Source organism: Strongylocentrotus purpuratus, unplaced genomic scaffold (assembly GCF_000002235.5).
Source record: "Strongylocentrotus purpuratus isolate Spur 01 unplaced genomic scaffold, Spur_5.0 spur5_scaffold_3, whole genome shotgun sequence".
NCBI classification, from domain to species: domain Eukaryota; kingdom Metazoa; phylum Echinodermata; class Echinoidea; order Camarodonta; family Strongylocentrotidae; genus Strongylocentrotus; species Strongylocentrotus purpuratus.
Window position 1 is genome coordinate 1,186,552 of NW_022145609.1, and position 59,643 is coordinate 1,246,194.

Consider the following 59,643-nt stretch of genomic DNA (forward strand, 5'->3'; position numbering starts at 1 on the left):
GGATTGACACCCATGCTTCAATGAGTTGCTTAAAGCACACAAAGAATTCTTCCACCCAAGTATCATTTTGTAACATGGGTTGAGAGTGGCAAATGTAGATTAATGTCTCGCCGAGACACTATTATTGCCTTTGAATTGAATCATTTAATTTTATATTTATTCACTACATTAGAAAAATTTATGACTGGTGTACATGGATTGAAATGAAAAGCTGAGGTATCGTGTTTGATGATTTTTAATGTTACTAGACAGGATGGATGGATGAGATCATAATGTGAGTGTGTTCACATCTAATGAAGATAAAGAGCTCTAGCTCATGTTATACCATAGGGCTTGTAAAGTGGATTCCTGCCACCATACAATGTCGCCCTCCTGGTAAAAGGAGATTTGCTATGTTACACCATCCCCTACTGCACACCTGCAGGATACATGCCCTTATAAAAGGTTTCTTCTAGCTTTTTTTGGATGCATACTATCTCAAAGTGCCCACCACCCCTCCCCTAACATACAAGGATGCTCCTCAGGTTACCACCGCCCCCTCCCCCAACCTGAAGGACAATTGTACGTAACTTCAAAATGCCCCCTTTCCATACCAGGATGCCTGCCAAGTCACCCCCTCCCCCATACTGTGTCATACCCACCCCCTCCCCTATATCTAGGATGCATACCTATTCCAGCCTTAATCTAGTCTTTCACTTAACACTCTCCCCTCCTCCTTTCACTTCTCCTCCTCCTCGTTCACTCCATCTAAACCCTGCAACATGACACGCTGGGTCAATAATTCAGAAAATATTACATCTCCCGAGACTGTGGTCCCACTTGTAGGATAAGAATGAGGGTTGTATAGTATAGTTGGGGTGATGGTACATGGATGCATACACTATAGTATTACTCGCTGCTGAGTGATAATATTTGCTGGTTGATGCTCTGACTTTACCCCTTGATCCAGTTAGAGTGCAAGGGGATTACTGATTTCTACATCATTTAATTGTGTCATGATGTCACTGCAACTTGTGAATCAGAAGAAATAATAAATCTCCTGCTTTGCTGCATACATACAATTACATAATAGCAAAGAAGAAAAAGAGAGGACACAGTTACAGAATGCTCATACCGGTAATTGTCTGCATATCAGACTTTGCTTTCACAAAACATGGATCATGTCATGACATATCCCAATTTCTAGAATTCACAGAGTACTTTCATCTGGGAGGAGAATTAACATGTGTTTAAAAAAACAATCAGAGATTTACCTGTTTAAAGTACCAGTTCAGCAGAGCAAAAAATGACCTCAAACAAAAATAATCATAGGGAGTGTTCACTATAAGTTTTGAAAAATGCAATCAATACAATAAAGCAATATCATAAGAGGAATTCACACTCAGAGCAATCTCACGTTTTTGTGTGTGTGAAATAAAACATAAATCACAAAATAGTGAGATTGTGATTTAGATTATACATAGCCTTCCAATTTCACTCTTTATTAAAGTGACATACGGGGCGTTTGCAGACAAAGTGGGATTTAATGAGATTTGAATATCAAATTGAATCGAGATCAACCATTACTACTTGTTTAACAAGTGAGAGCATATATTTACTACAACTCATTGGTACAGGCTCAATGTTAAAGCCACTGTTAAAGAGTCTTAACAAACTTTGTATGATTATAAAATAGCGGATACTAACACCAAAAAATATTACATCGACAAGGAGAATGACATATATTGACATATGATGAATTGGATACTAATAACCCATTTTCAAAATATTTGGCAAATTATATCGTAGTAAAGAAAAATTCCAGTACATTTTCTTCTCTCTCTCTTATCTCGAAGCAGACGTGATGATCATGGTACATTTAGCACAGGCACCGAAAAGGGTATGAAAGAAAAGAGGACTTCAAATAGATTTGAGGAGGAGGAGCTAGGAGGAACGCATCCCACGTACTATACAAACAAGTGAGGAGAGCTAGGCTGCGTAGTAAGATGCAACGTGCCAGTCCATTACCGACTAGATCTTAGGTCCACAGATTTTCCCCTCAGATTAAACCGGCTACGACATAGAGATCAATATTTACCAAGGCTAGCCAAAATGTATGTCTCTCTGTTTGTCCCTCAGTGTGTGTGTGTGTGTGTGTGTACGTGGCTTAAAGGTCGTCTCAAGTTATGGGAAAAGAAAAGAAAATGCCATAGAATCAAACCATATGTTCACAGATGTTAGAGACTACAATTGAACAATATCTGCCAAGGTATAATTTTGTTGAATATGGCAATAGTGGAGTCATGAAAAGCAAAGAAATTGAGCTGGTCTTTCATCCTTTGTTTCTAGCACTACAATTTACCCGTTTCCATTACGGTATATAATATTAACACGATAACTGCCTTTAGCTCCTTAATATCCAACTTGTGAATGTGTTTTTCTTACATTTCTTTATCTTTATTCATAAATAGCATGATTGGAAATTCTATATCTTGTTTCTCATATTTGGAAGTTTTGTTAATGTGAAGATACTGAAACCCCTGCACTCGATCACAAGACCCTTTTCCCCTTTAATAATTTCTTGCAATGGGTTTTTTACTCCAATGTACCTCAAATTTATTTGTCTGGTCAAATGTTTGCTCTGAGGTGCCATGGATAATGGATTGTGCATGCTCTGTACATAGCAAGCCATTCTAAAACAATCATTTACACAAAATATAATGGCAATTGTACCATTTCCATGAAATCAAATAATGTCTAAGTGATTTGTCGATTGCATTAAAAACATTTGCTGATAATACATGTGTATTGAAAGATTGTAAGACATACCAGAGCAAATTTCAAAATGAGAGAAGCTCAATTTAAAGTTTTGCTTGCACTCTCGACATTTCACTATTTGCTCTCCACATTCATTTTTTTGTATGAAGTCATTATTAACACTCAATATGTAATCTTTATCACTTTGAGATTGTTGTGAAAAGAATATTTTGGCATCTTCTTAGTTTTCACCTTTGTTACAGTGCAGCTACTATCTTTTGAATGACTGAATAAATATTCATTATTTCATCTAATACTAGTAAGCTTATAATGTGTTACACTTACTACATTCCTAGTTAATAGAAGGCGTAATTAGGAGTAGAAGAATTTTATTATAAAAAGACAAGATGAAAAGAAAAGAAAATGTGGAAAAGGGAGAAAGAATGAGATAGAGGGAGAGACAGAGGGAGAGATTGAAATACATCCTATTAAACATAAAATAAAAAGCAGTCAGCCTGACAAAAATAAATGTAAGTGCAGATAAAACCACAAGCAATCATTGACCTAACATATAAACAAAAAACACAGATGTTTCTGATGGGGGTTTTAAGTATCATAACACAATGTGATCTCACAGTGCTTTCAACCCTCATCATACTGGGTCAATACTTTACCAGCTATCCATCAATTTACTCCCATCATCATCTCCTCCTCCTCCTTCTCTTCTATCTCTCCTCCTCCTCCTCTATCTCTCCTCCGTGTGTGAGATAGAGGCGATGATCCATGAATTGGGTAACGTGTGTTCGGAGCCAGAAGGGCATTACCTCTGTGTTTAAGTAAATGAGTTAACACCCATCTGGCTCCAAACTGACGATGAAAGCACTACCAGTCAATCTTACATTGTTCTTTCTTCACCGCACCACCACCCTCTCCATCGGCCCATCAGGTTAACATCTTGAGAGCAAGAAGGATGCTAGCTCTGCATTAACCTCTATGACTTACCGCCCTTCTGTCCCTCATCGGGATAAGATGAAGAAGCACCATGGTCTTTCCATCTCCCTCTATTGATCTTTCTATTGGAGGCTGTCTAGCTGAGCAGCCATGCATTAATACATAATTGAGTTTGCCCCTGTATGGAATGGGGTGATTCCTACCCCGCCATCTAGAGGTGTTTTTCTTGCAATGTTCGATCTACATGTCCATAGAGATTTCACATGACATTATAGGTCCTCAATTGATTTCAATTCATACCATAATCTTTCAACAATATGGTTTTACAGCTATCAAAGAGGTGGGTTTTTTCTCTAACAGTTTTTAATCTACCGGTATACATCCATACATAATCCTATAATCACTGTCAATAGTTTTGTACCAAAGATAATAGACATGCTTTCTCTGTGCATGTAAGTAGTATCAATATAACATCTGCTGGGAGATAGGAAGGTGTTAATTGATTTAATGTGTCAAAGATTTAATGCCCTTTTGGATCTAAGAAAATGGAACTATCAACAACAATAACAAATTTTTAAAAAACCAGAAAAGTACACTGGAAAGGAGATGTTTTTGATAGACTATGAATACTGAATTATGTGAGACATGTCTAATAAAAGTAAGTGACAATAGCATCTATAGTAGAGACAGGTACTGGTGCTACACAGGTAGCCGTCCATCTTCTCTTCCTCCTCCTCCTCATCATCCTTCTCATCATCATCATTAACATCATCATATCACCATCACTAATATTCAGTTCACATTTCCTGTTATCAGCTATCAATTAGGAGTTTTTTTAAATTTGTATTCACTAAAAAACAAAAACATTTTTGGTAATATTTCCATATAACATGTGTAAAAGCACATGTCATTATTTCTCTATTGCAACAACAACAAAATCATGACTCTTTATTCTTATACATAGAAATATATTTAGATTCAAGTCAATGTTATCATCTAACAATATTCAGAGTTCATGAAGCCACTCTCAGCCTATTTTAAAACAATGACAAATATTCTTTCCTTAAATCTGTATCTCAGTCTTAATTATATGGGGGAGATCTAGATGTTTTTGTATTTATTGATTTTCTGATTTCACATTAGGAAATAGATCTATGAATCAATCAAATTTTAAATGAGTGCTTTTATATATTTTACTCTGGGCCCCATCATACAAGGGTATGAGAACTGGTAACAATTTGGACATCTCTTGACCGTTGATTTAAAACCAGTCTTTTCTTCATTTCCTTCTTCCACTTGCCATTTCTCCTTTCTTCTGTTAATACTTCTTCTACACGCATGCAATATATCATCTGTTTGGAGTTAGAAGGGGAGTAACTAATATTCTTCAAAACATATTTATGCCCTACTGGCTCTGAACAGATGATTATATACAGATTCAAATGTTCTATGTTCATATCTTTCTTTTGCATAATTTTCCTTGAGCAATGAGTGGTATACACATTATCAATTAATGTTGTATCAAGGATAAATATTTATTTATGTTGCCACCTTCCTGCAAAGGATTCTGTTTTATATTACTGAAATGAAAACACACAAATTCCTGAAAAAAAGATTCATTTTTATTTTGTCTTCAAGATGAGAAATTCATTTCCTGCTTGACGATGTGAAGATTGGTTTTATTAAGAGAGATTGAGAGAAAGCTGAGTCAGAGCATGAATTCTAAATTTATCACCAACTGAAGACAATTACTTTTGTGCAGACTCAATAAACACAGTAATTAATTTGAATAAATCAATTTTCACTGAACTTTAATTTTGCATGCAGGGCAGCTAAGCAATTTCCAACCTCAGTGCAAAAAATAATCTCTCTCATTCACTCCATCTTGGGGAAGTGTTTTATGAAAATGAAATTTCTCTCTTTCTCTTGTCTTTAGATTGTTGGTTGAAAATCAATAATACCCATCTTTATCACAAGCCAAGCCAAGAGAGAGGCCATCTAATGAAAGACAAAGGAGAGCAGAAGAGACAAACGGGCCATCCTGGTCTCGGCTACTGCGCCCCTTGTTTTTGCTCGCAAGAATGTGTTTAAATTTGCCTGAAGCAGCCCGAGCACTCATCCGCGAGCGAGGCAGGCCGGGGATACGCAAGCCGCGGCGGCTGGTATTGATTTTGGAGGAGATGCGTATGGGAGCGGGTTAATTTCAAGCATGGCAGGTAGAGAGAGGATAGAGAGTGAGGACGTAGAGCGGGCTGGCAGACGAGCGAGCGAGCGGGCGATGGAGAGAGAGAGAGCTCAGGAGGAGGTTATGTTTGTTCTGTGTCTCAACTCAACTCAATAACTTCACATTCCGTTGTAATTGTTTGTTAATTATTGATATAGCTAATCAAGGACTGGGTTACTTGCCGCTTGGAAGGTATTTTTCCCTTGCCATAATCCATGATATAACTTCCTCATTAACTCATATAACAACTACTCAACCACTATGAAATTATGTCCATCCAACATTTATTGAATGCGTTCAGGTAGAGATAACATTTGATGCAATGTCATGATGAGGTAATTAGGAAATTAGAAGTAATCAACTCCTTAAAATGACAGGAATTGACTAAACTTAGCAGCTTATAAATGTAAATTCTGATCAAAAGCTGTTTCATAATTGCACTTTATCAATATGTTGAGAACATGAATCTATACTCATGTATGAAGATGGTCTACTATCATTCAACTATTCATATGACAATGTGGACTTTAATTTCCATGCATGTTTTTAAAACTGACATATATTTCAGAAGGGGACCATGTTATGATTATAATGAAGGTTAATCATTGTAATAGTAGAAAGTAAAACATTATGTCTTGATTGACATGATGGAAGTTTCTATAGCACAAAATAATAAATACAACATTAACAAAAAGGTATCTATGAATGCCATATGTTGGGATATTATCCAATTCTACATCGCCTTCAAATATTCATTCTAAGGTCAAAGTAGAAGAAAATAATATATCATTCCAAATATTATCACCCAATAAATCTTGTCTTCAGTTTCGGGTTTAAAATTCGGAAATGTGTAGCGTTACTGGAATAATGATAATAATTACAATAATAATAGTCAAATTTGTTTACTGCTAAATACTATGTTTCTAAGTGCTTTACATTGTAATATATATAATATTTTGTAACGAGTGACCTTAGCTTTATTATTGTAGAAATGTGAGCGTACTTTAATCTGTGACAAAGAGATTATGTATTAGGCAGGTGAGATGTACCCTAGCTTCTCAAGGTGGCTGTCTATTTTATATGCTGAGAAATTTGACCAGAAACATTTGAAGAGAAAGAAAGAGAGAGAGAGAGAGAGAAAAAAAAGAGGTCACAAAACATTAAAACATGATTTATTCATGGTAGATAAAATAGTGCAACTCATGTCACAGGCAGGAGAACATGAACCCAGATGTATGTTAGTAGCAATCAAACAAAACAAAGACCATATACATTGATCCACACCATTCCTATCGCCTATCAGAATACCAATACATTCCTAATCTAAAATGCATAGCTTAAATAAAATATCTAAATGGATAACACAGAGTCTGCAAATGGGTTTCAGCCTACCAGCTCATCTAGCCTGATATCTAACAGAGGTATATGAGAAGAGAGGGGGAGGCCATCATACAGAAAAAAATGGCCAGAACATGAAAAAGGGAGAAGAGGTAGGGTGGTCGGTCGGTCGCTTGATGACGCAAAGTGTCTAGAATCATCATTCTAGTCACATGTTTACGGCCAAGCAGCGGCATGAATTGTTGATGCATTTCCTCCCTGACAAGCTGGCTGGCTGGCTGACTGGCTGGCTGGCTGGATGGTGGGATGCCTTAGTACAGGCAGAGAATGGATGGATGGCAGAAGAGAGCGAGGAGGGAGATGATGAGTTAATCATCCACATCTTGAACAGAGTATGTGAGAAGAAAGATTTATGGCAGAAAAAAGGCAATTCAACTGAAAGAGGGAGGGAGCTTTGAACAGGAAAACTAGATATAAATTGAAAAAAATGTGAAGAAATTAAAAATATTTCAAAAGGAAAATATTATAAAAACCTCAGAAGTTCTAAAAAACTGACTAATTTCTCAAAGATATGCATAAATGTATACTTTTTAAAGCAAATTCACTTTAAAAACAAAAAATAATTCTACAAATCATCAGAAATAAAAGAAAGCTTATGAGTGAAAATATCAAGTTGGCTTGCCAAGAGAGAGAGAGACAGAAAATAGCCAATATCACAAGTCCACTCCTTAAAAACACAATATGAATAAATCTGTAGTGAAATACAAACAAATAGTCACAACTTATGAGTGGTTATAATAAAAAATATGGATGCTTAAATATATCTCTCAAACTAGAAAATAAGCACAAATGCGCACACAAATTTAAAAAAAAAAAATTATCACACAAACTTATACAAGCCAGAGATTTAAAAAAGATGTTTTTTTCACTGGTTCCGCAGGAATTTTTAGTGTGGGAATATTGACCATAAACGAGAGAAGACAAAATTAAAAGAGAGGAAAGATGGAATTAGAGAGAAAATTAAATATTATACATCAATATAGAGAACAGATACAAAGATGCAGATAATGAAGGGTAAAAGAAAGTTCAGGAAATAATAATAGATGGAAATATAAGAAATACAAAAGGTATGTGAGAGAAACATGAAAGAAAATGAGAGAGAGAGAAGAATAGAAAGATATAGAGAGATAGAGATAGATAGATATATAAAGAAAGAGAGAAAGAGAAATGGAAGAAAGAGAGCAATAGAAGAGAAAGAAAGAGAAATAGAAGAGAAATAGAAGAGAAATAGAAGAGAGAGAAAGAGAGGGAGAGGGAGAGAGAGAGAGAGAGAGTGATGTCAATGTTAGCTTATGAGTCATCTGATGATTGAGATATAACCATTAAAAAGAAATCCTTGATTTCACATCAAATCATTAGTTTAGAACATGAACACATAGTGATGACTATTAGTTACATCATCACGTAACAGGATATAACTCACTCTGGTATATATAGCCTGCTTTTCAAATACATTTTTTCCATCTCAAACTTTATTACTGGTAGCCACAAAACGAAAGAAGTTATATACTGATGTGCTTTTTTTTCATCTTGCACCTTTTCCCCACGGTCATTACTAATTTGATAAATTGATGATCCTGTCATTACTCTGAGCCTCTGATTATCATAGTCATGCAGTAAATCTAAACATTAAAAAGAGAAATAATCAATTTTATTTTGTTCTACATTACATGAATTGATTGTTGTCAATGCATACTTTGCACACATCCTGAATGCGTCACAGCTGGGAGCTAAACTCAGTATCACAGACATCCTTTTCAAATATGATTTTGTATATATAGTATAATATCATATCCTGCATAAGACTTCATTTCATGATTTTGAACCATACTCCCCACTGTAATTTCCCTCCAAATCAAAGAATCCCTGTCACTTTCTGATGTGTCCTTTCCTCTTCTTCATCTCAGGATAAAGGTAAGAAAGAGCGTCCCGTATCATGTCACTAATAACGTTTCCCCTTACGCTTGATACAGTGGCATAGAGCGTATCGCTTACTTGTCGGTCGCCTCTCCTATGAAAATCTCCCTATTGATCGGCTACGGCCAGCGATTGATCATACTTTGATTTAGACGGCGTTCCGCGTTTGTCATTTTCTTGACATTTCCTCTGCTTGCGTTGGGATTGCAGAGTGGACGGAACTTTTTCTCACAATCATTTCTCACAGGACGATGATGATGATGATTATATTCACTGACTGACCGAGCAAGCAATGCATAGAGGAGAATGAAAACCCCACAATGTTATCATCATGTTTTGAATTTACCCACTGACATTTTGTAATGTAATGGATGATACTGCTATAAGGAACTTTGCTTTGTACTGTCAAAATTTATTGTTTGTTTTGTTCTAAATCATCTTAGCACTCAAAAATTAAAATGATTTTTACATTCTCTTACAACATGGTTGCTGTATTCTACCTTAATTTAGGTCATGTTCATTTCATTGTTTTCCTTCAGTACACATGTGCATGTAATTCCTTTTTGGTGTTGTTTATGTACACATGTATCATGTAATTGTGATTTAAAATAATGCTACAATTCTTACACATAGATGTAAAGAACTATCTTTATTTTTAATTGTAAAATGTTACATGCCACTTTTCTTCAGCATATGGAATGCTTACACTAATTTCACCAAACTGAAAAAAGGACTGCAATGAACTTGTGAAAAATATATTGAAATGAATTGTGAAAACAAAAACATGAACATCATGTTCAATAACGAATATCCTATGCTATCAAGCCAGTTTACATAACATGAATGTATATGTACATGTTTCTTGATCATCAACCACAACAATCTTAGCCTTGTACATCAAGGATATATATATGTGTGTAGTACCCTAAGGTGCAATTTTCTGAAGCTAGAACAGCCTAACTCTAGACATGAGTTTTCCTTTGAAAATGAGCAAAACTGCCTAACTCTCTACCGTGACACTTGCCTAACTCTATGTAGCGGTCTACCTTGTTTTTACATTTTGTTCTGTAAATTCATTATATCATACAATCCAGGCCTATGCTGATTTCAAATCTTTTGTAATCTATATTTGAAAGGAATTTGAAATATGCAGAGAGGAAATCATTATTAGAAAAAATCTATTTTTCAATTTCATCGCCACCATTAGTAATGTTGATATCTTATCTTCAACACCACATATAATTATTCACTGAAATATATAAATGTATGTAGAAATTATATCAATATTATAAGTTCGTCTTGATTATCATTGTCATTTAATTGTCATCAAAAAGACGAATAGAAAAAGAAATAATTTATCACAATATTCTTCATAACAATGTATATAATATTGTGATATCCATAATCAACAAATTACATCATCACCTTCATTGTTTCTATCCTTATCCTAACAACATTATCAATTATCATCTTCATCCTCACGAACAATATCAACAGTCATTAGTACTTAAGAATGATTTTATATCTCCAACATTTAATCATGTTATTCTTGTATGCTGTTTAACGTAGATGAATTCATATTGTCTGGTAAATGGCACAAGAATGAAACTCATATCATTTAATACAGAGTTTATAATGCCCTTCTGGGTCTAAACAGATAATTTCCAATGACTTGGTAACATTTTTAGATGAAAGAGCTGCTATGTACTTCTTCTTCTCTCTCTCTCTCTCTCTCTCTCTCTCGCTCTCTTTAGTCATTTCTCTTCTTTTTGATTTCCTTGTCATATCTCGCCTTGGTCTAGCCACATCTAGCCAGCCGTTGTATACTGTATCGTAACCATATTTTAATGTGTGTGAAACAATATGTTCTTCTTAAGTGTATATTTGTTGGTTCAATTTCGTTTACACTATTCAATTTCATTGTAAATCAACCATCATGAGTTCCTGAACTTTACGTGTTGATGTTTTTAAACCGAATGAATAAAAATAAATAATAAATAAATAAATGTTTTAAAAAAAATGGAAACTGAATGAATTAAGCCAACCCAACATCAATGTTTCTTTTCTGACTATCTTTTTAATTTTTCCTAGTAATTTATTGTTTGAACTATTCCTTCATGCTCTGAACTCTACAGTCTCATTTTTCATATTCGCTGGTAAAAGGAGGCTCTTTTCCTCTCTCCCCATCATCAAACCCAACACCAGACTATATAGATGCAATTATGTCTCTTCTTAATTACTGCAATGAACAGTTGCGAGATGCAGGATGAATAATTTAGGAGTGTGCAGCCATGGGCAAGGGCATGCATGACGAATGCTGGAATTTGGTGGGCATATCGGTAAATTAATCACTTGATAAATGACTCTCCAGGGATCATTCCAGAAACTGAATCAAAACATTTCTGTAATATTATATTTATGTCTATGCGGTTTCTTCACTGTTTCATCTCATCTTCATAAACCCAATTTTATCTCTCTTTCTTATTGCCTCCCCCTCTCACATACACACACGCTCTTTCTCTCTCTCTCTCTCTCTCTCTCCCTCCCTTTCTCTCTCTCTCTCTCTCTCTCTCTCTCTCTCTCTCTCTCTCCTGACTCCACTCCCCTTCCTCCCTCCCTTCTCCATCTCTATCTCTCTGTCTAACAGTCAAATGCACTACAATTTCTTTTAGCTGACTCAATAAGAAATATATTGACATAGGGATGTAAACAATGCACAAAGACACAAAATACACAAATGAAAGAAGACACACAAATAATGCAGAATCTGCTTTTGATTCAAAGCTGAAAACACTTTTTTTTTTAAAACAAGCATTAAATGAAACATAAAGGTAAATATAACAATACAATATTACTAACATATGATGGTTAACATATTTATAACAAATGATGAAACATAGACAAGACAGATGATAAAATAAAAGGGTATGTAAATAAATGTTATGATAAGACAAAGATGTTGAGAGGAGATATATATATATATATATAGAGAGAGAGAGAGAGAGAGAGAGAGAGAGAGAGAGAGAGAGAGAGAGAGAGAAAGGGTGGAAGGGGGTGAAGAGATAGGAGACAGATACAGAGAGAGGGGGAGAAACAGGCAGAGAGGGGGAGAAACAGGCAGATAGAGAGACAGAGAAGTGATAGAAAAGAGAGATGGACAAACAGAGAGAGAGAGAGAGAGAGAGAGAGGCAGGCAGGCAGAGACAGGGAGAGGTGTTAGGGAGGGGGTGGGGGGACCACACAAGGGCTGCATTAAAAGGGGCTAGAAACCACCCCAACCCTACAACTACTACATATCCCCTGAAAAACTTGTAATATTCATTGAGATGGAAATAAGGCTCGGTCTCCATCTCGGCCAAACTGTTCATTCACTACCACAGCTGGCGCTATTCACATTCGTTTAACAGTAACATCATACCATGTCTGCAAAAACGATGCTCCTGTCATATTTTCATTAGCTGTTAAAATATAGCTTAATCATTTACAAATTGTTCTTAAAATATATTTTTCATTTCGACTTGAACACTTCTAAGGAGATACCATAAAGAGATATCATAAAGAGATATCATAAAAAAGGGAAATGTGTGAAAATGATCAGTGCGATATTCTCCTTTTCCTTTCTGCTAATATATATATATATATACCGTGTGTCTCAAAAAAAACGTAACACTTTTGAAATGGTTGCCAAATTGAGCATATATAATTTTATGAAAAAATGTCTATATGTATGGAAAGCTAAAGGACCAACCTTTCATATGATATGAAAAAATTAAAAAAAAAATCATGCTTCGATGGACAGTGTTCACTTAAGTTAGAGGTATGAAAATGGGCCTGCGCAGGATTTTTCCTTCCAATTTTGGACAGGTAAATTACTTGTAACTTACAAAATAAGGTCGATATGAGATATTCATGATCGATGGATCAAAAGGATATTTTGAATCAAAAGGATATTTTGAATACCTCGAATACCATTCCTTTTTCAGTGTTATTTATCAATCCCGAAACACCACCGCCCACCCCCCCCCCCCACACACACACACACACACACACACACTTCCACCCACTCCCATCTCATTGTATCATTGATCTGGTAGATGTGAACGGGATTAAGGAAGAATGGGAATTGGCTAAATTGAAATATTCCAAATCATAATTGACATTACGCAACCCACTGTCCTCCCCCTCCCACACACACACACACACACACACACACACACACACACAACCTTCTTCCCATCCTCTCACCTACTCCTTGCTTTTTTATCAGTTTTCTTCCGAAAGTTTGGTGGATCATTTTTTCCATTAATAATCAAATTAACCAGTCACTCATTTTGATCATTGAAATCAATCGATAAATCACTGAAACATTAATTCCATCAAGCAATTGCTCAAACCAATTATCACACGCACACAAACCACACACACACGCACGTACACACACACACATATACGCGCACACACATACACACACGTGCACACACACACACACACACATTAGGGCAGACATGACAAAAAACAAGTTAAATCTTTTTTTAAAAGATTTTCATGTTTCTTTTATTTCTTTCTTATTTAAAACTGCTTTGTTCATCTTAAAATGAAAGATCTGACAAAAGTAATCAGTTCAGTAGTCCACATGGCTATCTTTTCTTCTTGATTGAATATCAAGGCTTTCAAAGTACCGACTGAGTAAGGGTACCGGTAAAGATAAAAGTCTTTCACATTAATGATCGACGTGTCCACCTTCTCTCTCGATACACGATCTTGCCCGTTTCAGCATGTCCAGAACAGCTCTCCTGACTGTGGCTCTGTCTTGACGAAGGACATCAATCTCATGGGTGATTCTCTCCTTGATATCATCCAGCGTGTCGGGAGGTGTGGTGTAGACCTTGGCCTTGAGCCATCCCCACAAGAAGAAGTCGAGAGGCGTCATGTCAGGTGAACGTGGAGGCCATTCAACTTCGCGGTTGAGGGATATCACTCGATCACCGAAGAGCTGGGTGAGGCGCTCTGTGACATCCCTGGAGCGATGGCAAGGTGCCCCATCTTGCGCCCACCATACGCGTTGAAACCGTCCATTCCTGCCACGGCGATACCTTGCAACTCTATCGAGGGCAGGGACAACATGTCCATCTATCATCTGGAGATAGGCTTCACCGTTGACATTGTTGTCAAAGAAGATGGGCCCAATGATGTCCCCTCTGCCAGTGAGACCGGCCCACACCGTCACCTTGGACCGGTTGTACTTCCTTTGGTAGTCGAACTCTTCTGGAGGATGCCCTTTATCCCGGTATGCCACAAGATTGTGCGTGTTGACCTGGGCATTGAGAGCGAAACCGGACTCGTCCCCTATCAACAAGTCATCTAAGAATCGCGCCGGCCTTCGGAGTAGCCACTCACAAAATCTTGTGCGACGCTGACGATCTCCTGGGAGAAGCTCGTGTCTCTTGATCATCTGGTAAGGGTGGTAGTGAAGATCAAGTAGCGTGATCCTGTTGAAGGTGGCGTGGGGTAGATCTGTAGGGTTTCGCCGACAGCTGATGTCTCCATCCTGATGATCCTGAATGGCTTGACGAACCACTTCAATATTCTCTGCCGATCGTCCAGTCCTGAGGCGTCCTGATCTTCCTCGGTTCAGATTATGGCTCGTCCCCGTTCCCTCGTACTTGGCGACATTGCGGTACACGGTAAGACGCGAAGGGCAGCGTACATCCGGGTAGACTTGTCTGAACCTCTGACAGACTGCTGTAACATTGTTAGTTCGATGATACTCAGTTACCATGAAAGCACGCTGCTGATTTGTGAATTGGGGTCGTTCCATACTGACAACATGGCATAAGATGGACTGTTTGAAGGCTATGTAACAACTTAATGCAGTTATTTTTACTCTTAAACCTGTAATGTGTAATACCATGTTTTTGCCTCTTTGTTTTAGTATTAAACAGTGATTTTGGATAAAGAGGATTATGTAACAGTTTCTGGCTACTCAGTGTTCAGGCCAATGAAGAATAACAATGCAATGTCATACGGTATTCCATGGACAGGTGATAACAAGTTCAAATGTGGGGAAAGAGAAGGGGTCTGGTATTTTCAATGCATAATGAATGATGTACTTAGCTATTACATGTTTGGGTCATTCATAAAACCTGAATAAAATGTGATTGATGATCCACCAAACTTACGGAAGAAAACTGATAAAGAAAAGGCAAGGGGTAGGTGATGGGATGGGAAAAGGTTGTGGGGGGGAGGAGAGTGGGTTGCATAATGTCAATTATGATTTTGAATACGGTATTTCAATTTAACATTTTCCCATTCTTCCTTAATCCCGTTCACATCTACCAGATCAATGATACAATGAGATGGGAGTGGGTGTAAGTGTGTGTGTGTGTGTGTGTGTGGGGGGGGGGTGGGCGGTGGTGTTTCGGGATTGATAAATAACACTGAAAAAGGAATGGTATTCGAGGTATTCAAAATATCCTTTTGATTCAAAATATCCTTTTGATCCATCGATCATGAATATCTCATATCGACCTTATTTTGTAAGTTACAAGTAATTTACCTGTCCAAAATTGGAAGGAAAAATCCTGCGCAGGCCCATTTTCATACCTCTAACTTAAGTGAACACTGTCCATCGAAGCATGATTTTTTTTTTAATTTTTTCATATCATATGAAAGGTTGGTCCTTTAGCTTTCCATACATATCAACATTTTTTCATAAAATTATATATGCTCAATTTGGCAACCATTTCAAAAGTGTTACGTTTTTTTGAGACACACGGTATACAGCTTGCTAAGTAGAACCTTAATGACATTAAATCTTCCTCGATCTTCTTAACAAAGGATGACAGCATCTTTCACCAATTTGGGATCTAGCAGGCTGTAGCAGACATGCACCCAAAGTAGTAAATTCACACACTGGTCCGTACCTGCCTCTAACCAAAAGATCCTAGATTGGAATTTAAAAAAAATGATTGGCCAAACAGGTTTCTTTATTAACGATGATCATAATGAAAAGGAGGAGGAGAAGAAGGAGGAGGAGAAGGAAGAAGAAGAAGAAGAAGAAGTAGAAGAAGAAAAAGAAGAAGAAGAAGAAGAAGAAGAAGAAGAAGAAGAAGAAGAAGAAGAAGAAGAAGAAGAAGAAGAAAACATGAATTAATGAATAGATTTAATTTTCACTTTATTTAGCAAATATTCACAGAAGTGGGTTCCTTTAGATGAAACAAAGAATCAACAGCTATGAAACAAAGCATTGTGCTACTTAAAGTCTTTAATAATAATAATTATAAAAAAAACTTATGGTGCTATTCAACTCAGAGTGAGTTCTCAAAGCATGTAACAAAAGTTAAGTATAATAACATATGAATTTAAAATATGATTTTTTTTTTTATTGAAGCACGATAATAATAATAATAATAATAGCCTAATAGTCCACTCCAAATTTTATTAAACCGAAACGGAAATTCTTTTTGCCCAATTGATCATGAGCCCGGCAGCCACTGAGCAGCGCCAGATCGACGTTGCTCTATTCCTTATTGTTGAACACCAAACAAGGTAGCAACAACTCCCATCTTTTAACGTCTTTTGGTATGACGCGGCCGGGTGTGTGGCGGACGCTCTACTGACTGAGCCAACACTAGACAATAATGACTATGCAAGTTTTGTAACAAGTAATAGACAAAAAGACTGAAGAAGATTCATGACATCACAGTGACTTCAGCACATATCCTCTGTTATGAGTCAGAAGGGCGTTTAACTTTGTGTAAAAGAACGAGTTAATGCCCTTCTGGCTCCAAACAGATGTGACATATCCATTTCATCCGATACCCAGCCCCCAGGGGTTAGCAATGACGCTTATGTGAACCATGACTAACAAACTCTGAAAGCTCGAGACACTAATGTTTCTACATCAACTCCCATGTGATCTGATTAAACATTAAACCCATGCCCTTACTACTCAGGTTTGAATGAAATCAAAACAACCCGAGGTTATGTAACTCAAGTGATTCCTTGATTATAAATAAATAATCGTGTCTGTTCTGAAACAATGGAATGTCAGACAGTATACAACTCCTCACATCTATCCCTCCCCTACTCTTTCTCTCTCTTTCTCTCGCCCTCCCCCCTCTCTCTCTCTCTCTTTTTTTCTCTCACTCTAATTCTACCTATCTGACTTTCCCTTCACTATTCTTGATAACCAGGGACCCCTTTATTTGTGCTACCATAAAAGTCATACAAAAAGTGTCCAGCTTTTGCTTAATTGTGAGCTCTAAATGTCTCTGATTTCATTCACTTTGCAGATTATACTTTTATATTGTACAGCAAAACTTTGTACACTTCTATTCAGAACCGAATGAAATAAAATGGGGGAAAAAAGGATAAGAAATTGAATGTCAATCAAAGGTCATAGAATACCCTCGTCAGGTATGAATGAAATCCAAATAACCAGAGGTTATACTGTTTGAGAATCTTCTCTATCTCTAGGATGTCAATCAAGATTATAACCAATGACTGAAACATTCCAATATAATAATAATAGTAGGTTCTTGTCCAGCGCTCATATCTGTCAGACTTGACACTCCTGGTGCTCCCGATTATTACCCTGGCTTGAGCATGGCTGCCATTACGACGCTCTAGCATTTCTGGGAATGAATTCCCTTCTATTCACAAAGCAAAAAGTAATCTTGAGTTCTGGGAATGACCCGTTATCTTTTCACAGAATCATACAAAATTGCACTGAATGCTCAAGACTACATTTGCCATCTATTTGTAGTTTTGAACAGTCAGTTCATATTTCTGCACAATAAAGTCATACAAAAACTAAAAACAAATGGATAAGTTTGAACATGTCATGGTAGCTTTTATTAATAAAACTCAATGGACATGGTAGTCAACAAATGATCATGATAGAGTACCGAAGCTGTGACGTCATAAAAATCTATTTTTAGAATTTCTCAATTTTTTCTTCATTTTCCGAAAGAACATCGAAAATAATGTCCAAATGTCGAAAACTGAATATGTTAAATATTGGCTGAGATATGACCATCTGAATAAAGATACTCCCCATAGGAACTCAGTGTTATATGCTCTGGCTCCTAATGGTTAGGAGCCAGAGCATATAACACTGAGTTCCCATAGAACATATATTCATTCGGATGGTCATAACTCAGCCAATATTTAACATATTCTATTGGTTTTCTACATTTGGACATTATTTTTGGTGTTCTTTCGGTATATAAAGAAAAAATTGAGAAATTCTAAAAATAGATTTTTGATGACGTCACACTTCACCACTCTATAGTCAGCCATGCAAGAATAACACAACAGCAGGAAATATAAGCAGGAAGATCAGAGAACTAATGGAGCAAAACAGAGTGAGTGAGGAACTGATAGATATGGATTCAAATGAATATGGTTTATCAATGTAAATAAATTAAAAAGAGTCATGCATGATTGAGTAACTCTTAAGGCTTGTTCAGATTTGACACAACAAACAACAAATCCACCAGTGTTGCTGCGCAGAAAAAAGGACTTGCACGTTTTCACTGAGCTCTATGTTTTAAGATACAGAAATGTATACCGGTATGTGTATTAATGCGTATTATTACCCGTATCAGACATCTGAGCTGGTCATTTACAAAACCGTATTGCTCTAGTTTTCACTAGCAGTGGGGAACGGAAGGGTATATTCTTTGTATTTTCCTTGGTCTCCCTGCGCGTTTGACTTTGCGTGTAGAGACGAGTGAAAATATACCTTGGTATTTTCCACGGTCTCGCATCCGGGCATCTTGTATTGACCGCGTCGCATTTTCATTGCGCATCTATTATGCGTACGAGAACCTGCGCACTTTGCGCGCACTCTATTGTGACGTAATAATCACACCAAATACACACTGTTTGCAGTGTATCAAAAATTTTGTCAAGCACTGGATGCACAGTGTTGGTTTGACAAAGTTTGTTCAGTTCTTGAGATTGTCATGGTGAATGTCTGTATTTGCTCTAGATGTCTGATTTGGATAACAATAAAAATATTGACTGGCTTTACTTTCGGGGGATATCAGAAATATTGACCGCGCTAAGACCATATTGCCCTCGTCTTTCGACTCGGGGCAATATGATCTGAGCTTGGTCAATATTTCTGATATACCCCTCAAGGCCAGTCAATATTATATAAATACACTTCACATCATTTTTTTTTTTGAATTCAGCAATTTTGCTGCGTCATATCTGAATAAGCCTTCATAAGGGCTGGTCCCATAATAAAAATATAGTACAGAACAATACGTAGAGATGGTTCCTAAATTGGTCTTCAAAAATTTAAGTGGAAAAAATATGGGACAGTGTTGTTGCTTGTCCCATCCCAACAAGTAGTACACATGACCCTATAGCATTTTACATGATTGCTGGCATTGCTCAGAGAGATATCCCGAGGACAGACAAGACAATCTTATCATCAATACGCATGAAATACAGTAGGCTTGCGGGTGCACCATGTGAGAGAGAGGAAGGATTGAGGAGTCCCGAAAAGGACTCTCGGTAATCTTTCTTGAGGGTGTGTAGTCCTGAAAAAGACTGTTGGTGTAGTCTTGAAAAAGACTGTTGGTTATCTTTCTCAGCTTATAGTTCTAAGGAGAACTATAGCGCTTGGAGAGGATGAGTGGCGGGAGTGGCTCGACGTTTCGTACAGGTTGACTATCCGTCGTAAGGAGTGAGGACTCCTCAATCCTCCCTCTCTCTCACATGGTGCACCCGCAAGCCTACTGTATATCTACATCACCATGCAAGCCGACACTTACAAGCAGCATCTAATACGCATGAACACATTGTCTATTTAATTCTCTCAATCTCATAGGCTTTAATACATGACCCACCTGGTTCCAGAAGGCAATGGGCTAACTGATAGAACTCAACTGATTCCTCAGCCATTGCCAAACTGGTGTAGTAGGACTCCTCAAACATTGTTATACATTTGGCACAATTCATATCTATAGTTATCATAATGTGACCAGCCCTTTAAGTTACTATGAAACTTTCATAAATAGCATGCAAAATCAGTTAAAATACAAGTGTAATGAGCAGCAAAATATTAACATAGAAACAAAGAATTATTTGTATAAAATCATGAGAACAGTCAAAACTGACACATCTTGAACTCAATTCGGTGATTGCCAATGAGATGTACACAGTAGAAAACAAAGTTGGTTTAATGTGACTAAAGCAAATAAAATGCAATAATAACAACCAAAGATAATTAGTTACCATGGTTAACTGTAACATACACAAACAAAACAAGAAAAGATGAATTAGAAATGCTTGGCATGCATATTATCTTAACATCTTCAAAGCCACTAGTGACTAGGCACTTCTGAAGAAACCATTGGCATTGCACTTTCTCAAGTCAAATTTAGGCTTTTAATCAAATTTCACTTCACTGTAAAAATTGACTTTCGACTTTCGCCTTTTATCAAGTGACGATCTGTATCAGCTTCTGTTTCATCAATACAGAGTTCAATTTATCGTAGGTCCCTAATATTCTTGAACAAGATTTGCTGACCATAGCATGGAAGAGTTTAAAGAAGTTCGAAACAAAACCCCTGATGGCTTCTAAAAATCTAAAAACCTAAAATCCAATAATGATAACGGTGACAATAAATATAAATCATTGAGTAAAGTATGATTGTGAACAAGGCACTCCTGGCAAGAATCCAAACACGATGCCACTGAAAGGCAATACAAAGAGCTAAACTTTAACTTCAATAAATAATGTTGTTTCATAATAAAGTGTTTTAGCATGGTTCTTTCCTATTACATAATAAATTGTTCCACTCAATAGTATAGGAGACATGAAAGGGATCTGGTAACTTTGTCCCAGATTCTGAAACAAAATCCTGGATTTAGCTCATGCTGCAATGATAATTATAAACCTTTAGGTCAATCAGGAACCCCATTACTTTTACAAGCCGATCGCCTGTCTGATTATCAAGATATTTATGATTGGAAATAGAAACCAAATTTTGCGTTTTCCTAACAGTTTTCATAACACTACAGTCTATTGGGGAAAATGAGTATGGTAAAACTGGTCACTCAAAGATTTTTACTTTTTTGAGGCACTTCTTGATCATTTTGAAGCGCAATTTTTTTAAGGGCTTCAATATTACACTGTATCACAGACGCTGATAACACGTAGGGCATTGCATCTCAGATTTAACATTGTTAATCGATGCCTTAAGATCTTTAAGCAGCCTCTAATATGAGGTAAAGCAGACAGCAGTATTGGAAATGAATCCATGCTGAAACCTTTTTATTTCATCCTTCCAATGATGACCTGACATCAATCAAGGTATGACGGATACCACAGAGGTTATCCATTCAGGGCATCACTGTTTCTTTCCATCGATGACATACATCAATACACCTTGATACTGGCCACTCCAGGATTGAATACATGATTAATATGTTATTGCACTGTAAATGCACTACGTCTTGTCATCTTCCTTGAGACATTTATGCATGAGTGAACGGATAGCCCTAGCTCGAAGCTCTAGTTCCAGGACTTCAAGCTCAGCTTCTCCAGAGTCTTTTTTCTCTTCTGGTGCGTTAGAGGTCAAAGGTGATGTGATCGAGGCGCGGGCAAGAGCTAGCTGAGAAGGCTGTCCAGCAGCCTTGGACATATCAACACCTAAATCTAATGAGTCTAGATTGATATCATCATCATCATCATCATCTTCATTGTCCTCGCTATCTTCATCACTATCATCACTATCATCTTCATCATCATCACTGTCATCTTCTTCGTCATCATCATCCTCTTCACAGCTCATTTTGCCTGGATATGTTCCAGCCTTCTCTCTGGTTTCCGCTTCTTCATTCCCTGCTGCTACATCTCCACAGCTCTGAGAAACAGAACTGATGCTTTCCGCTGGACCACTCTGACATTGTACCACCAAGTCATCATCATCATCCACACCAGGAGGAGCAGCATCATCCTCTAGCTTACCGGTCACAGAAACACATGTCATCTTACCTGGTACCTTGTGTTCTAAACCCTTTCTACCACCTACTAATCCTTCTAACTTTCTCCTCATCTCTTGTTCCCTACACCTCCTCTCCTCCAAGGCTTCCTTCTCCTCCTCCTCTTCATCTTCTTCACTCTCCAGCTCTAGAATCTCTCTGATCTCTCCTGATGACAAGCTTCCGCTGGGAGTGGGCGGGGTCGGATACCTCATCTGGATTGCATCTGGTAACAGGAAAGGGATATTATCACTAGTTATACCAGGATGAATAAATAACTTAAAAGCCCATTCGTACTAGTTTGGCTAGGAGGGATTATACCACCCAGGAAGGTCACTGAAAGGTGGCTATCTGATCAACTCACCTCTCAATTAGCATAAGAAAAAGAGAATCATGGGGGACCAATGGTCACCGATTAGGTATTGTTTTCTATATAGAGGGAGCAAGTAGGTACAAATAGTACAGTGGGCCTTTAAACTCTTAAAGAGGGACAGGTAACAACATTTTAATGTCTACCACACTTCAATCAAAAAGAGCAATAAAAGGACAATGGAGCGCTGGTTTCCAAGAAGCATGATTAGTGAAGCACATTGAAAATGAAGATGAATTTATGAAGGTGTGTTTATTTTAAAAGAAGTAAACCAATATCTATGTCGTGGATAAATGGAAATGAATATTTGGTAGTAAATTGCAAGTTGATTCTTTGTACAATTGTGCAGGTTGGTTAAAATATGAATTAATAAAGGTGGATTTAGTTTTAGAAGTTATCCAATATCTATGTCGTGGATAAGTGGAAATGATTATCCAGTAGTAAATTACAAGATGTGTCTTTGTACAGTTGTGCAGGTTTGTTTATCTCTACATAAAAAGCTTTGAACATTGATCTTAGAATCAAAGCATGAGAATGTTATCCTAGCCACATATTTATTCAAGAAACTGAAATAAGCTGATCATTAATGTAATGAAAGAAAACCCTAGATGCACAGTCCATTTATTAAACATATTGATGTGTCAAGCACCCCTACATTTATCAATCATTCATAAAGTTCTTCACCTAATTCTGTTATTTCAATCTCACATAAATGTTTCATGCTCAGGTGAATAAAGGTGAACTTGATTGATATAAGCTTCTACTCATCAAACATTGATAACATGCCTACAAGCAATGCAGTCTGTGTTGTGAAAGAGAGTACTAGGTAAGCACACTGGAGCTCATAAAGTATTTATTACTACCTCCAACATTCTACTGCATGAGTTTAACCCTTATGGTGCTGTCAGGTTTACGACTAGTGTTGTAACATTACAGATATTTCCAATTCCGTTTAACCACTTTTTTTTGTGTGGAAAATTAAAATAAATCACAATATTTACAAATAATTTAGTTCAAAATCAATGAACATAAACAGAGACTTTACTGTTGGGCATGCATTGGAACAATAAACAAAGTGAAACCCAGTCATTATTCCAATGCATGCCTGACAGTAAAGTCTCCGTTTTTGTTCAATGATTTTGTTTTTTTATTATGTACATTATAATGTGATTTCTTTTGATTTTCCAACAAAATTTTTTTTTTAAAGTTAAAATTTAAATTTAAATATAATTTTTTTTAAATAAATAAGTACAAAAAAAAACTGTCAAATTAAAAATGGATAGTGCCATAGACGGTCGGATACCGGACAGTTAAAACGTTTGACTACAGCGCTATTTACGGCCATATGAATCATTAAATTCTTGAAATCATGATGCAAATTTTGAATTATACTGTCTTGCATCGCTATTCTTCTGGATACTCAAACCATTCATGATATATAATTTCAAATTCATTAATCTGCATTGAGTTTCAAAGTAAGCTAAGCTTTTATTAGATGCAATATATATAATATTGGGTAGTAGTGAAAATCTTTTAAAAAATAATTTAACTTAAATCAATTGTTATCAAATTAATGAGTGTTATAAACTTATCATTTCTAAATGGATAAGTCAAGAGAGAAAAAAGTTCAAAATGTAGATGTTTTCAAGAGAATTAATGCACAAGTTGGTACAGGATGAGGCAAACAAATATTGATGACATATCAACATTTGCAACACATTTCAAAGTACAGATGAACTTGAGCTTGTGATTCCTTCCTTATGTCTTTACATTCATAAGCTAGATACTACTTTAGGAAGTAATTTTGATTCATGTCCTGTTCCTCTGAACTGGTACATCATTATACATTGACAACTTATAAAGCACTCTTCATCTCTGGCAGCTACCTACCAATATACTTCATACTTTCTGTACTAATGTCTTATTATCTTTGTTTTGCCAAATTACAAAAATGAAGTGTTTCTCGTCCTCTTTCTTTAAACAATTTAATATTTAGAAATAAATAGCAAAAAAAAAAAAAAACCTGTGATATACATTTTATTTAAATAGCTTCTAAAGCTATAATTAGCATGGCAACCATCTTAGAAAAAAATTGCAAAAAAGTAAATAGTAATGCCCTGCCTCCTTCTTTTTATTAAAGTCCGCATGAGAAACAACTCTGCAGAAGGAGAAGCAAGACTTTAAGGGTTGCACAATATAGTTGGACTAAAAAGAGCTACCCTTTTCATCTGCAAAAAGGGAAACAGGTACATTGTAAGAATGTACTTCATTGTTAAGTGGTTAAGTTTATTCCCACAGAAGATATCTTATGTGCAGTTAAGCAACTGAGCAAATCAAACAAAGCATTGCAAGAGAAAGTTCAACTCTTGAATGTTCATTTACGACTATTGTACACAAACTTTGTGGAAGAGATGGGGTAAAACTACTTTAGGTAAACTAAAATAAGACATAAAGTAAGACATAAAATGGAATGAATGGTAAACTCACCAACATGAGGTGGAGGTGGAGGTGGAGACGGGGGCAAGGGAGGATCCACAGGGAGAGCTTCCTTCCTTCCTGGAGACCTGCTCCTGGTCCTGGATCTAGATCTACTCCTGGACCAGCTACGAGACCAGCTCCTAGACCGGCTCCTTGAACGGCTCCAGGATCTCCTCCTAGATCTAGAACGACTCCTTGAGTAGCGCCCTCTTGAATGACTCCTTGAAGACCAGCTTCAGTTCATAAAGAAAAGAAAAAAAATTAAAAAACGATGTACATTGATCAATACGACTACAGGGTGATTCCGTGATTGTGTCATATTATTTTATTTCTTTTAAAGAAATGGACAAAGAATCACTTAATAAGACTTTGGGTTAATATGTCTAAATTCTGGTATCATCATAACAGAAATTTAGAAACTTTATTAATAATAATAATAATAGTGGGTTCTTGTATAGCGCTCATGTCTGTCAGACTTGATACTCCTGGCGCTCCCGATTATTATCCTGGCTTTAACGCGGCTACCATTACGGCGCTCTAGCATTTGAAGGAATTAATTCCTGCCAGGTACCCATTTACATCACCTGGGTTGAGTGTGGTTGAGTATTACTGGTGTCTAAAAGTACATGGTACACACAATTGCCCTAAACATTTTAGGAATAACCTTTTTTTAAGTCTGGCAGTACAGAATTCCCACTCAATGATATATGTTTACCATCGGTTCAATAGATACCACTGATTGGAATTGCATCACAGATAGATTTTGACAACTTAGACAAATGGTTTCGATTTTTGATTTTAATCCATTACTATTTTTTGAGTGGGTGAAACATATACCATAATTGGCTTTGTACATTCAAACAGTATGGGCTCAACCATTGGTTGCCATTGGTTGCAGGAAAGAAACAATTGAAAAGCTGTCTTTCAAAGGTTCAACTCTATATAATGGCTCAAAACAACTGATCCGTAGAGACATAATTCAGATGTATGCAGTAAACACATACATGCCAACATTTGAAAATCAGAAATCTGTACAAATTATGCTATTTTCAAAAAAAAGAGGAACAATCCTAACTCTCCTATTCAATACTACAGACAAATTTGTACAGGAAGAGGAACACCTGCATTAAAATGATAATTATCTTCTCCCAAAAAGAGGAATGTTCCTCTTTAATCTGAACAGTTGGCATGTATGCAAACATCATAAGCAGAGGAAAATCACTAAACTTGATTTACCTTCTTCTTCTTCTTCTTGGTGATCTACTTGTTGATCTCTGATGAGTTGATGATACCTGTGAATGCTTCTCTGTGGATCCTATTATACAAGGAAGAAACAGCATCATGTTGTGCAAGTCAAGCTACAGCAGGTTAAATGCAGTGAAAAAAATACATGGGGGCTCGGGCGAATTAGCCCCCCGAAATGCTCAAAAGAGCCCCCGAAAAACATAAAAGAGCCCCAAATTTTGTTCATAGAGTTCAATGCAAAACAAATTAAAGAGTGTTATTTTGATGCAAGCAAGCTTGAAAAGTAGCCCCCAAAATTGTTTAAGTATTTTTTTCCCTGGAGGGGGGGGGGGGGGGGGGGGGGGGGGGGGGGGGTAACCAACAGGTCTCCAGAATGACCTCAGCTCTCTGTATGGCCCACAGTAATACAAACATCAGTAGGGTCACACAAGGCCAGCCATGACCCATCTGATTATGACAATTTCTATAAACTCTATAGAGATTTATAGAGTAAATAGTCTTTTACTGGTAATTTCATGAATAATTCATCTTGACTAAGCAAAGGGAAAGAAATTCCTGGAGTAGCTAGGCAGAAGAAAGGGGGATTGAGATTGCTTGACAATTGTATTCCCCTTTCCAACAATATCTACAGAATGAAGACCTAAAGACCGCAATGAATACAACAAGAGCACGAATAGAATCAATGACTAGAGTCATCTTCACCTTTACTCTTGGTTTTACTGGTATCCTTTGAAGGCTTAGCTGCTGTATTCGATACACCATCTCCAGAGCTGGTCTTGACTGCCCTGGAACCAGGTTGAGCTCCTGATTTACCAAACGCTAGTTCCTCAATGTTTACATCAACCTCCACGGGAACACCATCAATATCCTCCGCCTTGCTCTCCATGCCAACTTTCTAGGATTAATCAGTGTGGAACATATTTATCATTATTCTCAATGTTTGTGGTTCAGGCAGAGAATCTGGTTAAGGTTACTCCATGCAAGTTACATGATAATTGTTAACTGTAGGGTAGAACTTGCTGCTTAAAGCCACTTTGTCCTATTTGTAGCTACTTGCTCCCTCTATATAGATAACAATGCTGAATCGGTGACTATTGATCCCCCATGATACTCTTTTTCTTATGTTAATTGAGAACTGAGTTGATGAGATAACCACCTGTCCAGGGACCTTGCAGAGTGGTATAATTCCTCCTATAAACTTGTACACATAAGCTTTAAAGCAGAGCAACGTTTAAACTTTTTTTGTGCCACTAAGTTCTTTTACCATTGTCATAATATTAATCTTTTTTTCATAATAATATTTTAGTTCACTCCAAATTTTATTAAACCGAAAATGGAAATTCTTTTTGCCCAATTGATCGTGAGCCCGGCAGCCACTGAGCAGCGCCAGATCGACGTTGCTCTATCCCCTTATTGTTGAACGCCAAACAAGGTAGCAGCAACCCCCGTCTTTTAACGTCTCTTGGTATGACGTGGCCGGGGTTCGAACCCACGACCTCCAGGTTGTGAGGCGGACGCTCTACTGACTGAGCCAACACACCGGTATGAATCATGAATCATCTTTCAAAATTAAGAAGTTTTATCCATAATGGCTTCTTTCATTGAAAAAACGAATGTATGAAATATCTTCAATGTATATAAACTTTACAACATGATTTCGTTCAGGATGAAAAAAAATGACACCAAACACATTATTCACCACAGGAACCATTGCACAGAAGCACTTTGATATGCTGGGGATATTGTCACAACATTAATACACATTTAGCGTAATCAATCAGTTTCATTCTGTGAAGTTGTCTGACTAAAGTAAACACCTACCTGTGAATCAGGATGAGTGTTTGTGAGAGGCACGATGGTGCTATCCACACATGTCTCCATCTCTGCACCATCTTTCTTCTCTCCTTCCGTATTCACAGTAACATCTGCTTGTACTGAGGTGGTCGTCATAGTGACGGCTCCTACTTCATCCTCTGGAGCCGATTCATCGGAATCTGATGAAGACAGCATCTCTGTTCCTATTGGCAGTAATAATAATCAATAATAATATGTCTTGTTTACCCAGGGCAGCCAGATCAGTGATAAAATCAGTATCATCCCTAAAACCAAACGATCATTGGGAGATCGAGCATTTGCCTCAGCAGCTCCCCGATTGTGGAACAGTCTCCCAAACACGTGACTGTAAATCAATAGATCATTTCAAGGTCAGTCTGAAAACTTATCTAATGGCCAACTTTATCTAATGGCCAACTTTAAAGATAATCTGAAAGTTTGAGTGAAAACAGACCATCATAATTGATACAAATTGGGAGAAACTGGTCAATTCATGAATTCTCCAAACTATATTATTATAATTTTGTTTAATTTAAGGTAAATGTAAATTGTCACAAACCAATGAATTAGCTCTATATACCATTCCAAAAAAGTGTTGAAAGATTTTTTTTTTAAAGCCTGTTCTATGTCTTATTTTCATGGAAAAATGGTTGGAAATTCAAAAATTGGTTGGGAGAATTTACCGTTAGAGGGTGTCGCATAGTGATGCCTTCAAAGAAAACCATAAATATCTTTGTGGTTTGAGAATTTTTTCAGGATTTTGTGCATGTTTAGAGGGTTAGTACGGTAGAAGAAATATAAGTAACATTTCATACAAAAATTACAGTTTTTTCATCAACCTTCAACAATTTTACTGAGCCACTTTAACAAGAAGGTAATCACCTTTCTAGTTTGTTGTTGGAGGGGGGGGGGGGCTAGGGTAGTAGTTATCCAAAAGTGAATCCACTACCCTCCTCATTAGTTTGTTTCTATACTCAATAATATAACAATTGTAATACTTTTTGAAAATAATATATTTTCCTATGTACTCTGTTTATGGACATTATAAATTGTTTAAGTTACTATCGGCAATTCAGTCACTGGGCCAATTTTCTTCCCCCGAAATTCAAATAAACCAGTCACTCGAATTCAAATGTTTCTCCTAGACACACAAATCGTATTGAATGTTATTACCTTGAATGATATGCCTGATCCTCTTTCTTGACAATCCTTCTAACTGGTTCAGACATAGTCGCTTCAGCTCATCCAATGGAACATACTGAAAATACAAACAAAAACTGGTAAATGAGTGGCAAGAAAATAAACCCACTGTCATTTACTCATTATAAGCATCATGCCTTGGGTAGGATTTCAAGGATGAGCTGATCTCTTGGCATAAGTTTATTCATAACCTTGAAGCCCTAGGCAAAATATTCTGCTTTTGTCTTTCTCTATGACTTACACACATTCAAGATTAATAATAATAATAATAGTGGGTTCTTGTATAGCGCTCATGTCTGTCAGACTTGACACTCCTGGCGCTCCCGATTATTACCCTGGCTTTAACGCGGCTACCATTACGGCGCTCTAGCATTTGAAGGAATTAATTCCTGCCAGGTACCCATTTACATCACCTGGGTTGAGTGTGGCAAATGTAGATCAATGTCTTGCCAAAGGACATTAGTGCCGTGGCGGGACTCGAACCGCGGACCTTGTGATCGACAGTCCGGTGACATATCCACTCGACCACGACACCTCTACAATTGATTAAGTCTTTACCTTGAGTATATCAGGTACCATGTTGGTAAGCTGAAGTCCTGTGACTGCTATGAATGCTTCATTGATCAATTCTTCTCTATCATGGAGATAAAACTCAAGAGGTTGTTTCTCTTTGCTCAAATCCAAGTCCGAATCAACATCACTTCCAGGGCTGCTCTTCGTCTTCCTTTTACCTGTGATCTTTGACTGGATGAAAAAATAACAAGCAGACATTTATTAAAAGGGATCCGGTAACTTTAAAAGGGATCCGGTAACTTTGTCTCAGATTCTGAAACAAAATTCTGGAATTAGCTCAAGCTGCAATGATAATTATAAACCTTTAGGTCAGTCAGGAACCCATGACTTTTGCAAGCTGATCCCCTGTCTGATTATCAAGATATTTATGATTGGAAATCGAAATCAAATTTTGCGTTTGCCAAACGGTTTTCATAACACTACAGTCTATTGGGGAAACAAGTACCGGTATGGTAAAACCGGTCACTGAAAGATTTTTACTTCTTAAGACACTTCTTGTTCATTTTGAAGCGCATTTTTTTTAGGGCTTCAATATTACACAATATCACAGACACGTAGGGCCGTGCATCTCAGATTTAACATTGTTAAACGATGCCTTTAAGAAAGTTCATACAAGGAATAATAATATGGTCATTTTCAGCCAGGGTAGTAGCCTCGTCAGCAGGATAGTCTATAATGGGTTAAACACATAACAGTAACAGGTTTGAGTTTTGAGTGTACAGGTTTGAAAATTAGCAATTGGTTAATATTCATTCTCAACCGTATCAGACATCTGAGCAGTGGTTTTACAAAATCATATTACACTTGTTTATAATGCTAAGAGGGCTAAGCGGTCAATACGAGACTCTCTTACCCTCTCATGAAAATTCCTATGGGCTTTACATATTAAAAAGCAGTCAATATTGCAGTCTCATATTGATCGCTGTCTAACATCCGGGAACTTGGCAATCTACATGTACATGTAGGTGTGCAAACATTTTTCTTCGCAAGAAAAACTCGCAAACGAGTGCCATTTCCCATAGGTTCACACAATGAGCAGAGGATTGTTTCTTTTGTGGAAGTGCGCCAAGCTGATGGAACTTACTACAAGACAACTTCATTACAGAGCATTCGTGCAGGTATCAATACACATATGAAATTAGTACATTCAGAAATTATTGATATTATCACGGATGTAGAATTCACTAATGCTAATGTAGCATGTAAGGCGGCAACAATAGAACTAAAGAAAATATTTTGGAAATTGGGAGTTCGTCATGGATCCTGTCGAATAATGAAGCCCTACCACTACCCAGGTAAGTTTAATAACTTCCTTTTATATCAAGTTTTAAAATAGTGGGTATGAACATGTAAATGTATGGGCTGCTCTTAAAATTGTGAATAAGATTTCATTGCTTGCTCTAGACGTCTGGTGTGGATAATAATAAAAATATTTACTTGCTCTTACTTTCGGGAGATACAACATATATTGCCCTCACTAGACCCATATATGTTATATCCCCCTCATGGCCAGTCAATATTATATTAATATTAGTCATAAAACGTGTTTGAAAATGTTTCAAAATAATGTTCAGATTGCACTGGTCAGAGTTTATCTTAGAATCTTAGAGCTCTTAAAGAAGCCCTGAAGCCGTGCCACAACGGACTTCGTGCTTCACATAATTCAGTTCATGTTTTATATGTTTTAAATATTTCATATGTTTTATATGTTTTATATTTTTGTTTGTGGACTGCCCTTCCTTCGTATGAGGTCGTAGTATCACATATCAGGTTATTTCTTGAAGCTGGGTAAGTAAGTTGACTTGTGCATCATTTGGGCTTGACAGATCAGTCATCCCGTCAGGGGGTTTGAGAACAGGGCAGTTGTAGATGACATGGTCTGCCGTTGGCTCATCTGCACCACAAATGCATGCTGGTGATTGCCAAAGTCCCCAACGGTACAAATAAGTGTTGAATCTTCCTACCCCAGTTCGTAGTCTATTGAGTGTTACCCAATTCCTCCGAGGTAGCTCAGAGCCAGCCAGAGCTTTGATGTCAGGGGGAACAGTGAACTGCTGTGGGCGAACCGTCCCTTCCAAGCTCTTTTCCCACTATTGGATTAGGTTGAAGTCTGATCTGCTGAGGGCGGCTGCAGGTCGATGCGATCGAAGGCGTTGGCGACCTAAATCTTGGAATTCTGTCGGTATTTTGTTTAGGGAGTGATCGTCATCAGCAAGGGATGTTTGTCAGCTCTGCCCTGCTTATCAGTATGAAGAAAGATCATGCCGAGGGTCCCAAATTGTTTTTTAAGTATTGCGAGTTACCTATACAATTGGTTCACAACAAACAACATGGAAAAGGAATATGGTGTATGACATTGATTTTGCATATATTATGTAGATTTAAAAACAACTTCTTTTTCTGTTATATGTTGTTTATAACAGTGCCATTTGAATTGTGTAATCAATTCTTTTTTTTCTTTTTGATAATTGTTAAATGTTACACATGACAGTCGTACCTTTCTCTTTGCAACCTTTTTCTTCTTCTTTCCATCCTTAGATCCTTTTCTCTTAGTTCCTTTCTTCTGATCTGGAGTTTCTCCTTGTGTAGAGTCAGGTAACATATCTGCAATAATAATAATAATAATAATAATATTTTAAAGTCCACTCCAAATTTTATTAAACCGAAACTGGAAATTCTTTTTGCCCAATTGATCGTGAGCCCGGCAGCCACTGAGCAGCGCCAGATCGAGGTTGCTCTATCCCTTATTGTTGAACGCCAAACAAGGTAGCAGCAACTCCCATCTTTTAACGTCTTTTGGTACGACGCGGCCGGGGTTCGAACCCACCACCTCCTGGTTGTGAGGCGGACGCTCTACTGACTGAGCCAACACACCGGTATAAGGTATAAAGCCATAATTCAAAATTTAAAAATACTTTGTCCTTTATCTTTTATGCATTCACCTCCTAAGAATGCTTTAGGAAGTGTGAGGAGTCACACCTTGTTTTCATTTAAGTTTAGTCTACTTTTATGTAAAAAAAATATGTCTACATGTAAGTGTTTGATTTGAAACAACTTTTTAATATTTATATCAGTTATTAGTAAGAGCTGACTGCAATTCAGCTCAGTAATGTTTGTTTATAACAACCTGGTGGAATTCATGTACTAAAGTGAGTGATTAACCCCCAAATTATTGAAATTAACATATATTAGCAAAACGACTATAAACTTTCAACTTTACAAAGAAAAACAGACTGCTTTATAGGGATATATATCTCAATCTAAGATGAACAATTCTGTGATTACATTTTGCTTGTAAATTTTCCCTCCATTAATATGTCATTGTATAATGCAAATAGTATTATTACACTCTATATTTGGGCTGCGATGCTATTGGTTGCTTAATATCATTTCTGGAATTAATTTTTGTTCTTTGAACATAACTTGCTAATAATTCATTCTTTCTCTTATGACCATCTGGTTTATTGAATAAATATTGATATAAAATTTCAAAGGGATGGATTGGGGAGAGTCTATGACTCCTATTATCAGGCATATTTCCCAAACATATACCCATCACTGTTTAAAAAAAGGAATTATTTTCCAATTAAATACATATAATATTCTTGTGCTGAATTTCTACGAGCGCATCACAGTAAGAGGTACTGAAGAAAAACACACAAACCTTGTTTAACATCAGCCATACTGCTACCATTACTTCCTGCATAACAAATACAAAGAACAAAACAAAGCAAAGAAAAGCCAAGGTAACAAAGATAAATAAAATAGACTCTCTAATGACATTCCTACAATCTTCCATCAGTAAGATCCAGTCTAGACTCTAATTCATTAAATAAATCTAAGAAGACCTAGACTGAATACAATAGTCTTGGACTTTGGAGAAGTTTACATGCAATATTATTATTTTTAGAAATCGTTCAAGTTTTATGTTAGACATTGTTATAAATATAAACGCAATTGAAATGTTCATGTGCTTACTTTTTTTAAATCCAAAGTCAAAAGTAACAGTTTTATTTTTGTTATGCGTCCAGAGACTCCAGATGACGATTCCAGAACATTGCAGTACACAATACTTACAGTATATATGCTAGATTTTTCTGATCTTTTCTGATCGTTTCCACAACGTTTCTTTCACAATGCAATCGCATGACCATAACTGGTCTTTATCTTTAAACGCATCATACAGTCAATCTGGTACGTGGAACCGATGTATAATTATATTAACCTTGGATATTTAGTGTATTTAATTGGAAAATAATTCCTTTTTTTAAACAGTGATGGGTATATGTTTGGAAAATCAAGTTAGCAACATGCGGAATACCGCCCTGCTGACTCCAAATTCAGAAGATTAGCCTGTGCCTAAATTTTGAGAATAAATGCATCGGATATGAATCTGCTAAATTAAGTATTTTGGGCAAAGTTTGGTGGCTTGATTGAGCCATCAAAGTTTGCACAGCAGACCCTACGTCTATGCTACTGCTAGTACTCATCAAATGGTCGGCTTCTGTCTCTCAAAAGAGAAGACGATCCTACCTAAATACAAGGCTTACAAACAAAAGAGACAGAAATTTTCGGTATAGAGTCAGTAGAGTAACGACTACGGGGGTACGAGTAGACAACGTGAATCCATTTCATTTCAAATTCAGACCAAAAAATATATCACACTTAGATCTACTTAGTCGTTGGCACTAGGCCCCTACAAGTACAAGTTTAACTTTCAAAGTTTCAGTTTTAAGGAATACGCTCAGCCCATATAAACAAATAATATGTGACTAGATTACAGGCAAACTAAATCATGCACAAAATTGCCTTCACACACATAGTCCATGCAACGCGATCACGACAGCAGCTGAAACTTTGCCATCACAATTGAGATACGATCGCCGCCAGATGCGCCGGGGTGGTCAGCTCCAGCCGACCGATGGATTCATTTATTATTCCAGAGCTCGAGAATACTAACTCCAGGGAGCTAGAGCTCCGTCGCATACGTGAAATTATGTTGATTGACTTTGGAAATATATTCATAAGTATGACAGCTTGAGCAGAACTTTTTTTCTCCAAGGTTGGCTTACCTATAATCTGCAAAAGTACTTGAAACCTAAACAAGACCGGTTGACTATTGATATTGTAATGTGATCCCTTGGTTTTAGCTCATATGGTATCTTCAAATGACAAAAGTTATGAAAAGTCATAATAACATAATGTATTAAGAAAATAAAATAAGAAAAAGTAACAATGATAAAAGGTATAAGATTACTGAATATAGAGGCTTGTGTAGGTGCTATCTTATATACATATTTATGTATGGTGTGTATGTGATATAACAAATAATCTGCAAGTACTGTTAAAAAACACTCACAAAGCCCATGAATGTTTTGCTTACGATATTATTTTACGATACTATCTTAAAAGATAGATAAATATAAAACGAAATAAATTTATTTTTTTTAAAATCCAAAATTGAGAGATATAACACGTGCCGTAAAGTATTTTGGCGACAATAGTCAAATCACTGACTAATCGCCAATAACTCAAAACACAACAACAACATCGGCAAGCTAGCCTAATATGCGTCGGGTTTCTGTTCTTGTCTGGCAATATACCGAAAATGTCGGTCTCTCGTTAGCCTCTGATTTGGGTAGGATCGGTAGCACTGGCGTACCTATGGGGGGGGGGGCAGGGGGGCAGGGGAAAAAATGAAAAAGGGGAAAGAAAAGAAAAGAAAAGAAAGGAAAAGAAAGAAAAAGAAAAAAGGAAAAGGGAAGAAAAAAAGGAAACTAAGAGAAAAAAGGAAAAAAGGAAAAGGAAAGAAAAAGGGAAGAAGAGAAAAGGAAGAAAAAGGGAAAAGAAAAGGAAAGGAAAAAATGGGGAAATTAAGAGAAAAAGGCCATGGTCGTACGCACCAGGGGGGGGGGGGGGGGGCAGTTGACCCCAGATATTTTGAAAACATACAGTTTTTTCCTGAAAATGTAGTGTAGGCCTCAGGCGCGTACGCAGGGGGGGGGGGGGGGGGGGGGGGGGGGGGGGGGGGGGGGGTTGGGGTTAACCCCCCTTAAGTTTTTTTTTATGCTTTTTGGGAAAACCCCCCCCCCCCCCCTTCCTTCTTTTTTTTTTTTCATAAAAAAAAAAAAAAAAAAAAAAATATGCCAATGGCTGTGACCTTACCCCCCCCCCCCCCCGAACGGAACATGAAGTCAAATTTTCAAATTTCGAGACCAAAAAAAAAAAAAAAAACTGTCTGCTTACCCCCCCCCCCCCCCCCCCCCCCCCCCCTTGCTTGCTCGCTATGCTCGCTCACCAAAATGGAATTGACACAGCTAACGTGCCGGGGGGGGGGGGCAGTTGACCCCAGATATTTTGAAAACATAGTTTTTTCCTGAAAATGTAGTGTAGGCCTCAGGCGCGTACGCAGGGGGGGGGGGGTTGGGGTTAAACCCCCCCCTTAAGTTTTTTTTTATGCTTTTTGGGAAAACCCCCCCTCCTTCCTTCTTTTTTTTTTCATAAAAAAAAAAAAAAAAAAAAATATGCCAATGGCTGTGACCTTACCCCCCCCCCCCCCCCCCCCCAACAGAACATGAAGTCAAATTTTCAAATTTCGAGACCAAAAAAAAAAAAAAAAGTGTCTGCTTACCCCCCCCCCCCCCCCCCTCCCTTGCTTGCTCGCTATGCTCGCTCACCAAAATGGAATTGACACCGCTAACGTGCCCGCCCCAACCTGCAATAACCAGTTAATAATTATGTACCAAATGTTATTCAAAGAAGTTTTGGTGTGCTCGTGCTCGCCAAACGAAATTAACATCACCTTAGACATGATTGTGTAAGCCCTGCCTGCAACAAAAAAATCTGAAATTTATGAACCAATTATCATTACAAAAATTTTGCTCGCTCGCTACGCTCGCTCGCCAAAATAGAAATAACACCGCTTTTAATTATCACATCCCTGACATGGAACAATGAACCCAACTTTTATGTACCATATTTTCCCTATAAAAGAGAAGTGATTTTTTTCGCTCGCTAGCTCATGGAATTATGTGCCCACCACTAACCTGCTACAACATCATTAAAAAGAGATATGTAGGGGGTTGCCTGCCCGCCAAAATGGGATTGACATTGCCTTAAACACGATTGTGCCCGCCCCCGACCTGCAACAATGAAACAAATTTTATGTAGCAATTCATTGAGAGAAAGATGTATTTTCGCTCGCTAGCTAAAATGGGTATAAAATCACCCTAAACACAATATTGTTCCCGCGCCCTGCATGGGACAATTGAACCAAGTTTAAGATGTTAGCTTCAATATCCGTCTCACATTCTCAACAAACATAAATCCGCACGAATCAACTTTTCACCTGGTTAAAAAAATTTACAAACTACAAATTATAGTTCATATATGCATGTTTTTATGTATTTTTCCAAAGATCTCACATTCTTGTCAAGCCACATTGACAAATTTTATATCAATAATGATCTAATAATTCTAGCATTGACAATAATGGTAATGATAATGAGGATACTACTACTGCTAACATATCTCTTAGGAATGCTCCTAATTGGTAAACTTTTGGGGGACATTATTCACTCTTATTTTGTTCTGTCTTTAAAGCCCCTCTAAAGTGCTGGTAGCCTTAAATTCGTCAAATATTTGATGGCAAAATTCCATTTAATTGTATCATAATGTGAAAGAGGATGTCATTTAAGATGGACCTTCTGCAAAGATCCCCCACCCCCCTCAAAAAAAAATGTGTTTGAAGACCAATATTGATAAAAGAATACATAATTTGGGTTTTCTGTTGTACTCAAAAAACCTAAATTGTGTATTCTTTCATCAATATTTGACTACAAACACATTTGTTTTGAAAATCTTTACAGAAATGTGTCTTTATAAATGACATCCTCTTTTACATTATGATACAATTGAAGTGAAATTTTGCCATCAAATTTTCGGGGCTCCCAACACTTTAGAGGAGCTTTAACACTAGAATGATCATTAATTCATTATTCCACATCACTGAACATTTTGACATGAACATTACAATTTATACAGTCACATTTACTTGATCAGTCCACATATTGTCTACAAAGGAATAATCATCAAACCACACTTTTCTGGTAAAGAAATTTTGGCTTTAACCCAGATAACAAATATCAAGTATGCAATATCTACTTACTGGGTGTGAGCTGACATTTCTTTGCAAATTGAAATAACTCCCAATACAATCAATACACTTTCCTTAGTATGATTTATAGACGTGCTTAACAAAATAATCGATGCTTTTTTGAGAAGAAGAAATTAATTCTAGAGAACAAAGAGCTTTTGTGGCATTAAAGTGACTCGGTAACATTGCCTCAGATTCTGAAACAAAATCCTGGATATAGCTCATGCTGCAATCATAATTATAAACCTTTAGGTCTGTCAGGAATCCCATGACTTTTACGAGCCGATCGCCTGTCTGATTATCAAGATATCTATGATTGGAAATCAAAATTTCAATTTTCATTTTCCTAACGGTTTTTATTACAATACAGTCTATTGAGGAAAATGAGTATGGTAAAACCTGTCACTCAAAGATTTTTACTTTTTTGAGTCACTTCACACTCATTTTGAAGCGCAATTTTTTCAGGGCTTCAATATTACACCATATCACAGACACTGATAACACGTAGGGCCATGCATCTCAGATTTAACATTGCTTTTAAGAATATTTTAATGATTTGATTTTAAAAAAAACTTCATTTGCATTTAGCGCCTTGAGCATTTAATCAAAATGGATAATGGCGCTATATAAATCTCATGTATTATTATTATTATTATATTATTATGCTGTAAATGAATAACACTGCTCTACCACACATGATTATTATAATTTCAATATGTTTGTATTTTATCATTACACTTTTGTGACTTCCGGAAGGAAGCATCAAAGCAGAATAAAAGGTCTACCAAATACATACAATCAATTCCATCATCTTAGTAACAAGCTCTCTATAAAGGCCATCTGTGTACAGTGCATGGCCATGTAGTGTGTCTCCCTCCAGACAGAATACATGTATGTGTTGTAGAACCTGTCTAGAGAGGCCATCTGTGTACAGTGCATGGCCATGTAGTGTGTCTCCCTCCAGACAGAATACATGTATGTGTTGTAGAACCTGTCTAGAGAGGCCACCTGTGTACAGTGCATGGCCATGTAGTGTGTCTCCCTCCAGACAGAATACATATATGTGTTGTAGAACCTGTCTAGAGAGGCCACCTGTGTACAGTGCATGGCCATGTAGTGTGTCTCCCTCCAGACAGAAATACATGTATGTGTTGTAGAATCTGTCTAGAGAGGCCACTTGCTTTACAGTGACCACTTTTCTGTTTGCCTTGGTTGACCTTCAACAGGGGGGTGTTTCATAAAGCTGTGCGTAAAGTTACGCTTGAATTTATGAATGACTTGACTATGAAGGGCTAAATGGGATTCTCAAATCCTTTTAATTGCATAAGCTAAAGTTGAAATATGCTGATGGCGGTTAACTTTATCATTATTAACAACAATTTTTAATGCAAATTGTATTTTTGGCTACAATTTAATTGAAATTATGGGAAATACAGTTGCTCTTTGTGAAAATGTCAGGAAAAACTTGGGCATCCCATTTGGCTCTTCATATTCAAATCATTTGTAAAGTCATTCATAACTTTACGTACAGCTTTATGAAACACCCCCAGGTTTGACTGAACTTTAAGATACATTCTGCTCTGGAAAATAAGGGGTTCATGCTAGCCTAGTATAATAAATAAATCACAATATCATCTCGAAGTATTACTCGGCAAAGAATTACATTTATGGTAAGTTTACATAAACACTGAATACATTTAATATAGGTAAAACCTAATTTTGAAACTCATGATTTGAAGTATCAATGACCATTTTTGTCGCTTCATTATCTTTTGCATGTATTTGTTCCTTACTTCATCTATTTCTTGTAATTATATATTTTCTTGAATATTACTGTAACGCCAGTGGAAACCAAATTTCTATGTAACTTGTTTGCAAAAATCAAATAGAATATCTTGTATCTTGTATCTTGTAAGACTTAGATGACATGCATGCATACACACAGAAGTAAAATAAAATGCAATTCCATTCAAGTCTTGATATGACTATATATTTTGAAACCTTACTTTACCAATACTGGGCCAAATTTATTATGATTTTGATGACTCCAGAACCTTGCAGTACACACCAATACTAAAATGCTACATGATCAACTTTTTCTGATCCATTTCTTTCACAATGCAATCGATGACCATAACTCAACTGTACCTTAAAAATAAGCCATCACATTAAAATTAAGTCTTTGAGAATACATCAGATATAAAATGATCGTCTTTGACATCATCATGCAGGGTTGGCATTCCTGGAATGAAAGACACCGGGTCATGTGACTTGAGGGATGATCTGCCAACCTGGGTCCCGTTTCACAAAACTTGTCATCAGTGGCAAATGACAATTTTCGTTATAAGCTACTGAAATCCTTGCTTCTGATTGGTTATCAGCAGATTTGTCACTAATATTTGTCATTTGTGATTGAAAAAAGGCTTTGTGAAACACCCTTCAGGTAACATTAGAGTTGTCATCATATCTATGAGCAACAATGCCTACAGGAAAGATCTGTGATGTCAAGAGGCGCGATAGCCCAGTCGGTAGAGCAGTGGTCTCGTAATCTGGTGACTCGGGTTCGAAACCAAGACGATGCGCTAGTGCCCTTTGGTAAGGCATTAATCCTCATTACCAGGTCCCTTGGAGAAGACCTAATGCTGTCGGTGTTCTGGCATTTATTGCTTTCTTAGCTGTCAGGTAAAATAATCACCACTATCATACAGCCTTGCAGGCATCCATTGCAACGATGAAAGACACTGGGGCATGCGACCTCAAGGATGATTGTCCAACCTTGGCATGGTTTCAGGACAATCTGTGAGGACACGTCACACGAGGAATAATGGTCTTCAATGTCCGTATCATGTTAACACATCTCCAGTCAAGACTCAAATGATCCAGGGAATGTACTCTCTTGTTACTACGACAACCATCAACATCCTTGGAAAGCATCTCACCAAATTGCATAAGGGCCCTTGATGAAAAGGGAGAAAGACTGTTTGAAACAAAATAGAAAGAAAACAGACGAAAGATTATACCAGGGAGAATGACCATTTTGTTGTACTCAGTTATGAATATTTATTATTATTATTATTAGAGCTGAGAGCCATTTACCATAACCAGTACAATAATTTTTGAAGTTTGTGAAGTTTTAGTTATTCCACATTTTACATAAAAAAACAGCATATATTCTTTTTTAATTTTTTTTTATACAGGCTTATATTATTATAAGAGTAGATTTCACACAAGAAAAAATTAAAAAATTAAAGATTTCAAATCAAATATCATGTACGGAAAATAAGTACGAAATTTCAAAATATGTAGATATTACGGGCAAGGTAGAACAATGTAAAATGTGGGGAGCCTAAATAAAAAGCGTAGCTTGTATGTGAATAGGCTCCCCTACTGAGTAACACAATACAGTAGGTCTGAATTTAAAAGGTGTTAAAAATGGTACGACACAAAGTTTTAGTTTAGAACTACTCTTCCAAAAACATTATTGCACATTCCGGCTAGTGATATTTAACAAGATATGAAAAACTGTTCAAGACATTGAACTGAAGGCAAGGATGTACTGTAAGAAGACTTTAGACTTCGAACGTTCAAGAAGTTATTAGCAGAGATGGGTATTTGATGATAGTCCTCTTACCAGATATTAAGGCAGTATCCAGGCTGTTGCTTTGAGCGCTTTGAGACAGCAAATGCTCTGCTTAGAATAGCCAGATCTTCATCATCTACAGAACAAAGTTAAACAAGAATCATTACATGGCTTTAATACACGCTTCAAAGAAAAAGAGCATGAACCTGCTTGTCTTGCAAGGCCATGTTCTGAAAATTTGGGCATTTTTACGAAGGAATGGAAGAGGAGTTGATAAAACAAACCTGAAACACACACTCAAAACAACAACAATCATAGCTGTTCTAAGTTTTTGAGCGTCATGTAACGCCTGGCTGGAATGCTCCCCAGGGAGTGGAGATTGTGCACACATTGTGTGCGGGCAAGCACTGAATCCAATGACCGGGGTAATAGTATATTTGTAAAGCGCTTAAAGACATTTGTATTAAGCGCTATATAAAATTAAATATTATTATTATTATTATTTAAAAACCTAACATGGGTTCCCCAACTTCATCATGATGGCCTGTTTGTTGTTGAGACTGTACAGTGCGTCCCAGAAAAAACGAAACCGAGAATTATTGATGTTTTATCATAACTTAATCACAATTATAATTAATAAATGACACATATTTTTAAAGCTTAGATCCTCCTCTTTCAGTTGATGCAACTCATATGATGCATATTTCATGCATGAGTGATTGAAAACAATTTGAAGAAAGGGTACCAAAAAGTCATTTTTAGGGCGGTATCCTACCAACTTCAAATATTACTTTATTATGTAGAGAGATAAATGGCAAGTTAATGCAACCTGATGAATCCCACGCAAGCCTTTATGTAAACTCATTTTGCTTTTATGCTCTTTAAACAGACAACTGGGCTCTTTCCAATATTAGAAGATGAAACAAGATCTCAGCTCAGGGGGTTGTTTCATAAAGCTGTTCGTAAAGTTACGCATGACTTTACGAACGACTTGTATAAGAAGTGTCAGATAGGATGCCCAAAATTTGTCCTGATGTTTAAACAAAGAGTGACTATATTTCCAATAACCTCAATTAAATAATGGCAAAAAATATACTTTGCATTAAAAATGTTTGTTATATGTTAATCTACATCTGCACAGTTCAACTTTAGTTGATGCAGTTAATAATGATTGAGCATCCCATTTGGCTTTTCATATTTAAGACGTTTGTTAAGTAATGCGTAACTTTACAAACAGCTTTATGAAACACCCCCCAGGAATGACGGACAATTGTTAGAATTTTTAGAATTAATCATAATCAATTTTAAAGTATTTTATGTACATTTTAGAGGTGATGTTTGAACTAAATAAAAAAAATTACTTGGGGTGATTTGTTTCTGGTGATATTAGAGTTGAATTGTAATGTATGGATGAGAAACGGCTAACATGTACATGTAATACTGACCTAGTATACGATCTGAGAGATTAAGGTGTTGAAGACTACAGTTGTTAATCAGTGCATTCACTAGACCATCATGAAATTCTGTATCACACTCTGCAAAGAAAAGAGAAATTATCAAGATATGCAAAGATATACATTTAGTAAGAGGCTTTTAATAGTTCCGATGAAGAGATTACAAAACAGACATACAGAAAATACCAGGAAAATACACATAGAGTGAAACTGGTGTTAATGGCCATCTGTCTTTAAAGGCCACTTGAGTCTAGTAGTCACCAATATTGTTTCCCTCTATAAAGAGATGTTTGTCGTAGAAACTGTCTAGAAAGGCCACCTGACGACCATAGTGGTCAGATTTCCTGCTTTCCTTGGGTGGCCTTTATAGACAGGTTTGACTGTACACATTTTCAATTTAACAATAAGAGCCATAATGATTTGATCTTTGTTGCTGAGTAGGGGGAAAGCCACACTTTAAGTATGATGATTGAACTCAATGCTTAATGATGGTAAATGCAACTATCCAAAAACAGATGAAGTTATGACTTTAAAGATAAACTTGACTTCAGGTAAATATACTAGAAAATTAATTCTCACAGAATCCAACAAAACTTACACTGAATGTTCAAGAGTACAAATAAATGACATGTGGCAAACAATTTTGGTAGAAAAAGGATAGTGGCTGAGTAATGGGCATAGAAAGATAAGTAAATCCATGTAAGTAGGCCCGACACCATGTGCTTAATAACACAGGTCACTATGTGCAAATGGGATTTGTGGTTTTTATCAAAGATGTTGCCCAGTATTCAAGTTTTTGTGTGTTTGTTTTTATTTCACTGGTTCAAACAACCAATCTACTGTAGGATAAACAATCCAGGATATATCATAGCAATTTTCTCTCAAAATACAATTCCCAAACCAGAGCCCAAGATTAGCTTTAAGTTGATTCTTTTGTATTATCAATTTACATCACAGTAAAGAAACGAAACAAGTGGAGTTTTGTACAGGTTGATAACCTTCTTTACCTTTAATTGAGAACTTGCATTGACATAAATCAAGAGAGCGTATCCCCGAGTGTTGAAGTAAGGCTAGGAGGCCCTTCGGCTGAGATGTGGAATACCTGTTCCTCCTCACGCTTAACCTCTTCAGCATAGGAGAGTCTAAACAAAGTAAAGAACGGACAAACATATTATCATTTATTTACATAGGAGAGTCTAAACAAAGATCAGGCCAACATGTAATTCTCCAACAGAACATTTTCCCTAGAAAGTGAAACAACTGCTTTAAATTTAATTCCCAACTGTTTACTATTGTCTAGTGTAAATAGTTTGTATAAATTGAACTCACAACTAATGACAAAAAGAAGTCAAAAGAAAATGTAAATAAATTTGTAGATGAATACTACTTTAGATTAAAAATGCAACTAACCAAATCTTTAGTAAGAAAATGCAAATCAGAAATAAACACACACACATAGTGGCATGATGATTCCCGGAAGAAAATTCTTACTGAACACAATCGTCTTTTTAGAATTAATTCTTCAACTTATTGTATCATTAGCAATAAGATTGTACCCTTAAGCGCTCTCAATGCGACCCGTCACTTTCATAACATTTAAAAGTATCTACAACAACCCTGTGGGAAGATTGGTACTACTCCAAATATCCTGAGGGAAACTGACTGACATAGAATACAGAGATTGCATCTATAAATTCAAATTTTAAATTCAAACTTTATTGATTTCAATCCAAACAGATAGGATCATTCTCAATCTGTGTGTACATTGGATAACAAATCTCTATATAGATGCTGCTTGTAAGTGTCTGCTTGCATGGTGATGTAGATATACAGTAAGCTTGCGGGTGCACCATGTGAGAGAGAGAGGGAGGATTGAGGAGTCCTTACTCCTCACTCCTCAATCCTCCCTCTCTCTCTCACATGGTGCACCCGCAAGCCTACTGTATAAATCTCTATATGTCATTATGTCATGCAGTTATAATCACATTGCCTTGATGGATTCTTTTTTTCTACAGGGGGGGGGGGGGGGGGGGGGGGGGGGGAGTGAGGGGGGAGGGGAGTAATTTTAATTCCAGCTTACTTGCTGCAGCAGCTAACAGAGTATCCACCTCCACGGTGTCAAGTGAGGAGTTCTCCAGTAGGAGGTCAGTGAGGGCTGAATCCCTGCTTTGAATGGCACAGGCAAGGTCTGCAGGCGAGACTAACTGGTGGAGAGGATGAGAGTTGGAGTGGTCCAAGGTCAAAGGTCGACCCCAGCAGTTCAGTGTCAGGCAAGATGTGCTGGGAAGGTACTTGGGGAGATATGCTGGAAAACATACACATATATTCATGTATTAAGGTAAACCCAATATCGAGCTAACAAATTAAGAGATGAACATATAATGTAAAAGAGAAAGAAGAAAAGAAAAAACCCATACACAAAACCATAATTTGTTTATTTAATGAAAAAAAAGGAGGAAAATTTAAAGTATAGAAGTACATGTACATGATGGGACTGTACTCTACAGATACATTACTATCTTAACAAATAATGCAAGACAAGCACTGACCCTATATCAAGAAACCTGACAGCATGTTGTTCATTTTGTGCATTTTAGGAAGGGGAAAGTACCCTTAATGATAATAATAATAATATTCTGGGTTTATTTAGCGCTGAATACATCTATGATGTCTTTTCAGATATTTTATTACCCTGCTCATCGGTTTCAGGCATGCAAGAAAACAATGAATGCACATTCTCCATTCCCTACAGAGCATTCCAGCCAGCACCTTCAACCCAATAACTATTGAGTTATACCTTTTTAATGAACTTTCTAACACATCCCATTCACAAACTAGATGGATCTTTGACTGCGAAAGCATGATTATGTCTCAGGCTACTTTGTTGCGGATGCCTAAAACCATAATTCATGGGTTACTGGTAACTACAATTGAAGACCATTAATTATATATTAAAAAGGTTTTCACCTGTCATGGTCCATCCTATATTTACTTACAGTTTTCAGCAGCTTGGCATTTATGGCTTAGAAGGAGCTCCAACTTCAGACTCTTCATCTTGTGATTTCGTCTGTGAACAACAACAAAATATTTTGTGAGAAAATGAGGTTGCTTTTAAACGTGATGTTCACAATTTAGCAATTATCATGCTAGACCAGTTTCCAAGAATGTCTTATCAGAAGTCCATAGTGGTTTAGACCAAGATATATATCACAGATTGAATTTAACCTCCTTAATGAATCCTGACCATGGTATTACAAAAGACACAAATCATGACAGTTGGAAGACAAGAGGGCATTCTTACATGTGATAAGCCTCCAGCATCTCATTGAGTTTGTGTGCGCAGTACTGGCCAAACATAGACTTGGGTGTGGTTCTGTAAGTTTGGCTAAATGTTAGAGCCAGTTCTTGAAGTACTAGTCCCTTCTGTGCCCTCAAGGCAAGCCCAGACATGACCTCACACCAACCACAGGCTGGCATCACTGTCAAGAAGGAACAGAGAAAAAAGGGTGAAGTTAGCAAATCTTCCAAATACAGTCAAACCTGTCTACAGCAACCGTCCAAGGGAAACACAAAAGTGGTCTTTGTAGACAGGTTCCTTTAGTACATGTTTCAATGAGAACCCATTTTCAAGGGAAACAACAATGTGGTCCTTGTAGACAGGTGGTCACTAAAGCAGGTTTGACTGTACATGTATCTATGAGATAAAGAGATGCATTGTGGCATAATGTTGGATTACATATCATACAAGTTTATTGAGTACAATTGATTTGAATTAAACTTTTATTTTTTTCTTGTACGACATAGAGTGCAATAAGATTCATATTTCTGTATCTTATAACCTAGAGGTCAGTGAATAAGCGTAAGAAATTTGTTGTGCGTAGCTACCATACATTTACTGTACACATAAAAAATAAACGTGGCCTTTGTCATTGTCGCGGTTCTGAATGATCCTTTAGATATACCATGAAACTAAGTAATGTCCTGCCAATGTAAACTAACATTCACTCTGAACAATAAAGTAACACCAAAGAACAAGTGACTATTTGAAACATAGAGCTATCCATAGAACAGATGAACACACATGCAAAAATCAAAGGTTCAGAGTAGACCTACCTACCACACTGTATCAAAGCCAATGACTGTAAGGATGTGGATCTGACTACACAGTCAGCCAGAGCAGTACAGCTCTCAGCATTCAGTCTAACATAGACCAGGGCTAGGTTGGAGATGGAGTGGCCTAATGAAGGTCCAGGATCAGGTACATTCAAGATGTGCTGGAAATATGTGATTTCTACACAAAAAGTCAAGGAACAAATGCTAGATGAGAAGTGGTCCTATATCCTAAAAACCACAATATTTTATTCTACTTGAATGCAAGACAAATGCAGTTCTTTAACCTTTTCCTCCAGAGTTTCTGACAATTCACTTGTCCAATTTATGAGCTCTGTCTGCTATTAAAGGCATACATGATAAATGTATGCTACTGCAAGATCATAGATGAAACAGAATCAAATGAATGGGAAAGGATTTTTACATCTTTCTTTACTGCACTCGTTTGGCAAGGAGGGATTAGACCTCCCTGCAAGGTCACTGGCAGGTGGTTATCTCATCAAATCGGCTCTCAATTAATATAAGAAAAAGGGCATCATGGGAGATCAACGGGTACCGCTTAGGCTTATAAGTAGTGCAGTGGGGCTTTAAGAAATGTAACCACTTTGACTCAAAGGTCCTATTCAATAGATTACAGGAAAAATATATTTGGAACAGGATCCCAACACACCAAACTATCACTATATCATCAAACGATTAACTGAACCAACCTGGATCCACATAGTGACAGCACTCATCCCTCCAGAGGTCTTCAGGCATGGCATTGGATGTCATCACGCAGTTCATGCTTTCCTCTCCTGCTGCCCCTTCCTCACAGAACATATCATAAACATTCCCTGCCACTGGGATACATGCTTGGGCAGAGTCAGCGTCAGGGTCTGCATCAGTGTCCTCCATTGCACTGTAGAAGTCCGTCTTCACTGGTTCCTTGAAGCAGAAGTCGTACAGGTCTTCACTGAAATCATCGGTTCTCTGCGGACTGTTGGTTAGAGCGGTCTCTTGACTTTCTAATGAGTTTTCTTCTTCAAGCATACCAACAGTCTGCTCTGTGTTCACATCGTTCTCTCTGTCATCTTTCGCTCTTCCCAGCAGCAGCATGGCCAGCAAGCAAGCATAGTCTACAGATTCACCACGCATGATCTGCTGTTCCTTGAGATACATGGTCTCCAGATTCCCCCTGGCAAGTAGAGCTCTCAAGAACCTCTCCAAGGCTGACGTAGCAAGTTCCCTGTACTTGGTGGGGATTTGAACCCTGCACATGAGGGTATGTAGATGGTGCGCCAGTAGGCTAAGTGCACTGGGGGATCTGGTTAAAGCTATCACTGTCTTGATGTTCAGGAGTAGCTGATGGGGCTTGTATTGAATGATGTCTTCAGAATCCCTCCAGAAGGGATACTTCAAGATGGCCTTAGTTTCTATCACACAATGAAAGACAGATTAGCAAAGATTAATTGTATGTACAGGTACTTTGAGGAATGGCAAAATAATATTGGACTTATTAAAAGCAGTTCAAGTTCTAAAAAGAAATGGAAAAGAGCAAAAGAAATGTTAGGAATTTCCCAATGTCATAGATTAATTTTTTTACAATTCTTCAGTAATGAGTATGATTACCCTTTTCTATCTCCACCCTGGCTCTTTTTCACAGTAATTTACAAATCAAATACATACATGTAGATGCATTTAGTTGAAATGACAATAAATTCAATGTAACAGGAGAGATTATTCATTCAGCAACTAAACTAAACTTGTACAGTAGGCTTGCGGGTGCACCATGTGAGAGAGAGAGAGAGAGAGAGAGAGGATTGAGGAGTCCTGAAAAGGACTCTCGGTAATCTCCTCAATCCATCCTCTCTCTCTCTCTCTCACATGGTGCAACCACAAGCCTACTGTATATCTACATCACCATGCAAGCCGACACTTACAAGCAGCATCTGAACTAAAGTTCACAGAAATAAAATCTCTCTTTATTCATGAAGACTTTACCTTCATCTACGCTTGTTCTTGGGATTTCCCTGCCTTGCTCGATTGTCTCTGTGCGTATTTTTTCTAAATTCTCTTCACAAATCTTATCCATATATGTCTGATACCAGTCAACGTCCTGCGAATGAGGGTCATTGAGGGTTGTAGATAAACACGCATGACACTGCCAAAATGAATCATGGAGGTTTGACTTGAATTTGTGACGGTAGAACCAAAGAAATCGAGCTCTGCATCGATCCCGCCACATTGTTTGGATGTCAAGACCTACAAGAAACAATGAAATGTTCACAGGAAAGAGAAATAGAGAAGATAAAATATTATGAGATGATCAAATGTTTGAAACAAGAAACTATAAAGTATTATGAATTCAACATAATTCAGTATTGGATGGGGGAGAAAAAAAAATAAACAAAAAGAATATATGACAACATGTCACATGCTGGCTCAAAACTACCAACGATGGCAGGAATTAATTTATTGTCTTATTCATTTATGGATGTGTACTGTTATTACTTGTAGTAGTTTACATCAGAAGAGAGCCTACATTTATATTTCAGGGACAGTTATTTTTCCCCAATGAGCTTGAAAAAGAGGCCTAAACATGTTTGACGCAAAGCATTCTGAACTACATGTAGATGGATCTTCGACTGCTCGCAGGCGAAAGTGATGCCTCTGCCACAGAGCAATTATACAAACCAAAACAGAAACAATTTTTAAGATTCAAGCTTGATTGTAATCCATTAACAGGTTCTCAGAATATCGTGATTACAAGCTATTTTTCATATACATGGCTCTGCAAGATACATACATGTCCTGAGTTTGATAGTAATCCATCTGTCGGTTCTAATGATAATGCGATTACAAGCATTTACATTTTTGAATGCATAATCAGCCCCATGACCTTTGACCTAATGATTTTGATTGATTTATTCACAATTTGGACTACCGGTATGCACTATTATCAGAAGTTTTATCTCTGACATGTACAGTGTGGGTTTTTTTTCAGCTTGTAGATGCAATGAAGTAGAGAGTAATTTAGCTTCCAAAACCTCCAAGCAGCTTGAAACACTAAACACAAACAGATGCCACTTGGCCAGGGAAATCACAACTTTTTGACAAACATGTAAGAAGATGTCTAATGGATGATAGATATGTTGTTTGATGTTACCTTTATTGACTGCTATGTTATGGAGGAGAGCAAGCCTATAGTCATCACATAGAGGAAGCAGACATTTAAACAGGGCGTGAGACAGACCTATGGAGTAAAAAGGGTGAAACAAGTATAAGAACAACAACATAATGAAGATACAGGTCATTCCATCAAGCTGGGGACAGGATATAAGACATCGAAGTAGCAACAAAACATACATGTACTACAGTGTAAATTCATACATGACAATGATCTGATACAAATGCACTTATATATAATTATAGAAATATTTTGGTATTATTAATTATTAAATAGAAGAAAAGGTGTATTTTTCTAGTCTTTAAACCCACATTGAATTTTTATATCATATATATTTTCAATAAAAAAATGTTGAAAGGACATATAATTTCTAGATTCTCATGAATAAATTTCAATATTTGTTTCTAGCCTTCATAATTATATGGCCACATTACTCTCAAATAGGGAATTGCATCTGTCCATGGATGCACCAAAGAGGTTAGAAACAATCTTTGAGTAGGTTCATCTGAGAAGCTGAAAGTCTCAGTCACAAGTAAAACAACCTTTTTGATTGTGAAACAATAAAATTTAATTGAGGCGAGAAACAAGATCAATGTTACACTTCATATCAAACAACAACCAATGGAGCTGGGCATGTGTGAAAAGAGAAACTAGGAATAATCACTATGAACATGACGGAAAAAGAAAGAGGACAAAATACACAGTACCTCATTTTACCCTCAACAAGTGCTGTGGTAGACATAGGAATATCCCTTCACTGCTATTCTGTAAAATAAGTAGAACAGGTGAATATGCATGTGATACCTGTTCTACACATTTGTACATACCGGTAATAGCAGTGAAGGGATGTTCCTTTGTCTACCACAGCAATTGTTGAGGGTAAAATGAGGAACTGTATATTTTGTCCTCTTTCTTTGTCCGTCAACTCATGTTCATAGTGAATATTAGCTGGAGTACTAGACCATGCACAGAAGAAGAGATATATTTACCTTGTAATTCATTCCCAAGGATAGGAATAAAATGTACAACCTGATCAAGGCACAGATCCTCTAAGGATGCTAATCTCGCCTCGTCCATGATTTCCATGATGTTCTCATACTGTGAAATGATCAAAAATTCCCACAAAAACATGATAATCATGCAAGGAGAGAGAGACAGAGAGAGAGAGAGAGAGAGAGAGGGAGAGAGAGAGAGAGAGAGACAGAGAGAGAGAGAGAGAGAGAGAAAGAAAGAGAGTGAGAAAAAGAAAGAGAGAGATGGAGAGAGAGAGGGAGAGAGAGAAATTGAGTTTGAGTTTGAGTTTGAGTTTTATTATCCAAACAAAAAGTACATCAATATAACAATTAAATGTGAATGTTTAACATTGAAGGATAAATGGGACCACAAAATAGCATTAAATGCTAATCATGTCTGGTACCACTAACACACAAAAGTATCACACCAATGAATGATGTAGACAGCCTAGCTGCAAAGATTTTTGATGTTATTATTTTATATTGTAAAATGTGTTGGTCTAGGTTTTTTATTATTATATAAACAATTAGATCTAGATCTAGATCTAGACCATATATAATTTCAGATGTATAATTAGGAATTTATGGATCACCCCGCTGGGTCTACTCTAGATAAACAAAAAATGAGGACATATTTTTTGCAAGATTCCTGCAAAAATTGCTAGTTAGTTCGCCCTGCGCACACCACAAGACTTACCGTCTGTGTATGGGGAAGGTTGACATACATGTATGTCGGGTTTAATAAATAATCCCCCATTTGCCACCCATTCCAATGGTGGTATGGGTGGCAAATGTGAGACCTTGTATAGTCTATAGAGAGTGATTATTTAATGAAATTTAAATGCCTATAATAGTAATAGCTTTGATCACTCTCAATCATGATGTTTTTCAGGCTACTCCAGCTCCAGGGTCGTTTCATGAAACTTGTTATCAATGATGACGGTTGGTTATCCAGACACATGATGATGATCTGCATGACAAACATAAACCTTCTCTTTTTCCTTTAAATTGAACAAACGATAGTCATCAAATAGTACTAGATGATAGATCTAAAGAAGAATGGAACACTTCATTGTAACCTGCGTCATTCTGTAAAGGACATTTATAAACTCACATTTTCATACAACAATCAGGTTCGTAGGGTATAAATATGAAGACGGTTATCGTCTGCTACAAGTTCAGATGGGAGCCTCCATACAATTGGATACCGTACCGACAGTGGGGTGCGGGCGCGCGCATGTGTTAAGTTAGCGACTGTTATCTAAGCAATTTGTCATTTTACGGTCGCACCCCACTGTCGGTACGCTACGGAGTACGGTATGCAATTGCAATGTGCAGCAGTTTTAATTGCCGTTAATCCTGTGAGAAAGTGTATATTATATTTATAAGTCTTCGTTTTTAGGAAAAATATTCCAAAAAAGATAAGCAAATTGACACGAAAAACATAAGAAACATAGTCTAACAACTTTTAAATCATGACCATCACCCTATTTGAACAATTAGTGAAGATTTAGTCGATTTTCATATCTCCACGTTACGGGTCAAAGTCTGGATAGACTTCTGAACTTTTGCTGTTGCATCTTCTTCTTCTTCTTCCATTTTGAGTATAGTACAGACCCAGTGGCGTACCTGGGGTACTCCGTCAGGGGGGGCAAGCGACCGAAACAAACAAAAAAGGCGATGCTAATTTTCACTTCTGGTGAGCGAGCGAGCAAAAAAAATCTTTAAGTAACGTTTGGTATATAAACTGGTATTGTTGCAAGTTGGGGGTGGGAACATTCACTTGTTAGCGACGTTAATTTATTTTTTTTGCAAACGAGTGTAGCGAGCAAGAAAAAAAATCACTTCTTTTTAATAATTGCCACTTAAACTTGGTTCAATTGTCTCATGCAGGGCGCGGGAACAATATTGTGTTTAGGGTGATTTTATACCTATTTTAGCTATATAAAATTAGTTTCATTGTTGCAGGTAGGGGGCGGGCACAATCGTGTTTAAGGCAATGTCAATCCCATTTTGGCGGGCAGGCAACCCCCTACATTTCTCTTTTTAATGATATTGTAGCAGGTTAGTGGTGGGCACATAATTCCACGAGCGAGCGAAAAAAAAAATCACTTTTCTTTTATAGGAAAAATATGGTACATAAAACTTGGGTTCATTGTTCCATGTCAGGGACGTGATTATTAAAAGCGCTGTTATTTCCATTTTGGCGAGCGAGCGAGCAAAAATATCACTTCTCTTTTATAGGAAAAATATGATATATAAACTTGGGTTCATTGTTCCATGTCAGGGACGTGATTATTAAAAGCGCTGTTATTTCTATTTTGGCGAGCGAGCGTAGCGAGTGAGCAAAATTTTTGTGATGATAATTGGTTCATAAATTTCAGATTTTTTTGTTGCAGGGCAGGGCTTACACAATCATGTCTAAGGTGATGTTAATTCCGTTTTGGCGAGCACGAGCACACCAAAACTTCTTTGAATAACGTTTGGTACATAATTATTAACTGATTGTTGCAGGTTGGGGCGGGCACATCAGCGGTGTCAATTCCATTTTGGCGAGCGAGCATAGCGAGCAAGCAAAAAAATAAATTCTCTTTTAATAGAAATTAATAAATAAACTTGTTTTTATTGGTGCAGGTCAGGATGGATGCAATCGCGTTTAACGCGATTCAATTCCTTTTTGGCGAGAGGGCGAAAAAACTCTTCCATTTTTAATGATATTGTTGCAGGTCAAGGGTGGGCACAATTGTTACCAAAGCAATGTCTATTCATTTTATTCGCGAGTGAGTGTAGTGAGCGAAAAATGAATTAGTCTCTTTTAGTAACATTTGGTACATATATTGTGTGTTATTGTTGCCATGGTTGCAGGTCGGGGCCCGTCGGGGCAGGCACAATTGTATTCTAGGCAATACTAATCCTTTTCTTTTTCAGGGGACGAGCAAGTGAAAACATTTAATACAAATAGGCTAGCAAGCAGTTCGCGCCAGCGAAGAGTTTCAAATTTGTTATATCACTTATATTTTCCTATTTTCATTTGTTTTAATTTTTCAGGGCCGTATGCGGAATATTTTTCTGGTGGGGAGGGGGAAAGATGCGTTAAAAGTTTTCGAAGAATCTCAAAAGCAAAAGGAGTGAAGGGAGTTCGAGCGACCGAACTGGTCATGAGGGTACTTTTGCATTTTCAAAAGTAGAATTGAAGGATTTGGTATAGGCCTAGGCCTACACTACATTTTCAGGAAAAAAACTGTACGTTTTCAAAATATCTGGGGTCAACTGCCCCCCCCCCCCTGGTGCGTACGGCCATGGTCATTTTTTAAAAAAATTTCCCCATTTTTATTCCTTTCCTTTTCTTTTCCCTTTTTCTTCCTTTTCTCTTCTTCTTCCTTTATTCTTTCCTTTTTTCCCTTTTTTCTCTTTCTTTCCTTTTTTCTTCCCTTTTCCTTTTTTCTTTTTCTTTCCTTTTCCTTTCTTTTCTTTTCTTTCCCCTTTTTCTTTTTTTCCCCTGGAGCCCGTCAGGGGGGCACTCTGCCCCCCTGCCCCCCCCCATAGGTACGCCAGTGTACAGACCTCTTTACAGAGTATTATCGGGGTGTGTGCAGGTGGACCACTACACCGGGGTTCCCCCTACTCTCATACAATTAGTGCAGTGGGTTCTTAACAGGGCCTCCATTTAACGTCCTGTCCGAGGGACGGAGTGTTTTCCACTTAACATAGCATAGCCTGCGTCTATGTATGAACATGATGAACAGGGGAGGGGCACGTAACACAACGCAGGCTTCAGTCATCCGCCTGGGTGGCATCAAATGAAAGAGGAGGGTCTAAGCTTTACAAATATGAGTGATTAAGTTATAATAAAAACATCCAAAATTCTCGGCTTCGTTTTTTCTGCACTGTATACACCTGCACATGCGCCACAGCACCTACATCAGTACGAGAATACCCCCACACGACGTGACGGGCGCGGTGGCCTGTAACTGTATAGGGTCTAACAGTTAGGCTACAGGGGCCCGTTTCTAGCGTCATAAGTCTAACTTCTTGACTATCCCATTGAAACGCGTGTTAATTCTATAACACACGTTTCAATGTGACACTGATAGTCAAGAAGTTAGACTTATGACGGTTTCTAGGAACGGGCCCCAGGCCACCGCGCAGCTGTACTTTTTTATAGCGAAGAAGAAGAAGAAGGAGAGTGGTCAAGAAAACATGACATGTGATATAATCATGAACATACTCACGCAGAATAGACAGAAACACGATCCGAAACAAACGGAGAATAGCTAAAATAGACAGCAGTTATGCAAAAAGCAATTCCCAGGACCAGCGATATGAGATGCAGAAAGGAGGGGAGGTGTTCGAGTATGGAAAGCAAAATGTAAAACAATCAAGATTCAAGTGGAAAGTAAATATCAACAAGCGCTACAAAATATATCTGTTACCGAAAGCACTGATGGGGGGGGGGGGGGGGGGGGGGGGGGGGGGGAAAATAAATTTCAAACGTGGTACATTTCTAATTCGATTCCATGATTTACCCCAAAAATATTGCTGAAATGAATGATATGATTTTCCGTTTTGTTTTCCTCTCTCGTTTGCCCATTATGCCAGAGGTGGCACTCGGTGCATTGGGGGGGGGGGGGGGGGGGGAGGGGAGTGGAGGGGGAGGGGGAGGGGGCGGGGGGGGGGGGTGTTACTAGCGCTAGCTAGCTAGCCGTGCCCCCGAATTTTTCAGGTACGCCCCAAAAGCCACTTTTCTTGTCTAATATCCTTTTCCTCTCTTTTCATCTCTGGTAACGTACGTCTTATGTGTCACCTCTGATATTTTTGCCCATTTTTTAAATAAATTTGACTCGATCATTTAGCACACAATCTCCTCGCTCCACAAATACAGTATACCATGGAAGAATCCTGGATCGGTGACTGGCTTAGATCTACAACATTGTGTATTACAGTAAAGTAAAGTAATTAAAATGCCCCTTTTCCTTTTTAATTAAGTGTACTTTTTCCTTATCAATAAGAACCCCCTTTCTAGCTTTCTCTTAAATGCCACTTTTCACTTCAGATAATTGTTTGTTCATCTTTATTCAAGAAAGTATATGTAACATAATAATAAAGATGTGACATAAAACCCAGGACAGAGATTTGTATTACATTAAATGCATCTCATGCAGGGTTGAACAATTACAATACACAAAAACAAAACGGAAAAGAGAACATTATAACGTCAGTGTTTTAAATGAAAACATTAATAAAATTCATTCTCACGAGCAGGGGCTGATCCAGTCGGCGGCAAGAGGGGGGGGGGGGGGGCAATTTTTTGCGCCGACTCAACCGGCCGGTGAATAAGCGGGGGGGGGGGGGTGCTGGAGAGGAGGACCACTTTTGTTTTTAGGGGGCAGCTCGGGCAGGTGATGTGACATTTCTCCAACTTCTGTCTAACTTCTTTACTATCCCATTGAAACGTGTGTTTAATCTATGACACACGTTTCAATGGGATAGTCAAGAAGTTAGACTTTTGACGGTTTCTAGGAACGGGCCCCTGATAACCCTAAGTTTTTTGTTGCTGCTTTCTATGTAGTTAATACTGCATGATTAAAATAAATAAAGAGAGAGAGAGAGAGAGAGAAAGAACCCCCATCATTATGCAATGTTTCAAGGTCTGTGTAAAGTACATTTGAAACCATTTCTTAGCATCTCAACCCCCCCCCCCCAAAAAAAAAATAGCGGACCTATTTTTGAGGAAAGCATCATACTGAATAAAGAATAATAACTTTATATTGGCTCATACTAATACTGATACGGGCTAAAGGCAATGTGGTATCGGCACAGTAAGATCGGGTATTTTTATGGAGGTAGGCCCTATTCCAAAATGACATTTTGATAAGCGACATTTTGTTCTGTATTCATATGTATATACGCATATAAATACAACTGATCTTTATGATTTCTTAACGTGACATAGCTTCTTCTTCCCCCGAAAAAAAGAAGTTTTTTAATAAAAGGATCATGCGTAAAAATGATCATTGTTATTTAAAGGTACTATGTCCCATTTGCAGGCCAAAAAAATGAAAAGTTAAATTCCAACTGCATTTGAAAGATAATACTAATTTAGAACTTCCCTAAAAAAATTGGTGCTTGAAAATGTCTTCAAGTGGGAAAATAACGACTATTAGTTGTCAAATCGACTTTAGGCTATAGAGCCCAAAAGTAATAGTCTTGATTTTCAGACAATTGTACCGAATGGTCATACGTTTTATGCTGCACAAAGATTCAATCAGTTTAATCTTGGCCATCACAAGAAGTGGGTTATTGATGTAGACAAATGCTCATGTACCCTTTACAACTCTTTTCATGTATGTTATTACCAAAGAAGAAAAAAAGCCAGTCAGACACTAAAATGTCTGACATGAAGTCTAGCAATTAAACGGGTTTGCATAATTTGAATATAAGGACACTGCTAAATTTAAATTTCACAGATAGGACATACATGACATATTCATAACTCCTGCAAAGTTCTACAGCATTTGAGGTTGGCTGCAAAAGGGACATAGTACCTTTAAATTGATGCAAAGATTTTTTTTTGAATAAGCAATGCTTTTCACCAGAATCTTCTTTGTAAAACGCTTTTACTCTCAGCCATGAATTCTGCCTGTGCTGTAATGTAATGTAATAATGTATTGCCCAAAACCCCTGAGCTTCCGGGGGCTTCGCCCCCTGGACCCCACGTCAATTCGTGACCTGCCAGTGTCACAGATAAGGTATCAAAATATGGTCATCTGATGGTAATTTAATGTAAAAAAAAAAACCCTGAGCTTCTGGGGGCTCCACCCCCTGGACCCCACACCAATTTTGTGTCCTGCCAGTGTCACAAATACTGAGATATCAAAATATGCTCATCTCACAGTAATTCAATGGCTATACCGGTACCTCCTGAGCTTCTGGGGGCTCCACCCCTTGACCTCACCGAGAAAACGTTCAGCGGGGCCTGCATGTAAGAGTGGGGGATGGGGATTTTTTTTGTCTACCTCCCCCCTCAAACGTTTTTGCCACTGCCGGTATCACCATTTTGTACCAATATTTGTCTCGCATAATTTCAAATTTGGCCCCCCCCCAAGAGAAATCCTGGATCCGCGCCTTGACACATCTATCCAATCTGTCCATATAGTGTAACTGAGTAACAACCCATTATGTGAGTCACAAGTGCCTTTTTCATTTCTGTTGAGTGTTCCCTTTTCAGGTGCAAGAAATGCCATTTTCACCTCTGATAATTGCCCTTTTTTTTTCTTTGCTAATAACTGTCCCTTTCCCTTCTGATAAGGGCCTACCTTTTCCTTTCTTCGTAACATGCACCTCTAATTCAAGGCGATTTAGAGCCCCTTATTCTAATTTTCCCAATAGAGCTTGCTCGCATTTATATGTTACCTTTTAGGTCCTTCTTCCTTAGATTTGTGTTTAATACTCATCAGGGTTTGATTTTTGTCTACTTTATATGATGTAATTTTTCGCACTGGGAACTCACAAATATTAAAATTAATATTCAGACCAGTATATTGCTTAATAATTAAGCAGCATCTTGTACCGGCATTTAAGGAAAGAACAAATATTTATATTATCTCTGGTAGACTACCAAGTACGGATCGCAATCATGACGCTGTAAGGGTGTCAGGCGCGGGTCCACAATGGGGGCCCGACCAACGAATTTCGAGGCGTCGGCCCGACGGACCCGCCCCCCTAGCCCCCAAAACAGTTAAACATTTAAATGTTAACAGTAATTTTACCTTTTCTTACCAAACAACTAAAGCGCCCCCACTTTTTTGCCTGCTGACTGAGTCGCCGCTCTATATTTCCTCACAAATTAGACCCCCCCCCAAAAAAAGAGAGTGCTCTTACCCCTACCCGGTTCGATGCTAAATATTTCCTCACAAATTGGACAAAAAAGTGCTCTTACCCCCCCCCCCCCCTTATTCACGGGCTGGCCGGTTCGACGCTAAATATTTTCTCACGAATTGCCCCCCCCCCCTCTTGTCGCTGGTTAGATCCGCCCTAATTGAGGGGTGTATATACCAGTGGCGGATCCAGGGGGGGGGGGGGACGGGGGGCCCGGCCCCCCCCCCCTTGAGAAAAAATCATGTAAAATCACGTGATTTTTAACCCTTTTTGGGGGTTGGGCCCCCCCCCCCTGGCGCTCAAGGGAGGGGGGTGCAAATTGAATTTTTTTTTGAGGATCAAAAAAAAAAAAAA

General features: G+C 37.6%; 2 protein-coding genes across 3 annotated transcripts; both read right to left on the minus strand.

Annotated features, from left to right (window-relative positions):
* Positions 1-21,370: 21,370 nt before the first annotated feature.
* On the minus strand, positions 21,371-35,104 carry LOC105444799 (uncharacterized protein DDB_G0284459-like). Of its 2 annotated transcripts, XM_030996809.1 has the most exons (10): positions 35,003-35,104; positions 33,595-33,630; positions 32,428-32,534; positions 29,916-30,101; positions 29,331-29,415; positions 28,146-28,342; positions 27,027-27,219; positions 26,316-26,394; positions 25,089-25,312; positions 21,371-22,457 (listed from the first exon to the last, which is right to left on the minus strand). In XM_030996809.1, exons 2-10 carry the CDS (start codon positions 33,611-33,613, stop codon positions 21,697-21,699), a joined length of 1,851 nt encoding a protein of 616 aa, XP_030852669.1. In that variant the 5' UTR covers positions 33,614-33,630; positions 35,003-35,104; the 3' UTR covers positions 21,371-21,696. The 2 variants fall into 2 exon arrangements, with proteins under 2 accessions (XP_030852669.1, XP_030852670.1); XM_030996810.1 differs by lacking the exon at positions 33,595-33,630 and having other exon boundaries at positions 35,003-35,086.
* A 4,625-nt stretch (positions 35,105-39,729) lies between these two features.
* Positions 39,730-55,773, minus strand: LOC115918995. The gene is made up of 13 exons (XM_030996567.1): positions 55,644-55,773; positions 51,388-51,496; positions 50,378-50,464; positions 49,213-49,473; positions 47,940-48,644; positions 47,237-47,410; positions 46,421-46,598; positions 46,116-46,186; positions 45,200-45,424; positions 44,127-44,261; positions 43,111-43,200; positions 41,717-41,801; positions 39,730-41,062 (listed from the first exon to the last, which is right to left on the minus strand). The coding sequence occupies exons 2-13, from the start codon at positions 51,482-51,484 to the stop codon at positions 40,873-40,875; spliced, it is 2,298 nt and encodes a 765-aa protein (XP_030852427.1). The 5' UTR covers positions 51,485-51,496; positions 55,644-55,773; the 3' UTR covers positions 39,730-40,872.
* Between the last annotated feature and the right edge of the window lie 3,870 nt (positions 55,774-59,643).

Bases quoted from the DNA above. Each gene is read 5' to 3' on its own strand.
- LOC105444799 (XM_030996809.1), bottom strand. The intron at 29,416-29,915 runs GTAAAGACTTAA...TTGTATTTTCAG, and splicing joins TGGTACCTGATATACTCAAG to TATGTTCCATTGGATGAGCT. The intron at 28,343-29,330 runs GTAATAACATTC...TACTGCCAATAG, and splicing joins GATCAGGCATATCATTCAAG to GAACAGAGATGCTGTCTTCA.
- LOC115918995 (XM_030996567.1), bottom strand. From the start codon at position 51,484: ATGGAAATCATGGACGAGGCGAGATTAGCATCCTTAGAGGATCTGTGC. The intron at 46,599-47,236 runs GTAGGTAGGTCT...CCTTCTTGACAG, and splicing joins ATTGGCTTTGATACAGTGTG to TGATGCCAGCCTGTGGTTGG. The intron at 43,201-44,126 runs GTAAAGAAGGTT...TTTTCTTTGCAG, and splicing joins ATGCAAGTTCTCAATTAAAG to AGTGTGATACAGAATTTCAT.